Source organism: Mustela nivalis (assembly GCF_964662115.1).
Source record: "Mustela nivalis genome assembly, contig: HAP1_SCAFFOLD_1891, whole genome shotgun sequence".
NCBI classification, from domain to species: Eukaryota; Metazoa; Chordata; class Mammalia; order Carnivora; family Mustelidae; genus Mustela; species Mustela nivalis.
In genome coordinates, this window is record NW_028134773.1 from 7,123 (window position 1) to 79,211 (window position 72,089).

The 72,089-nt window shown below is 36.8% G+C and overlaps 2 protein-coding genes across 13 annotated transcripts in view; one reads left to right on the forward strand and one right to left on the reverse strand.

The window, feature by feature from the left end:
• FAM217A (family with sequence similarity 217 member A) overlaps positions 1-1,740 on the forward strand; it is an 8,412-nt gene extending 6,672 nt beyond the window's left edge. For both annotated transcript variants that reach the window (XM_082750823.1, XM_082750824.1), the window contains one exon: positions 222-1,740. In XM_082750823.1, the coding sequence (XP_082606949.1) occupies positions 222-1,440 (1,219 nt within the window). In that variant the 3' untranslated portion in view covers positions 1,441-1,740. The remainder of the gene's footprint in view (positions 1-221) is intronic.
• Positions 1,741-5,529: 3,789 nt separating this feature from the next.
• On the reverse strand, positions 5,530-44,822 carry PRP4K (pre-mRNA processing factor kinase PRP4K). Of its 11 annotated transcripts, XR_014308052.1 has the most exons (22): positions 44,608-44,814; positions 35,427-36,626; positions 33,081-33,257; positions 29,184-29,339; positions 27,485-27,566; positions 25,885-26,095; positions 21,009-21,082; positions 19,333-19,423; positions 18,523-18,670; positions 17,454-17,591; positions 16,685-16,838; positions 13,675-13,789; positions 13,420-13,581; positions 12,941-13,092; positions 11,497-11,583; positions 9,899-10,176; positions 9,435-9,569; positions 8,883-8,928; positions 8,281-8,366; positions 7,951-8,023; positions 7,454-7,499; positions 5,530-5,704 (listed from the first exon to the last, which is right to left on the reverse strand). XR_014308052.1 is itself a non-coding variant. In XM_082750825.1 (15 exons), the coding sequence occupies exons 1-15, from the start codon at positions 44,742-44,744 to the stop codon at positions 9,973-9,975; spliced, it is 3,126 nt and encodes a 1,041-aa protein (XP_082606951.1). In that variant the 5' UTR covers positions 44,745-44,822; the 3' UTR covers positions 8,678-9,972. The 11 variants fall into 11 exon arrangements, 1 of the variants encoding a protein (XP_082606951.1); XR_014308051.1 differs by lacking the exon at positions 7,951-8,023; XR_014308054.1 differs by lacking the exon at positions 13,420-13,581 and having other exon boundaries at positions 44,608-44,765.
• Positions 44,823-72,089: the final 27,267 nt, after the last annotated feature.

The following is a 72,089-nucleotide window of genomic DNA, read 5'->3' on the forward strand; positions in this document are numbered from 1 at the left end:
GGGTTGTCTAGTTAATATTGTAATCTATACTTTAAAAAATGTATGTAGTTTTATATAATTGAGCATATTTGAAATGAATATATCTCTCACAGATAGATACGCATAGGCCATTAGAAACCAAACATTACCCAGTCTTTGATGATTTTGCTTATTGATTATCATTTTAACAGCATTTTAATTCTAGTCAACAAACCATTCACTATTTAAATCATTTTTTAAAGGGATTTCAAGAAGTCTGCAGTGGAAACTGGCTTTAACGTAACCAATAACCCCATGAGGCTCTTCACACTGAACCACTCACTGACTACTGCTTCAGTAGATAAGCAAGTTGGTTCTTACCCTGGCCTACAGGTGCCATCGGGCCTCTGCTGGCCCTATGCTGATGGAGACTTTTTTAAGGACAGAAATGAGCCTTATATTAATTTATGTTCAGCTGTGGAAAACAATAATGGTGAAACTTTATCTGCCCCAAATTGGAGTTTGAAATACGGAAACAGCAGTATGGAAGAAAACTTAACAGATGAAAGTGATTTATCAGAAAGTGAAAAAGCAAATGATAGTTTGCTCAGCTATTTTAAAAAGATGGATCTGAACTTAAAGCCAGAAACAATAGAAAACGTTGAGGAATCTTTCACAGAGGAACCAACTGAAGTATTTCCATATCCTGATTTTCTCCCTTCTCCTTTCAATAGTCTGGACTTGCACAAATTAGCCCTCTCAAAATCTGAAAATTGGAAAGCATCGGTGGAACCTCCAGAAAGCTCTGTTGAACGTTTGATAACCCGTTTACTGGAAATGGAAAGATTACAACACACGACTATACAAAAAGAAAGGCCCAGACTACAAACTACCTTCTGTGCTCCAGCAGCTACTGAACGACCCTTTTCCTCCAAAGCTGTCCCCAAAATGAGACAGCCAAAACTTTCAGACTCTCTGAGTCTTCAGACAACTTGTGTAGATAAAAGTCGCGAAAAAAGAAAAAGCAGTTCTGGGTCTTGCAAACTTGAACAAAATGCTTCAAAATGGAATTGGAGCAATGCTGGCAACACATGCAAATGGACTTCTAGACCACCACCTCTAAAAAGTTCAGCCACCACCAAACAGTTGATTCCAACTTGTGATGACATTAGGAATCTCAAAAGCTCCATTTTAAATCCATGCCAAGAACTCTCAGCCAAGCCCACTAGTTCCCAAACAACTCAATCGTTGGTTAAAATGGTCTCAACAAGATGTCTGCCACCAAGGTCTCCAATACCAGTTTCGCCTATACCTCTGTCTTTTCCCGAAAATCAGAGAGAAGACAATAAGGCACCAAGGACCAAAAAGAAACCTTATCAGAAAAACATAGAATTGAACAAACCATTCTATATTCAGAAGTTAAACTGTTTATCACCTTCCTTTGTAGGCAAGGACAAGTGTTCACCCATTGATCAAAAGTAACTTTTCTATATCTCAATGTGAGCAAATCTATTGCCAAGAAGCTTGGCTAAAAAATATGGTTCATCATGCCGAGATACAGGTATTACACACGTGAAGAACTTGCTGTGCTGTGGAGTGGAACTTGTGAAAAGCACTGGTGAGGTGTCTATATATAAATCCAAGAGCTTCCATCCTGACGTATTTGACATTCTTTTGCATGTCGTGTTTCAAAGGAATGTTTCCCTTAGTAAACTATTCAAAAGATTATTCTTTTGTTGTGTTTTACAGTAGAATTCCATCATCAGTAAATGCTGTAATCGACTGGTGGCTGGTGTATTTCATTTTCCGTTACAGCTTTAAGAGTAAATTACCTCTTAGTGAATTTATTTTTTTAGTTTTTCCCACTGATACCTTTTTTTCCTCTCCTTTACTATCTTTAAAAATCTCCTTGGTCTATCATCTTGACCTATCTTTTGGTATTTCCTTGGCCATTGAAAGCTAAACTACTTGTGATTTTGTTGAATTAATATGTAAGGTCCTCTAGATCCTCCAGTGTTTTAAAAATTGTTGCTTTCCCAGGTCACATACATGAAAGCAAGATCCGTTCTCTTGGGGTTAAAAGCTAGTTGTAGGCATGAAACAACCCTCTTCCACTCAGACCTAACAACAGTTTTGGAATGTCAAAGGAAAAATGAGAAAAGGTTGATGTACACAGAGCAGCCAAAATGTCATGTTAATGGAACTTTCCCAAAGTTCTTTGTTCTTGCAAGTCTTAACTGCCCCGCCCCCTGCAAGCAGGGAAAGCATCTTAACTTGTTCAAAAGAAAAGTGTATGTATCGGGGCGCCTGGGTGGCTCAGTGGGTTAAAGCCTCTGCCTTCGGCTCAGGTCATGATCCCAGTGTCCTGGGATCGAGCCCCACATCGGGCTCTCTGCTCTGCGGGGAGCCTGCTTCCTCCTCTCTCTCTGCCTGCCTCTTTGCCTACTTGTGATCTCTGTCAAATAAATAAAAATCTTAAAAGAAAAGAAAAGTGTATGGGTGTAGGGAGACCATGCGACTGATACACCTTACTGCACCTAATCAGGGAAACAAAAAATTGAGTCTGGGGTTCTCTCACAGCCCCAAGGATGTGGAATCCAGGAGTGGGGCTGGGGGACCTGCACTATAAACAAACATCCCATGCAGGTGGTTCTTGGATCACACTTTGAAAAACATCTTAAAGGAAAAAGTTGATGTAAAATGGATGTTTGGCGGGGGAGGGTGTAGTGTGCTTTGGTTTCAGTGGATGTTTGGTGAATTCGAATGAGTTTGTTTTGTTTTGTTTTCTGAGGAAAGAAATCGTTTTATTAAATGAGACAGAGAAAGCTCTCAGGAGTGAGAGGGGTCCCAATAGGGTTGCCCTCAAATGAGTTTTTGGAAAACATTAAAAATAACACGATGAAAACTTCAAGCATTGCCCAAAGGAAAATGAGAAGTAAAAAGCTCTCCCTACTCCCAGCCCACTGCCAAGGCATGGTCAATATTGTGTATCATCTTTGCTGCACCCCCTCGCCCCCTCAAAACAAGCAAGGTGAAATATTCAAGATTGGGATAGGGGAGATGAACTAAAAGACACTTCAAAAACATGTTGAAGAAAGCAACTGTGGTTTTATTTTCCTCTATTCTATTTTTAGTAAAAGAATAAGGTTCAAAGAATTTTCTTAGAAGCAGAGGTCAGAGAGAGTAGGTTTAGTTTTTAGATTAATTTCAAAGAACTTTCTAGAACTGTATCAATACGACAACAGAAAAATAAACTGTTCAAGATAACTTACCATAGAACAGTATTTTACCTAAACCCCTTATAGTTGTGTCATTATCCCAAGTGGTAGAACATCCCTTTCCCAGAACAGCATGTAAAAAATGGACTCGTGCTTTCATACCATCCCAGCTTCCCCTCTCAACCACCTTTCCTCTCATTACAATTCTCACTTGAGTCCCGAGCCTTATTTGGCAGCCTTCGTACCCATTCTCATTTTTACCTTCTTTACCTGCTTGGATCTTATCCCGTCACTTTTAGGGTCATAATAATGTAATTTTTATCCATAAAAGCTTCAGGAAAGGGACATGCCTGTTCTGTTCTTCACTCTATCCCAAACAGTCATTGCGTGGTATGTAGATACCCTGGGTTAGGGAAAGGACTCAGCCCAGCCGCGAGAACGGTTATGTGAGAGCAGTCACGAGGGCCTTCTCCACAGCCAGGCTCTGCCATGTGACTGAACTGCACCTCAGGCAGGTTCCTTAACCTTAGTTCTTCACTTTCCTAATGTGTCAGGAAGGTAGTGGATCTTTCAGCGCACATAATCACATGAGGATTGAATCAAGTGCCTGGCAAATTAAAAAGCAGATCAGAGGTGGAGTGAAGACACAAGCCCTTGTTTCCAGGAAGACCAAGAGTGGGAGTGGACATGGGAGAGAGGAAACAGGAGGTAGGGAGGAGTATTTCAGAGGTAGGGGTAATGGAAGATCACGGTGTCCGCAGTTCCAAGAAATAGATTTCTGCACCGAAGGATTGCTTTGGTGGGGTGGAAGGCTTTGATGTCTTAGAGACAGGCAGGGCAAATCTTACTGGAAACATAACCGAGCTACTTTATTTAGGATGCCATTAGACCTAAAAAAGGAGCTAGTTACTGAAACACTTATCAGAGTTTCCTATTAGTCCCAAATTGTTTTAAATTTATGTAAAAAATGCATTAGCAGCAATGCTGATTTCAATTATAAGTCACAGGTACTTATTTTAATACGATTAGTAAGAATAGTGGAATTTTTTAAGCAGAGTCCCTAAAATGAGGTCAGAAAAGGCACATACATGGGAAGTAGATGTAGCCATCCTAAATTCATCTTGTCAAATGATGGGAGTAAAACAGGCAATATTTGGCTAAGAGAAAAACTTATCATTGGGGGTTGGGAGTACTGTAGTTACCAAAAGACTTGGAAGACTTAGCAATTTTTCAAACCTGTTGGAAGCCAACTTCCACCACTATTTTTGAAGAAACACTTGGAAGCTACTAACAGACACCTATAAATTGAAGTGATTCTTGTTCAGGAAACTTCAGTTGAATTTGGCTTTCTGGCTGGCTTAAAAATTCCCCATACTTTGGCTGTCCAGTACTGACACCTTTTCTTGCCTCCTTTTTGGATCTTAACCGAGGCAGATTCTTTTCTCATCAATGAAAGCACAGGGAGAAAAGTCTCTTCCAAGTTTGCCATAACCCCCCACCCCCAGCCCCCACCAAACCGAATGCAACCTGCATACTACCTTCCCTAATAAAAAGCAGGATCTCATGACCCTTGTCAGTTGCTTTAGACAGAATATGTAGTTCTTCATCCTCTGCCAGCCCAAGTGGAACTACAGCTGGGGCCTTTGCAAGGCAGCTGTCCAGAGCCACTGCCATTCTGGCCCATTTCTTAGAACAACTAGGACTCGACCATTAGGTAGAGAAGATAGCACCTGCTAGATGGGTGTACCCGACACAGCCAGACACTCTGGCCCTGCCTCCTCCAATCCTGCTTTATATTAAAGATTCGATCTCCTTGTCCCTCTTTTAGGTATTTTACAGTTTTTTTGTTTTAAGCTGAGGACATTTCTTTAGAAGAAAATGAGATGTAGATACTCTAAGGATATGGTACATATTTGTCAGGCTTCCCCATGTACAATGAACCAACTGATTTAAATCATTACAGAAAAGGGAGCTACCTCCTTACTTATGATGTTTCTATTTGGCATGTGTTCTGCACTTAGCTGCTAGAAGTATTTTGATGTTTGTAAGGAAGATACTAAATTGGCTGTTGCCATGCAGCAAGTTCTGTCAAGTGGTTTGGTAAACTTCTCTCTACACCGTTCTCCTTCACTGAGGTTCACAATGCATATCAGATATCTTCTGAGAAGTTTTAACATAAATATTTAAATTTAATCTGACAGTTGCCAATCATATTTGGGCAGAGAATACCTTTCAAAGCACATCTATGAACACCAGTGAAATAGCCTATCAGAAAGCTTGAGAGAGAATGCTGTTTTAACTTAAAACTAAACGTAAAATAGCAAACCCCAGCAAAGGAAATCAGGAAACAGTATGGTAACAAGAGGCATATTTTATTAAGTTTTCCAATAATTGGAAACATTGCTGCTAAAATGCAAGTTACAATTCACATGATACCACAGTAACTGGGATACATGTTATTTTCAGAGACCAGCTTCCATATCTTGATCATTAAACGGAAAGATTCTTCAGAAGAACAGTCCCTTACCCTACATATAGAAGGAGAAAAAAAAAATTAAAGATGCCATGATGATATCTATCAAGTAACTGGAAAACACTTTTAATTAAGTCAATTTAGTGTACATTATTGACATGTAAAAAAAATACAAATGAATTTGTAGTGAACATTTCCATAAGGAAGACATCCCATCTAGAAGGATGATAGAACTCATGTTGAAAATATGCTTGAACTAGGGTATGAAAAGGAAAGAAACACTTTTTATGAAGCCCAACTTCCAATGATGTCATCATAATTAATGAAAGGAAATTACTTATTTGAGTATCCATTTTTTTCCCCTATCTCCAACATTTAAAAGGGCATTCTTTAACTATTTGGCTTAAATTTGAAGATATTTGATTCCTCTGTTTCATTCCAGAGATCTTATTTCTACGTAACCAGCTAGCATTACAAAATGATGATAAAGAACAAGTAGAGCATAGTAGGAGGAATGCAAATATCAAATAGATCTGAGACTATTACATTTCTCTGCCTCTACCACATACCCTAAAACATACATTTTTTGTATTGTAGAAATGTCCTGAGTATTTGTTTTGGAGGAAAAAAAGGTGGTTACTATAATGAAAAAAAAATTAGAGTATCTTAAAAAACTCATTTTGAAAGTAGTAGAGTGGAATGAGTTCTACATTGGGGAATAATAAGGATGCAACTAATAAAGACTAAGAGGAAAACAGGAATACTGGGAAGGTCTTTAAAATTTATGACAAGACACTCCCTTCCTTCAAAACCTCGATGCTCCCACCTGATGTCTGATACCTTTAAGAAGGTCCACATAGAGAACGGGGACTACAGCATATCTGGTTTCTGGATCTCACTTACCCCCTGACTACAGAAAGAACTATGACCTTTTCAAGGGTTATGTCCCAAGACTTAGGAACCCTGACGTCTGACAACCATGTGATATTTTGCTGTGAAGTCTAAAAAAACCCAAATGCTTTATCAGAGATTAACTCATTTAAAAACTATATAGCTACTTTGAAACATGAATGCAGGCTAAAGATAATTCACTAAATTATGACCACCATCTAACAGAGGTCTTAACAAAGTTCCAAATCTCTGCCTCAGCAAAATTTCTAATTCTAAGAAAATCATGTGTATGTATATAAAGAATGTTTGCAGGGTTCCTTTAGAGTAGACAAACCTAGGAATGCTAAATTTGGGAACAAAGATCTACTTCTCTCACTTAAGAAGAAAAACTGACTGGTTCTAAATATTTATCTATCTTAAGACCATGACTGAAGTACTTACAAAAATAGTTACTAAAAGAGAAAGTCAGGGAATAGAGTATTAATGGAGTTGGGCAACAGCACTCTTAAAGTTCCACTTTCTATTCTTTTGCATCTGCCAAGGAGATAAGATACCTAAAGCTAAAAACTACTTTTTGATGTATGTGATTGTGGTGGTTTCTACTTTTCTAATAACCCCTAGGAACCAATTTTGATGGCCATGTATTATGTGGAATCTCACATTCAAGAGCCTTTCATAATATTACTACATTTAACCACTGTTTTTATTGGGAGGGAGGGAGGGAAGCGGGAAGTATGATAAAACAAGCACTTTACAGATGAACACCACAATAGCACTACTACTCTAAGTGCCAAACATTAATGAAACCCAAATCATAATGCTGAAAACTAAAAAATTAGACAAAAATTAAATGGAGAATTCCTTTTTTTCTTTTTCTTTCTTTTTTTTTTTAAATCTTTTATAGGACAGAAACCTTAGCTCATGTCTTCTGGCTGTCATCATCTTCCACTGAACTGCACCTAAAACACAAAGAACAAGTAACAAGCAACTTTGTTTTTTAAGGAATAGGTAATAGTTTTGAAGGCATAAGATGAACTGTTTCTAGTGGAAGTTAACTTACTTATTAAACACTTATATAAAATGAAGCCATGAAAATCACCAGAAGCATCAAAATGTTTACTACTTTTGAGTGAAAATAACTACAAAAGACTTGAATATGCAGCATATTATCACCAAAATAAAGTAAGTCATGGTGGGAGAATCACTACCCATTTTGGTAAAGGTAGACAAGCTGCACCCGTGAGGCCTTATTTAAAAGGCTTCACTCTACCTGAAGATGGAAACCACCTTTTATTTATTTTTAGTAAGTCTAAACCATGAAGAGACGGGGTGTAGATTCAAAGTTGGCTTATTATATCATCTATCACCTTCCTGGCTGTAGTTCATGTCTTTAAATGGAGCAAAACCCACCAGAAGAATGCTGCTATTCTGATTTTCCATTCTTGAATGCACCAAAATGTGCATGCTTGTTGTAATTAGGTGCCTGGGTGAATAAAAAAATCCCATTTACAATTTAAAAATATTATTTAAACCCCTAAAATCTGGTTATTTTCCACAATGCTCAGGAAGATAAGCATTAATTTTACCACCCAAACAGAAAAGATGTACACACATTTCTGAAAATTCTCTCCTACCATGTTAAAAATACAAATTCCTTTGTGTTGCAAAACCAAGCTGATTTACATGATTTGGTTTTAAATTGTTGCTAAATGTTTATCTACACATGCTGTCAGAAATAACCTTGTTAAGAAGGTGAAGCTGGTGTCTCAGCAAATCAGACCCCTTGGAGAAGGCGGTGAGTGGCCTGTGCCCCGTTTTCCTTTTCTCTTTCCGCACCATCAAAAGGAAAAGTGAGAAAATAGCAGAAACATTAGTTAAATCCTGAATTACACCCCATAACCTACAGGAATTATCTCACTACACTGAAAGCTGACAATATTTGTAGGATTTTTTTTTGATGAAATAGTTAGGATCCTGATTATTAATAAAACAATCAACTTGTGGCTAAGCTTACATTTTTAACAAAAAAATCTTTTAAAGACTTAAAGGAAGAAATGAAAGGTTGCTTTTTAACTATTTATGGTTTACCTGACTTACCAGCACTGAAGACAAAAACTTTTAAAAATGGCTACAAATGCCTTGTTCACAAAAGACTTTATTATCTAGTGATGCATACTGAGAACATACAGAAATCTGCATGGTCCACTTCACATGCAGGAGAACAATCTTCACTTTACAATAAGTGAGTGTCAACTGTTTTATGCAATAGACAACACTTTAAAGTCACATTCTTAAAGAAAAGCTTCATTTACAAAAGAAATAAAAGGTAAAGAAGCAATTACCGCTTTTAAAAAGCAGCTGCTTTGTTCAAGAGTGGAAGGTTTATGCCTGTATTGAAAGACAACATGATCACAAATAATGAAAACAATGAACAAATGAAAAACACTTTTACCATAAAGCAGTACACTTTCAAAATGACATACAAATAGTTAAAAATTTCATTATGTTGTCTAACTTTTAAATATGAGGACTTTCAGAATTAGGCCTCAACATGTGTCATTAGTAAAGGAAAACGATGCCTTGTCTCTACGTCACTACGAACTGTATCTAACAAAATGTATATAAAGTCTATAGCAAGTTGGTCTAAAAAACTGAAAGTCAGTAAGAAACAGTACACTGAAGGCGCTGTGTCCATCAAGCGCACACTCTTCCGATTTTAAATGCGATGAACAGAAAGGAAACTGTAACTACGCCACAGTTGCAATGCCAAAAATAACACAACATCAGCTATCACACATGCAGGGAATTCCGCCACAAAGCTAATATCCCTCATTGTCAACTGTTCCAATAAAATAACATCTTAAAACACCAGTGATGTTGATGGTTTAGCTTACCTTCAGTGTACTGAATGTTGTACACAACCTGCTTTAAAAGAGGAGACCATCCCTGCAGGCAGGCTCAAGAAGGAACAGACCCCTTTCGGCACTGACTACACCAAGGGCATGCTGCTGTGGCCTGCACACACACACCTAGGAAAACGTGAATATAAACAGCATTTATGCTGGCCATTTTATCTGAAGACCAATATGAAGCCAAGTTTGCTAAAAATAAATCAACCACCCAGTATTACTACTCATTTTATAACAGATGCTTTTGTCTTTTATGTGAACTGCAACCATGTACATTAGCACTGTAATTTTGTGCAGTCTTGGCAATTAAAACAGTTCTACAGTGAAATTTCACATAAGACACAAAACAGATTAACTAACATTTCTAAAAGAAATATCACCCTTGGTGTTAATTCAAATATATCATGCTTCCTCAAATTTGCTGGAGAAATATTTATAAGTTTATATACATTAATAAACTGCTGTGAAATTTCTTCAGTCTTTGTATTTAATTACTCAAACCCTTGGAGCTTCTTCATCTCGTTTAAATTTTTTCCTGGATGAACGCATGCTGTAGGGCCTGGTTGATGCTTATTCGTTTAGCGGGGTCCAACATTAGGATCTGGTCCAACAAGTCCTTTAGCTGGTGTACTTTTTTACGTTGGTCTTCAGGAAGCCGCTGGCACCCAATCAAGTCAGCCAACAGGTCCTTGGTTGGATTAATGGTGCTCATGACAGTAACTTTCTCCTAAAAATAATTTTTAAAGATGTGTATGTCTACTTTTATAGAGTTCTGAGCATATGTATCTTAAATCAGACTGATTGGTCTATCGAAAATTTTAATATATGTACATATATATCATCTATACAGATATATAGATGATATATATAATCTATTCATTTAAAACTTCATTTTGACAGACCGTGAGAAAGGGAACACAAGTAGGGGAGGAGGAAAGGGAGAGAAGCAGGCTTCCTGCTGAGCAGGGTGCCCAACGTGGGGCTCTATCCAAGGACCACTGGGTCATGACCCAAGCTAAAGGCAGATGCTTAACGACTGAGCCACCCAGATGCCCCTATTCTCTTTATCTTTGTAAGAACTAACTGAAAAAACTGAATGAAAAAAAAACCCAACACCCCCCACCAGAAAAGAAAAAAACAACCCCAAGTTAGCTATGAAGATTTTTAAAAAACATACTGTAAGTCTGTAAAAAGATCAAACTGCTAACAGGAAGTCTATGAAAATCCCCCCACTGTTACATAATTAATAATAATTATATGATTAAGAGCAATCAATAGTAATTAGTAATAACAACAGTAAGCACTTCCTGTTTCAACTCTCCTCTCCCTGTCCTGAAGTGGTGACAGACAGACATGGAACTGTGTGCTGGTTAAGTGCTCTGACAAAGTTAGGAACAGACAATATAATGGGGCAAAAAAGCGGAAAAGTCCCTATACTTCAACCTAGAGGGTTTGGAAAAGCTCATATAGAGCATGTATTTCCCCTGACGCTTGAAGCTGGATAAGTTATTTTTAGGGGATGAGGAGGGAGAGGAGGCAAGTAAGGTCAGGATGGTCTGTGAACAAAGGCAGAGAGAGACATGACATGGCACGCCCTTCAGCTGACTGCCAAGTGTGGGATGGGGGAGGTTACTGAGGGGGTGGGCAAACTGCTCAAGACCACAGAGTTCATCAGAGAGGAACCCAACAAAAGGATAAGGATTTTAAGCACCGAGAATAACACGGTAAGATTTGTTTTTTCAAAAAGATCACTCTGGTAAGCAGTCCAGAAGCTGGATAGGAGGGCAGAGAAAGAAAATGCTCCCAAGAACAGAGGAAGAGGGCCTAAATATGACCTATCATAAAAATAGAGTCATTATACTAGACAAACATTTTTAATTCCCTTCCTCTTTCTCATAACCTCATTGTGTTTTATTCAGGAATTGGCCACCAGCAAAAAGAAATTATTTTTAGTGTTTTAAATATTCACAGCTCCTAGTACCACCCAGTATTCAGCTTGTTTACAAAAAGACAATCATTTAACGTAGCACAGTTAAAAGGGACTTACCCTCTCTGTTACTTTATCAACTTCTATATACATGAAGTTGAGGTTTTGATCAAAATGTTGGTCTTTGAATACGCCTTTCCGAATCATCTGGCAATAAAGCAAAATAAAACTTGGGTTTTGAACTATTACGAAACAGTCTGGCCTACCAACAATTTAATACATAACAAGTCACAAATAAAACTTATTCAGTCTCTCTGGATTTCTATTCTCATTTAAGGAATCTCTTAGATTCCTTGCTTTGGAGGGTTTAACATATTCGAAAAAGCTAATATAAATGCTGTGCCTGAAACTACTTAATAACCTGAAATTATATTTTCCCAGGCAGTGACTTAAACCAATTGTAATATCACATTATGCTTTCACTACTCAAAACAGAGACTCAAATATGAAATCATTTGTTCTTAGGAAAAATATTACACATTTGGGGCCTTTTCTCTTGGCAGTTTAAGAAACCCAATGACGTTTCACAAATTATGTTTCAAGAGCCCTGAAATGATACAGGTCAGACCTTGTTAAAACAAATACCAACATAACTAATTCCTGTATAACTTATTCTAAACGAGTCCAACATGAGAGAATTGGGACAGTACCTAAAAAATAAAAAACATAATGGCTTCTGACTTATATGGGGCAAAATCTGTACTCGCTCAGAAATTCAGCAAATAAGTTAAAATTACCAAAGTTTAAGATATGGCCCTGGGACAGGTTTATAAATGCCTGAAATTTCTGATTCATTTCTGAAACTAATTATTGTACCTGAAGCATTAAGGGTGAGTTTTATGTTAGAAAGAGGTCAATTTTAACTGAGTTTTTCTTGGTACCTTTCCCAAATAACTTTAAATCTTTAATAAACTGATTGCCATCAAGTTCCTTTTCCAATATTCACCCCGTCATTCTCTGACAACTGAGCCCTTCTTCACATCTGAACTAACCTGACCTGCATCTTTTTTCATTCCACCTCTCAAGCATGTTTGGTGCTGTTACCAATAACGGTGTGCTCCCAAGGCTGCTTCTCTGCCCATCATTAAAGGATAATAAATGGAACAAGGGAAGAACAAAGATATGAAACAGTCATATATATACAAGTATGGTGCTTAACAAATTTATGCTCATCAATCTCTCTTCCTCAACTCCACTTCTACTCTAAACTGTAGGACCCTACCCTCCTGCTTAACAGAGTAAAGAAAAGCAAAGAGACATTAGAGGTGAAGAGGAAAATGGAGTTCTCTTAATCACTTCTGATAGCTCTTGGATGATGAGAATAATTATTTTTAAATAGCAGAAATTTAAAAGAGCTAAGCAATCACAGTAACCATATACCTGCCTTTCTGAAATGGTTTTATAGCCATTAGTGATGAGTAAAGTGGCAGCAATCCACTGGTCTACAGTAAACTATTGCTAAGACCTTGAAAAACAACCAGAACAGCTCATGTTAATGTCCTACCTTATTTGGCATCTTTCCTTTGAGATCCATGGCGAGCTTCAACATATGGTTATTGGTTTTGCCAGGAAATAAAATTTTTCCAGTGTAGAGTTCATATAAGGTACAACCTACAGACCACATATCTATACCATAATCATAGCTTTTACCTATAACTGAAAACAAAACTGAAGTTTAATACACGATGACAGAAACAATCAACTATTTTCGTTAACAGGGGGTTACTTTAGCTTGGCCTACATAACTGCAATCTTAATACCTCTCTTTGGCATTAGCTTCATGTTTTTTCCCCACTAATTCTTAACAGACTCTTAAAAAATGAGGGAATGAGGAAGGAATTTAAAGGGTGGGGGGGGGCAGAAGGAAATGAATATTTCTTTTCTCATTTCACCTTTGGTGGAGGTACTAACCAGCCTCAACCAAGGCAACAGGAATAGCAAAAAACAAAGGTCCCATACAATCCATAAATTTGATAATCAGACCTTGAGTAATCAAGAGCAGTCTTCTAAAGCCGAGGATTTTCCACAACTGTTTTGCTACTCTTGCCAGACATGATCAAGACTCCTGTCACAACTACCACCATTCCACCTGAGGAGGATGAACTTGCTACGGTTCCCTTCCTCATCAATGACCTCGTGCAGCTGCTGAAGTGCGATGGAAAACAGTACTTAGACATTAAATATGCTGTTTCCACTGTGTATGATGGCCCAGGTCAAAAAACATTTGAAGAAACTTACTGATTTCAGGAGCACGATAAAATCTACTGACAAGATAAGGTGTTATGTCATTATCCGCAACATGTGAAGCTGACCCAAAATCGCAGAGCTTTAAAATAGTTTTTGATTCATTAACCTGCAAAACATTTTATCATGGAAGTTTAATTCATGCCAGAAATAATTAAGGCAAGTAATCAGATAAAAATAATTGGCTTTGAGAAGTTACTTCCAATACTGAAAACAAAGTTACCCATTTTACAATTCCTTTTCTAATTATCTTATAATTCAATTTCCTAATTATAAAAAATTAAGAGCTATCAAATATTTGAATATAATTAGTAAAAGAACTTTTTTCAGTAACGAAGTATGGGATAATACCAAGTACATTCAATTTTAACCAATGTTACTTTGAGAAGGGGAGTAGTAAGAGAAAAATCTCATTGGAGCATAGCATCTTCTAAAAATGCCCAGAATACCTGAATAAAGTTGAGTTGCTATTTAAAGGAACATGAAGATAATTCATTAATAAACAATCAGACTTAAATTAACTTTCAACTGACTGAAGTTAACTTTCAGTTGCCAGAAAATTATGATAGCAATAAAAGCAGAGGATGATTCAGATTAAATCTGGACAAAAACAGAATAAAAACATTCTTCATCCGTAGCTGCTAGACCATCCCAAATTTAGCAATCACTTCAAGTCTAAAAAAAATATTAAATCCCTTAAATATAAAGAAGGTATTAGTCAAGAAAATGTTAAATACATTTGGCACAACTGATAAATATGAACTCTATATTAGTTATTTGTTTCTTTTTTCCTTTGTAAATACTTCAACATACACAGTAACAGTGACATCTGCTGAGAAAGGCTGGAGTTGCTCCCATGGCTGCTGCCACTCATGAGTCAGAAGCATGTTCAGGATTAACAAGTGAAGATAATTCATATTCCAGAGTCCCTTCCCCCCTTCAAAAGAGACACACACAAATTCCGAGTTGGGACTTGAACTTGGCCTATCGTTCCCACCCCAAAGAAACATAGAACTTTAAATAAATAGCCTTACGCACTTTCTACTGGGATATCATAAAGTTTGGTCAGTGTTACAGATTGGCCCATTAGAGATGATACCCACGGAATTAAGCTATTAATGGAAATGATTATTTCTCACTGCCATATCCATAACCATTCTCTTCTCTTGGAGGACCAGGAAAATCGGTATCTTCAAATGCAAAAGTACTTTTGAAGCTTTTTGAGGTATAAACTGCATTCAGCTACTTAAGGATGCAGTTTAGAATCCAGAGAAATCCTGGGACAATTTTAAAATTAGAACCTATCAGTAGGGCTCTTGGGCCGGCTAAAATGCCTTTAACAATTGCTGGGTATCCACACTTATACGCACTCCACCAGTTTGGCTAGACAACATCTATTCTCCCTGAGGAACATGGTACACCTTACCACACTGATGGTTGATTCTGGGCTAAAAGCTTTGAATTTTCATTCACAAACAGCTCCCTCTAGTTTCTGATGTCTACTTTCCCCCTTTCTCAGGAAGGAGACAACATCCAGGGTCTGAAGTCCGGGTGTAAACCTATACTAGCGTAGCATTAACTTAAGGAAAACAAAGTTTTAAAAACAAGAGCTCCTAAGATTCTGGCAAATGTCTTATTCTTTAACTTCTATGGTGGTTACACAGATGTTCACTGTAGTTAGCTACCTTTAAATTTTACATATTGTATACATGCTTTGATACAGATGATATATTTCACAATTTACAAGAGAAATAAAATTGAGGTAAAAATTAACTATGAAGCTGACTAGACAAATCTACAATTCATTCGTAACATGAAGTCTACAATTCGTTTATTTCACTGTGATTATTTAGCTCCTCTACACCCAAGTTATATTAGATGTGTAACAGACTGTGAAGTCAAATAAAATCTATTACAACAGCATGTTTCATAACTAATGTGGTCATCTGGAAGGAAATATTTTAAGGTATTAAAAGAGAAGAAAAATCTGAGTAAGAGCTAAGCTATTGATGAGGTATTCTTAATGAACTTTAATGGGTCATAATCTTTTAAAAGGGTAGAATATGGGGTACCTGGGTGGCTCAAGGCAGTTAAGCATCTGCCTTTGGCTCAGCTCATGATCTCAGGGTCCTGGGATTGAGCCCCGCATTGGGCTCTCTGCTTGGCGGGGAGCCTGCTGCCCCCTCTCTCTCTGCCTGCCTCTCTGCCTACTTGTGATCTGTCAAATAAATTAAAAAAATCTTAAAAAAAAAAAAAAGTGTGGAATGTTATCAACAGACAAGCTAGGAATTCCCCAAGTTGTGAACATAACCCCAATTCTGAATACCTCAGAACAGGGTTAAAGAAATGGGGCCAGGGAAGGAAGTGGTATGTATGCATTGTGTGCATTCATCATTCCCCTATGAAAATGTATTATTTCTAAATTTAAGAAACACAAACCCCGTGAAAGTTGCGTATTACCACTCCAGAAGTCTTTAGTTAAGAGGTGAAGAATGTGAAAGAACACCTTTCAACTTAACACCTACCTAATCACAACTGAGCTCTTCTGTCTTTGGGCCCTTCCTGGGCACCTATAAATAAACACTACTCTATACAACTAGTTAAGAGATAATTCCTTTAAATGTCTCTAAACCTGTGAGACCACAAATCAGAGAATTAAGAGCTGTGAACACTATTTCAAATCAGCAAGATGTGCATTTTTTGTGTTTAGGTACCAGAGGAAGCCCATCATTACTATATTAAGGCCCTCTTGGGATTTATGTGTACTCTAAATCCATCAATCTTAAAGGATAAAACTGAGACAACAGCCTATTTCCTCTTTCTTTGTACTTTACTATAAAATTTCACAGACTCATTTCTAAAAAAGTAAACACTGGCTAAGTCCTTTGTAACGGGTAGTATGCTGAGTTATTCTTTTAAGACATCATTTCTAGAATAATACAGTGGTTATCACATTCCTCATAACCTATATGGATGTACAAGGCAGCATGATTGTTTAACTTACCAGGATATTGTCTGGCTTGATATCTGCATGTAGAATATTGCATCTTTTAAGGAGTTTTAATGCCAAGAACAACTGTTGACTGTAGGATCTTACAGCTTTAATATGAAGACCAACATCCTTACCATATTTTTTTAACACCTCTCGTAAATTCATACTTTTAGGAGAGAAAAAAACAACAACCCACAAAATTAGGGGTTAAAATGCAAAATGGAAATAAAAAAGGCAAAAACATGTTCAAGCATAAAGTAAAATCAAATCCAAAATATTAATTAAAATGAAAGTATCTGTTCATGAGCCCTCTCAGATGTTTAATAAAATTACTCTACACTGAAATGAAAGCACATGAACCTGTGTGTATGTAAGACAATTCTCCAATAAAACTCAATTTTCAAAATAAATAGAAGGGAAGACATATAGTGGTAAAGTTCTGATTGATTTTAGAATGGGTTTACATTTCAAAGTCCAAAACTGAAGCCATACTTTTGAAGATCAAAACTGTATTTCTACTTCACTACTCCCATTTCTTTTTATTACATTGTGATCCTTTCTTGAAGTATTTAACTTTCAGAGAATCTCTTGTTGAGCTGAAGGCTACATTAGGTTGGTGTCTGGCAAAAAGGTCAATTACTTTCTACATTAATGATTGTCACAAAGCTAGTTCTTACCCAAAAGTAAACAACAAAACCAGCTAACTAGTAAAAATAAACACACAGAAATTTCTCATGCTGTTTATCTAAATTTTAAGTAATGTACAGGGTTGACAGTGTACCTTAGAGGCTCAAATACGAGACAGAGATGCTGTTTGTGGTAAAAGTGTCTGAAGAGTCGCAAACAATGAAATTTGTCATCAGGATCAGCATCGTTAAGTTTTTTCAGGAATTCTAGTTCTTTTAAGCCAGTTTTTTGCCTGAAAAGAAAAAGAGAATTAATTCAAAACTGAATACAGAAGAAAATTAAATAATATTTACTAGTTCCAGTTTGATGTATCATAGATGGTAAGTAGCTCGGATTTTTTAAGTACTAATAGTAATTCTGTTAAGGAATGACAACTTTGTATGTCACTCACACAATATTTTATACTTAGTCAAATACGGTTCCCCTGGAGCTTATTTCCACAATAATTAATAGAAAGAAATACTGCAGGAATAACCCACCTTGCCTGAAGGATATTCAATCTTGTACATTTTCTTTTTTTTTTTTCTTTCTTTCCAGGGAGAGGGGAGGGGCAGAGGGAGAATCCTAAGCAGGTTCCACACCCAGCTCGGAGCCAGATATGGGGCTTGATCTCACAACACTGAGGTCATGACCTGAGCTGAAATCAAGAGTCTGATACTTAAATGACTAAACCACGCAGGTGCCCCAAATCTTACCTATTTTTATTTCAAAGACATCTTGATGTAAATGCTATTTTAACAAAAATGGAACCACACTATATAATATGTCTTACCAAATACTAGGATTTGGTTTTCCTCTAGAATTTTGGTTATCATTTGTCAAATAGGTCATATTTTTAAAATGGCTTTAAAAATGTTTTCTAAGCCTATGGTAGCTGAAGATGTTTATGTATATCTATAATATAACAGTTCTTTTCAGTGTTTTAAAGCTGATGGCAAGTTGACTTTAACATCAGCTCACTGTGTGGTAGAGACTGTGCTTATTAAAACCTATGGGTTTGACAATTACCTCTATTATACAAAAGAAAAAAGGCAACAGATTCACTACCAGCCTTCTGTCATTTTAAAACTGCAATACTTTTATAGATTGTGTTACTTTTTAAAAATGTTCACTTGTGAATACCTGTGTTTTTAAGTTTCATTACATAGGTCTTTTGAACTTACATGAGCTCATTGTTTCTGATGATTTTTACAGCCACTTCTTGGTTGGCTCTTGCATTATCTCTGGCTCGTACAACATTACTGAAGACACCCTGGCCAGTGTAGCCATACACATTGTAACGCTTATCTAGGACTTCACCTATGTTCACACCTAAAAAAGTAAAATTAAAAAATGGGAATTTTGACCATAATAAATACTTAACAAAACTACAAAACTACGAGATATACATAATAAAGTACAAAGAAACACAGTGCAGTCACTTATAAAAAAAAAGTGTCAAATCTCTACTGTGTGCCTGGTTTCCTAGACACCACAGAGAATCAAAGATGAGCCGCCATCAGTCACTCTTTCATAATGTGGTTCAAGCTGCATGCCCACTTCCTATTAACTGCTGAGGATTTTAACATTGAGTAGGGAAGAAATGTGCTCACTGAAGTGTTTCCAACTGTAGTCCTGAATGACAAATACTGCATGACTGGCATCCCAAGTTCCTTGTGTGTCGTTTTTCTTGGTTTCAGATCAAGACGAGGAAGTGACGTTCCCCCTTCCTCCTGGAGGATTATCTCATGGCTGAAAACAACTTTGAATAGATTTAGGTTGCACATCAAGTCTTTACCTCACTTCTATGCATGAAGCTCCTGAGCTGCTTACTGGAATATAACATGGCTTCACGCAGTTATTAGATGTGCCATCCATTTTAAGTGATGGCACTGGGATGTGACTTTCAGAGTTCTTCAATGTGTGACTGCATCAAGCAACATACTTCTAAAAAATGTTAACAAGCCTAAAATTAATCAGAACTGTGAACTTACGGTAATAGCCTTCTGCATCGGTCCAGTTATCCCTGAGGTTGGGATTCTCTTTGAAATCCTTTCCAATGCCAGCAGCCCGAAGACGAGCACTCTGAAATGAAGGAGGCAACAAAAGCTATTTACCTACTAATCAGGCAGACACTTAAAGCACTTCCTTTAAAACCAAAATGGGGAAAACTGGCTATAATTTAAGAAAAACATTTTAGCCAAATTAAGTCAACTCTTATCATCAACTACGTAAATGCAATATACCTGGAAACACAATTAGCAAAGTCTCACATCACAATGATGCTCAGGAAAGAAATGAACAAAGTTATCTTCAAAAACTCTTAGGAATATGACTAGGGGATTATAAATGAAAATAAAAACTCGAAAACCAGATATTGTTTTCTACAGCTATTAACAGACAAAGGAGGACAAAAATTACAGATGGGCATTCAGTTAACAGTATTCAACTCTCCTACCAATTTTCACATTTCTTTTACTGCTGATTTCTCTTCACATATATGCTGCACTAACAGTTCGTGTGAGAAATTAAGAGTATCTGCACTTTTTTTTTTTTTTTTTTGTATCTGCACTTCTGAAGAGTATGATGCACCATCTTCCATGATACCCGGAAGACCCTTCCAGGTCCAAGCAAATGAGGTGCACGGATACTTTCACTGGCTTAATCATTTCATTCTCTCTTAACCTAAGCTTCAGTTTGACGTTCCTGCTGCAAAGTAGAGATACATTACTTAAGCCAATGACCAATGTCTTCAGGGTGATGGACACAGACTGCTTAATCTTACTCTATTCTTAATTTCTCTATTTTACGTCCACTTCCCTTGCTAAAGCTTCCCTATTTCTCATGTTCTCTTGAATTTATAATGAAAATGGTCTCATACTTTTAAAATGCTTTTAAGATTTTTTCAAAAAAGTCACTAATAGCTAAAAAACCCAAAATTTCTTAATCACTTCCTTGTAATAACATTCCCAACTCTTCAGTGAATGTACTAGGATCCAAATCCTAAGTTCTCAATCACCCACAGTATCGAAGTCCAAAGGAGACTCTGTTCTAATACAGGCTGGAAATTACTGACATCACCTTGTTTTCAGCTAACTATGCACCACAACCCTCCCCCCAACCCCAGTTTGTAAAATGAAAAAAAAGTTGTTTCAAAAAAATACACGTTTAAGTCATCTGGTGTTTAACTTTCCTGAAGCTCTTGAATTGCTCTACCATACTTGTTTTTAAAATCTTGACCTAATTTTAGACTTAAGAGAAATGTTGCAACACTAGTACAAAGAGTTTCCAGATACCCTTCACTCAGACTGTCCAAATGTTAACATTTATTAATTCGCTTTATCCTTTTTTCTCTTTTTGTACAACACAAACACATACTTATTATACATACACACACACACACACACATATATATATATATATGTTTTTCTTAAAATAAAGATTTATTTGACACAGAGAGAGACGGAGAAAGCAAGCACAAGCAGGGGACACAGCAGGCAGGGGAGAAGCAGGCTCCCCACTGAGCAAGGAGCCTGCTGTGGGGCTTGATTCCAGGACCCAGGGATCACTGACCTGAGCCAAAGGCAGCCGCTTAATCAACTAAGCCACCCAGGTGCCCCTATATATATTTTGTTTAAGAGTTATGTTTTTAGGATTTAAAATTACTTACATCAAAATAGGCGGCAAACATATCATCAGATTCTGTAAACATATCAGGTGCCAAGAGCTTTTTCTGAGATGAACCTTAATGGAAATTGACAGTAATAATTTGAAAAACGAAGAGATACAAATTAAAACACAAATAAGTCATCAATGTAATACCACTAGCAATTCAAACTTGTACATGTTTTTCATTAATACACAACTTAAAGTCACTTTGTAACACTTAAGATGTATGAAGTTATGCATTTTTTACTAAAAGGATGCATTTCAGAAAGTTGAAAGGCTTAATGATAGTACTTTCTCCACTGTTTTCTCCAATATTTAAATTAATATGCTAAATGATGATTATGTATTAAAATCAAAGTTCCTCTTCAAAAAATTCTATTTCCAAATTGCAACTTAAATCTCAAAAGGTTAACAACCCCACTACAGATCTAGATCTCTATGTATCCCCTAAAAAGTCCAATAACCCTGAGAAAAACTGGGCAAAATAAAAGGAGCTCCTTAAAAAAAGGAATGTAATGGCTTTAAGTATAAGAACATACATCCAATCTCACTTATAGTAAGGGAAATTCAAAGTAAAATTACAACAAAATACCCTTTCTCTTTTGAGATGGGCTAAAAAACCCGAAAAGCAGGATAATATCCTGGTAACAAGGCCCAGATAAGCAAGTACTCAGACATTACTTGCAGGGGGCAAAAACTGTGCAAGCCTTACAGAGTAAGGAAACAGAGCACAATTACACTCTTTTGACCCAGCAACCTCACTTCTGGGAAATTACTTCAAAGACACAGTGGTAAGCATTAAAAAAAATGAGTGCAATGCCACTATAATTAATGTTCCAATGAATAATCAACAATTGGATACAACCCAAATGTCCACCATTAGAAGACACAGTTCGAATAAACCTTGGCACATTCATCACACTGGAATAGCACGTAACTGTAAAAAGGAATGAAGATCTTTTCATACCAGTAAGTGGTATATTAAATTCAGTGTGTGCTTGTGTGGGCAAAATATACACACGTGTGAAAAACATTTTAATAATCAAACAGATGATACTAAAAATCAAAAGCAAATTAAATTAACCTAAATCTATCAAATGTGTGGTATAAGCATACCGAAGTATTTCAAATGACTTTACACCTTAGAATGTACCCCAAGGATAAAAAGAACCATTAAATTTTCAATTTGCATTCACTACATTCAATATTGGTGATTATACTGGTAACTATGTAAAAAAAAGCTTCAAAATAACCTAAATAATCATGTTATTAAAGATCACATTTTTCACTATAAGAAAATAAAAAATCAATGTTAAAACTCCTATAATTTCAAGTTTGAAAGGGCAATTTTTCAGTATGAATCTCCCCTTTCCAAAAATGTATATATGTCCTAGCTTTGCCCACTTTTGAAAAATGCCATGAATAATGAGCACTCCTAAGTGCTTTGTGAAGTCTAAATGGCATTTGCTATTAAATGGAACCACAGTTCCTTGGAGCAATAGCGGTTTCTGTTCTGGAACACGATAATGTGCAAGGTGATCCTGTGATACCTTCCAATGTAGCAGAACGGGAGTTTGCAAACTACAGAGTGGGGCAAATCTGGTCCCCTGCTTGTTTTTATAGGGCCCATTTTTACATTTTTAAAGGTTTTTGGGGAAAACAAGAGAATACTTTGTGACATGTGAAAATTATATCAAATTTAAAATTTTGGTGAACACAGTTTTCTTGGGAACACAGCCGCTTCTGCATTACAAGAGCAGGGTTCAGTAGTTGGAACACACAAAAAAACACATAAATTACAAAAGCCTAAATACTATCTGACCTTAGTTGCTAACCAGTCCTAGAAAGAAACACATTAATAAATATATTAATATCAATATATCCTGTAGGATTTGGATCAAAAAGACACTGGAACTGACAGAATGGGAGAAGATATTTGCAAACGACATATCAGATAAAGAACTAGTGTCCAGAATCTATAAAGAACTTAGCAAACTCAACACCCAAAGAACAAATAATCCAATCAAGAAATGGGCAGAGGACATGAACAGACATTTCTGCAAAGAAGACATCCAGATGGCCAACAGACACATGAAAAAGTGCTCCATATCACTCGGCATCAGGGAAATACAAATCAAAACCACAATGAGATATCACCTCACACCAGTCAGAATGGCTAAAATCAACAAGTCAGGAAATGACAGATGCTGGCGAGGATGTGGAGAAAGGGGAACCCTCCTACACTGTTGGTGGGAATGCAAGCTGGTGCAGCCACTCTGGAAAACAGCATGGAGGTTCCTCAGAATGTTGAAAATAGAACTGCCCTATGACCCAGCAATTGCACTATTGGGTATTTACCCTAAAGATACAAATGTAGTGATCCAAAGGGGCACATGCACCCGAATGTTTATAGCAGCAATGTCCACAATAGCCAAACTATGGAAAGAACCTAGATGTCCATCAACAGATGAATGGATCAAGAAGATGTGGTATATATACACAATGGAATACTATGCAGCCATCAAAAGAAATGAAATCTTGCCATTTGCGACAACATGGATGGTACTAGAGCGTATCATGCTTAGCGAAATAAGTCAAGCAGAGAAAGACAACTATCATATGATCTCCCTGATATGAGGAAGTGGTGATGCAACATGGAGGCTTAAGTGGGTAGGAGAAGAATAAATGAAACAAGATGGGATTGGGAGGGAGACAAACCATAAGTGACTCTTAATCTCACAAAACAAACTGAGGGTTGCTGGGGGGAGGGGGTTTGGGAGAAGAGGGTGGGATTATGGACATTGGGGAGGGTATGTGCTTTGGTGAGTGCTGTGAAGTGTGTAAACCTGGTGATTCACAGACCTGTACCCCTGGGGATAAAAATATATGTTTATAAAAAATAAAAAATTAAAAAAAAAAAAAAAAGACACTGGAAACCAACTTAAAAAGGCTTCCTCCGTCCCCATCTCAGTTGGAGAGAGAATTTAAGTACATGATACCAAATAATAAAAACCTGACAAAAACAACCCCAATTTCACCAGTCATCTCCAGAGGTTGTTAATGTACCAATTCTATTCTATGGTATTAGTCAATAAAAGAAAACAACCAAGCATTCATTTATCCCGACTTTCCTGTACAAACTGTATTTCCTGGGTAACCAAAGGATGGAAATCTCTCTCTTTTTTTTTTTTACGGAATTACAGCTAATAACTCAAAAAGAAATATGGAAATTAAAGAATCACCACTTTGGAGTGTGTCCACATGCCCTCAACCTTCATGAAAAACAGTGGATCTAAAGAATGATCACCAATGGCTGCTGAAACTGCCAGGTGAACAGCTGAAGGGCAACTTCATGTTGGACAGATGTGATTATTTTACCTAAACACACAATCTCAATCTCAATCAAAACAGGACAAGCACACACCACATACGCCACCTGATGCAATGCAAGTACACACCATTACTTAGGCAGTATTCTTGCCCCCCAAAATTAACTTAAATCTACTCAGGTCTCTAACACTTCTATTAGTTTTCAAGAAACACAGAGGATAGAGGAAACAAGATAAATGAAACAAGAACGTGGTAAAATCAGATTGGAAAAAAAAAAGTTTAAAGGACACATGGCCTCAGTATCATCACAAGAAAATGGAAAGCAGGGAAGGGAAGGATGAGAATAACTATTAAAGACTGAGAGATTAAGAGATATGTGCATTTGGGGTGCCTCAGTGGGTTAAAGCCTCTGCGTTTGGCTCAGGTCATGATCCCAGGGTCCTGCGATCGAGCCCCCTATTGGGCGCTCTGGTAAGCAGGGAGCCTGCTTTCCCACCCCCACCCTCTGCCTACTTGTGATCTCTGTCAATAAATAAATAAAATCTTAAAAGAGATATGTGCATCTTACTTGGATTTTGATTCAAACCAACCAATTGTAATTAGAAAGACTTAAAAATGACCAATTCTTTAGATATGTTTTTTATTTTTATTTTTTAAAGATTTTGTTTACTTAGAAAGCATGAGCAGGGGGAGGCTGCTCCCCTGAGAGGAAGAAAGAGAAGCTTCAAATAGACTCCATGCAGACCATGGAGCCTGAAATGGGGCTCAGTCCCAGGACCCTGAGATGACTTGAGCCAAAATCATGAGCTGGACAGGTAACAGACTGAGCCACCCACATGCCCAAGTAATGCTTTTTTTTTTTTTTTTTTTTAAAGTCCTTATCTAGAAGAGACAGATACACAATGAAGTATTTACAGATGAAATCAATCAAATCATGGCTGGGATCTGCTTTAAATTACTCTAGCAAGCAAAACAGAAGGAAATGACATTTTCTTTTCTTTTTTTTTTTTTCTTTTAAGTGTGCTCTATGGGGGCACGTGGGTGGCTCAGTGGGTTCAAGCCCCTGCCTTCGGCTCAGGTCATGATCCCGGGGGTCTGGGATCCAGCCCCGAATTGGACTCTCTGCTCAGCAGGGAGCCTGCTTCCTCCTCTCTCTCCTCTCTGCCTACTGGTAATCTCTGTCAAATAAATGAATAAAAAAATCTTAAAAAAATAAAAAAGTATTTAAAGTGAGCTCTATGCCCAACACTGGGCTTGAACTCATAAACCTGAGATCAAGAGTCACATACTCTTTTGACTGAACCAGCCAGGTGGCTCAAACAGAAGGTAATACATGAGATTCAGTATAATACTGTTTACATTACACAAACCAATTGAAAACATTTATAAAGGACATTTGCTGGGACACATTTAATACTGTATTACTCTAAGAGTTAGCAGGGGCAAAATTTCTAATCCCTTTCACTTTTACCCATCCCCAATCTCTTTCATTATTTACAGAACTAAAAATTCAGTAAAAAACATACCAAAACAAAAATCTAACTTACCATTATTCTGTTCAACAGTCATTAGGTTATGCTTGGCTTTTACTGAGGCCTCAAATGTATCAACATTTTCCCGTTCATACTCTTTCACATCAGCAGCTACCCTTTCCAGAATGTCATCTGGAGAAGGTGACCGTGTACAGGTACTGCTCTGGGGGCTGCTCGGTTCAGATGGCACAGACATATTGCTATCTTCAGCAAGATATTTATATTTCTGTAACAACAATACAACGTATTATTTTCATAAAATCTGACGCGTATCTGCCAAGAAGTATTGCACTCAAAACACTGTCAATGTTAAAAATTTTTAAAAGGTATTGATGTCTTGACTGAATCAGATCCACAATCCCTTACATTTATTTCCAGAATCCACAAAATTCTGAAAAAGTTCTTCTATGTTTGGTGCACATTCATTAGGTGACAAAACCTCACCTGAACAGATGTGATACTATTTGAGTTATTATTTTTATCTCCCCCAGTGTGAACACAGTATGTCTCACTGTAGAAATACTAATGTGTTTGATAGTGGGGTGCTGTTCTAGACCCCACTGATGGGGCTAAGTAATATACAGAGATGCACCGTATTACCTTTCTAAAATTCAAATAGTTCTGAGTTCTGAAGCACATCTGGCCCCAAGGGCTGGAGATAAGGGATTGTGGACCTGGGCAAGAACAAAAAAAGATTCAACCAAGTCTCTAGGGATATCAGTTTAGTAACAACAATTTCATCACTGCCCCAGAAAAGTTTCTCCTGGAATTCCAGTTTTGCCCTACATCCATTAGTGATTCAAGTTTTCCTTTGCTCTGACCTACCAGTGCCTGATTTATGATTTGCTATGTATGTGTAGGTAAGCTGGCACAAACTATTCTCTCCTTTTGCCTGTTGTCTTCCTGATAGCATCTAAACATTTTTCACTTTTTCCAGAATGTGTTCTCAACTTTATCACTCACCTTCCCATTATCAGGAGAAGGTGTTACACTTCACAGGGATTGCCATCCACAAAGGATCTAGTGGCCATGCCTCTATCTCAGGGTGCCTGAGACATAATGGACAATCTTCCAAGGCAGGTAATATTATTAAATGACCACACAAAGACCTATGTACAACACCCTCTCCCCACCCCATTTTCTAAATCACTTACTTCTAAACTACATTTAAAATTATTTTTGAGATGTTCCATTTAAGCAATCACATTTACTTAAGAATCTGTATACAATATTTGTTTTTTTTAGACATTAAAATGGTTCTTCTCCCCCCCCCCCCCCCACAAAGAAACAAGTACATAATTTTTTGGTACATGAAATTCCTCCAATTTATTCTATACTCATTTATAAGGGTTTTCTTAAAAAAAAAAAAAAAAAACAAACTTCAAATTTTGTTTTAATAAAACGTTTATATCTTAATCCTAAATAACAAAAAAGGACAACCATTTAAACTTAAGAAACTATCTTTTCAAATCTCATAAAGATAATTTCACATATACACTTCTTTAAGACTTCCTCAATTGCTACTACCATTGATTCTTTATTAAAGTAAAAACCCTTTTACTTGGAGAGTAATTATTTAAAAAGGATTACTCAACACTTTACTAATATCACATACCTGAACAATTGCCTGCCTCTGTATTCTTCTCTGTTCTATTAGGGCTTCTTCATCTTCTTCTTCTACATCAAAGTCTTCAAGGCTTAAAAAAAAAATACACATATATACACATAATTAATTCCAAACATCCCTAATTAGAAAGTCATAACTGTTACACAGTATTAAAATAAAAACTAGAAAACATAGGTCATCCACAAGTTCCAGCGAAAGTTTTAAGCCATCTTACTCTTACTCTATACTCTTTATAAACTCTCTCAGTTGCCTGGTTTAGAATCCTGCCAAGTAATTTAACCCTCTATATCTCGTTTTTCTCCTCACTTTTTTCATGGCACCAAACTAGGGAACAAAAGAAAGACCCTTAAGTTCAAAAAAGTGACCCCTGGCTCTACCATGACCTTGGTATTACTAAAGTCATTTCACCTAGCCAGGCTCAGTTTTAACCCCTAACGGAACAAGAATGAGACACATAAAACTAGTACCTTCTCTGGGTCATAGAAAGCTACAGATCCTTGGAAAGCTATGGATCCTTTTCCTATAAAAAATGCAGATGTAAATATTTGCATACAATCTGACAGAGAATGTGGCTCTACCTCCAGACACTGGCCCTGACTGGTCCCAATTTCCTCCTGAAGACCTCCAAATCTTTACAATCCCTCCCTACACAGTCTCTTTTATGATTTGCTGAATGTTCACTAGAGACTAGTAAGCAAACTGTACTCTAAAGGTATCAGAACCTATGTTCAATAGGTCCTTAACTTGCATATCACATAGCTCTGACTGGGTTTTCATGACCTTAGCACTATTGATATTTTGACAATACGTTATGGGAGAAGGTGCTACAGTGCACAGTGCCTGTGCACTGGCAGATGTTGAACAGTATCTCTGGTCTCTAGCTACAAGATGGCAACCAGAAATACCTTTAGATATTGCCAAAATGTCCTCAGAAAGGCAGATTACTCCCAGCTGAGGATCAATGCTCTAAATTATCTTATTTTTTGAGATGTTCCAACCAGACAACTAAATTCACATTAAAAAATTTTCTCACTAGACACACTGAAATGTTTCTGTATTTTCCACACTGTGATAGGCTTTCCTAACAACAGACAGCCTCAACTGCAAAGCAGGTTACCATTTTCACAAACTGAAAAGTTTAAAAATTACTTTATCCCTCCAACCTCAACTACTGCAAAACTTGTAATCAAGATTGGTAGGGCTACCTAACAGATCTGTTGTCTCTAGTAAAAATGAAAAAGGGAAGGCTCATATTTACTCCAGCCAAAATTGAAACCTCTAAATTCAGAAAACTGTGATCTCTGCCACGTTACCTATAGAATATGTACAAAAAAATAAACTTTTAGGGCACTTGGATAGCTCAGTGGGTTAAGCCTCTGCCTTCGTCTCAGATCATGATCTCAGGGTCCTGGGACTGAGGCCTACATCAGGCTCTCTGCTCAGCGGGAAGTCTGCTCCTCCCTGCCACCCGCTCTACCTGCCTGCCTGCCTAATTGTGATCTCTCTCTCTGTCAAATAAATAAATAAAATTAAAAAAAAAAAAAAAAAAAAAACACAGAAACTTTTAAATTCAGGACCTAATTAACAGAGTCACTTATAATATCCAGGTGGAAATTAAAAGATTTCCAAGTCCAATAGTACTTGTCTAAATTGGAAAAAGGGAAATTATGGGAAATTCCATTCTTACTTATCATCCGATGAAGATTCTTGTTCAACTTTCATTCCTTCAGAAAGACTTCCTTTAAATTTATCTTCCTTTACTTTGCTTCTGCTCCTACGTCTACGACCACCCCGTGATCGAGACCGCCTTCTCAAGCGTGACCGGCTCCTCCGACCTCTGTCCCTATTTGGGGGGCGGGGGGGGGGGAAGGGAGGGAATTATATATACACACATTTTAAAGATCAATTAAACGTAGAGAATCTGTGGGTGTGTGGGGGCAGTAGTATATAGGAACTTGTACTTTTCAAAAGCTAAAGTTTGCTGTGAAGCTAAAACTGCTCTAAAAATGCAATCTTTTAAAAAGAGATTAATTAAAAATTTAAAGCTAAGTGACATATCAGAAAGATTGGGGTAATCAGCTTAACTGAAGATAACTAAAACACAGCTATTGTTCTTACTGGACTGCAAAGGGACACAAAAGAACTTTGGGGGCAATGGAAATGTTCTTGATTATGGTGATTATGTGTTTGTCAAAACTCATATAACTTTACACCAAAAAGGGTGATTTTATGTGAATGCTTAAATAAAACCGAATTTAAAAAGAGATCACTGGTAATAAGGTATAGAAAAGATAAATGTGACAAAAATTCCAAGTCTAATTAATATGGCCTTCAGATGTTTTTGTAAGCGCATAAAGGTCTTGCCTCATGTCTAACGAAAACTTGTATCATGGCTCAAGCATTAAAGGTGAAGCTTATGTTGGAAAGATGCTATGGAACTCCAAAGAGAAAAGGTTGCTAAGTCTACAAAGAATTGGCAAACTCCCAGTTAATGTCACATCTGACTACCGAGCTATGTCACATTTCTCAAGAAACCTTACTAAAATAACACGAAAAGAACAACTGAAAAGAAAATCCTCAGGCAAAGAGAATGCGAAGATCTATGACAACAGAAATGTCAACAAAATCTTGATGTATGAACTGGATAAAATAGTAACAAATCAAATTTAAATATTAGTCCAATAGGAACAGACAAGTAAGTAAGAAACCAGTAAATGCATGCCACAAAACCCAAAAAAGCTTCAGGAATTGGAGACAACATATTCTGTTGGATGCAGTGTGAGGTAAAAGCTAAAAGAACTGGTTGAAAGCCTTAGGAACAGCTTGTCTCTGTACAGTCCCATTCCTTACTCAGCAGAAAATGCCAAACATTCCCGTACACGTTCTGGCATAATACTTAACATTTATTTTATAGAGAGGTGTAGGTTGTTATAAAAACTGACCCAAGGTAGCAGGGAGGCACAGTACTGAAAATTAAAGGATTAAGGGAAAGTCTATATTATGAAGAACCACAACTCTCCCAGCAGCCATGTCAATATTCTCCAGAAGATGAGAGAATTCTGGAAAACTGATAGCCCAAATGAATAGAGCTACAGTCACTGATATGCTAAAGAGATTTAATTACACTGAAGTGATACCCACGAATACACAAATTCTACATTCTCAGAATGGAAGAAAGTTTCCATTCAGCTTTCACAGTGGCTAAGTTTTAAATGAGAATAGGCAACAAGAAGGATCCAGCTGTTTATGTGTAAAGTGCTCAAATGAAAAAGGTAAAGGAACAAAAGAAATATGGGAAGAAACAAAGCATAGGTAAGAAAACTATTAAGAACAGAAATTCCATAAAATAAACTCACGATCACCTTTGACCCAAGAGATGTTACTTCTATAACACATGAGTAAAAGGGCATAAAAAAAAATTAAACAGCCAACAAGTCTTAGAAATAAAAAATAAATATACATGAGCACAGGGAGCAAAAAAAATCAATAGAAAGGTAAGAAGGGTGAATGGGAAAATCTCCTAGATTGAACCAAAGGACAAACAGGAAAGAGGACTGTGTGTGGGGGGGATATCAATGGAACAATAAAGAAGGTCCAGTGAAGGGGGGTGTAAATGGGCAAGAAAGCAAACCAAAACCAAAACCAAAGAAATAAAATTTCCCAAGAATAGGCAGCCATAATATTCTGGCTTTAAAGGGCCTATGTAGTGCCCAATAAAATTAATGCAAAGAAAAGAGCCATGCACCAAGGCACATTATAGTGGAATTCAGGAACACAGGACATTTATTATAAAGAGAGGGAGAGAGAAAAAGCAAGTCCTTTAAGAAATGCCCAGGCATCAGAACAGGACTTCTCACTAGCAGTATTGGAAACTAGAAATCAGTGGAGTAACAATTTCAAAATTCTTAAGAAAAAATTATTTCAATTTACAATTCTACTCCTTGACAAATCAAATCAGCAATGGGGATTTTAAAAAAGGGGGGGCTTCTGAAAAACAAAAGTCTCCCAAAATATCCTTTTCATAGAAAGCTACTGGAGATGCATTAACAAAGCAAGGAAGTAAAACCTGATGATGCTGGACACAGGAAAGGGAATCACAAAATAAGACAGAAACAAGGGAATATCCGGAGGACAGAAAATGGAAAACAAATTCTACAGTAATTATATAAACAAGCCCATTAGTCAGCTTGGAGCCAGAAGGTCAGAAGCATTAGGAGTAAGGGCTTTCCTTGTCTCCTTCCCCTGACTACTTGGCTCAACAAAGAGCAATAGGCACAAGAGCATAATAACTGTAACAGCAACATAGAAAAATGTTATACAATTAGGTAGAAGAGAAGGTGTGATGCATGGAATAAAAAAAAAAGGAGATGCTGGGGTGCCTGGGTGGCTCAGTCTGTTAAGTGCCCAACTCGGTATCAGCTCAGGTGTTAATCTCAGATGAGGTTTTGAGTTTAAAACCCCACACTGGGCTCCACGATGACCATGGAGTCCACTTAAAAAGAAAAAACAAACATACATAACTGCCCAAAGTAAGAAATCAATAGATAATATGGCAGTAACTTCAAAAATTTAAATACACACAACCTGCGACAAAGCACTTCTGCTTCAAGAAATCTAGTATACAAAAATACTCGGAGATAATGCAATGATATATCCACCAAATGGAATATAAGCCTTGGTGTGCTGTCTTTTTAAACTATATTAATGTATTAGTTCAATTAAAAACATTCAAAAAATTGGCAAATGAAAGTCCACTTATGTCTGAGTTAAAATGTTTAAACACAGGACTGCCTAAGTGGCTCAGCTGGTTAAGGTTTTAAGTGGTAGACTTTTGTTTTGGCTCAGGTCCTGATCTCAGGGCTGTGAGATGGGGCCTGAGGCTGGCTCTGCGCTCAGTGGGGAGTCTGCGGGAGATTCTTTCCCTCTGCCCACCCCCCAACTTGCATGCTTTCCCTAAAATAGATATACCTTTAAAATAAATTTAATGCATATATTTTAAAATGATTCCTGCTTTACAAACCAACATTTTGATTAACCAACTCACTACGTGTGCTTCACAAAAAATGGTTTCTACTACTGTTGAGTTAAACAAGTGTTTGCCCAAGAGTCTTTCACAACTACTGAGGATAGCATCTTGAGATCATGTTCTAAGAGGACCAAATACAAGATAATAGAAAAATGGAGAGCCGCAATTACATAAAGACTGGAAACTGGGCTACTTATTTATTACCTTATGATCCATCCTGCTTAAAACAAAACAAAACAAAACAAACCTGTAAGCATAGTTCATGTAGGATTTATCTTTCTCAAGAAGTAAGAAAAAAGTGTCTCCCTTTGAAAAGATTGTTTTTAATGAACCACTGATTTAAATTTGAAAAAAAGATAAAGGAAAATCAGTGTGTGTGAAATATCACAAGGTGGAAAAAAGGAAACCATCTGGTACTGCAGCTACAATTTTTCAGAGAAAAATGGTCTTTAAGAAAACCTACCACATGAGCTAATATGAACCCACCAAATGAGCTAATATGAGAAGCATACAGAGTTTAAAGAATTAAAAAGGTCAATATACATAACATATCTCTACCTCCTCCGAGGGGACCTGCTTCTTCTCCTGGGTGACCTACTACGTCTGAGTGGTGAACGAGACCGTCTTCTAATGGGAGATCTACTTGCTCTTCTTCGGGTTGGAGACCACCTATTGATCGGGCTGGCATCTTTTGATCTTTCACGTCTACTGAGGATATCATCTCGAGGTCGTGTTCTTAAAGGGACCAAATACAGGTTAATAGAAAAATATATTAATGAATTTGTTTTGCACATAAAAGATATCTTAAGAAAGGCACACTAACCTGAAGACAGTGCAGAGATTAACATGTTTTGCAACAAAACTTGAATTCAGAAAATCACAATGACATTTTGGTGTTATGGTACGCACTACAGTAAAAGGTCTATTTCCTCTGGTCTCACAATTTGAAAAATTATAAAGGTTATTCACCTTGTTAAGCCACTGATTCTAATTCCAGAAAAACAACTCAAATAAAAACTTGTCTAAATTCTGACATCTTTGTAATATAGAGTCTTATTTTTAATATATTCCATAAAACAGCATCTTACACTCACTCTTAACCTTAGAACAAAGAAAATGTAACTGAGGGTTTAGAGAAAGGGACAGTCATCTACTCAAGGAAATACATATTATATAACTTTCCTGGAAAGACATGTGACAATACTTTATAAAATGTAAATGTACATTACCTTAGACTTTGGGATTTCACTTCTATGAATCTATTCTATTAAAAACTTCACACATAAACAACGGACATCTATCTTTGCAAATAATCTTGAAAAACTGGAATCAACCATAATTTTCGTGTTTCAACAAGGAAATGATCAGAAGTGACCCCTGAATCTGGGTTTGAATGGAGTAGGTCCACTCACATGCAGACTGCTTTTACAGTACAGTACTACAAATGTATTTAATCTTCCTTAGGATTTTCTTAACTCTAACTTAATTATAACAATACAGTATACATAATACTAGAGCATACAAAATATGTGTTCAGTTATTGGTAAAGATTCCAGTGAGCAGTAAGCTATTAGTAATTAAGTTTCCAGAGAGTCAAAAGTTATCTGCCCATCTTTGACTGTAAAGAACTGGTGCCCACAACATGTTGTTCAAAGTTCAACTTTGTATATATATACTATGAAATACAGTGTTGCTCTATAAAGAGCTAAAAGAGATCTTTACTGCCACAGAAAAATTTCAGGAAAAAAAGCAGATCACACTTTAACATGTAGAACTCCATTTCTGTAAGAAAGAACATTCATATAATTGTATGTGCATAAAAAAGAACTAGAAGGACATATTCTTATCACTTGTAGTGGAGAGATGAAAAGGGAAAGACTTTACAGGCTTCTGCCTTATCTGAATTTCTCTTTAATTAGTACCTTTTCTGTAATTAAAAAAAAAAAACTATTTCAAATATTCTCAACTATAGTCTTTAACAAACTGCTCAGAATTTCCTTTTCAAATTGAAGACAAATTAAAAGAAACAAAGATTTAGAAACACTTTAGAGGACATAATCAACAATACTAACTGTCTCAATTTAGAAAGCTAAAGGAAGAAGGGGGCCATTTAATTACAATGCCACTTAGAAGAATTAAGAGTATCTAAGATACAGCACTTTGTGCAAACAGTGTTCTTGAAATTTTTCAGAAAACGATTTAAACTTCAAGGTCAGCTTGTATTTATATTCACACACGATATGTGGCCAGAAATTTTTAACTTTACGTAGTAAAAGCAAATCTTCTTTTAAGCTAAACCTGGCTGATAATTTCACATATCCAATTATTCAATATAAAGATACTAAAAACATCAGTTTCTAAAGTAGTTTAGACTAGTCTAAATAATCCCCACCCACTCTGCTAAAATCCTTCTTGTGCCTTAAATACCTATTAGTTCTATGATGCGAGGTAAACGGAATAATCTCTCAATCTATAAATTTTCTCACTTATAAACTGAATATGAGAGTCATTCCACTTTGTGAGGAGGGATAATCACAAGAATTTGAGGGAAAAAAACTGATGGGCTAAAAGTATTATATAAATTCCCCTCACTTCCTATAAATGGGACTACATAAATGGGTATATGTGATTTATCGGCCAAATTACTTGGATTTAAAGGAGCGACCACAAATCTGATATTAAATTAAGAACTTGGGGGAAAACAAACTGATTGTATTTATAAATCTTTAAATCTTTTAGTCAAGCTACTCATTAAAAAAGTACAAATATTAATATGGTTAGTGGACAAGATCTTCTTGAAACCATAAAACTACCATAAGACTACCGTAAGAAACAAGTTCTAGTTTCTCCTTTTTAAAATCTGGTGCATTGGTAAAAAGTATTAACATTTTGAAAACAAGTTACCTTGGAGAAGAAAGTCGTCTCCTTTCTGGTTCTCTTCGTTTTCTTTCCAAGGATCGGCTCTTGGCTCTTCTACCAGGAGACAGAGTTCGGGAAGGTGATTTGCTTTGTTTAGACCTTCTATCATTTACAAGTGGAGATCTACTTCTCCTTGACTTATCCCGTTGTTTTGGAGACAAACTTCTTCTTTTAGGACTTCGACCAGGTCTTCTACTGGGTGACCGATTTTCTTTCCCAGAAGAAGCATCTTTAGAGGGAGATTTAATTGGCTTCTTTTCTTTATCCGTGTCAGACCGTTTTGATTTTCTCTCTTTGGACCGTGATCTTCTGTCTTTGGATTTACCTCTTAAGTCAACTGGGGATCTGGATTTTTTGCCTCGATCACGACTTCTACTTTCATTTATAATTGGGGATTTTTTCCTGTCTTTTGACCGACTTTTATCTTCAATTTTAACTTTGTCATCAGCAGGAGATCTGGCCTTCCCAATTTTCTCTTGAGATCGCCTTCTAAGCGTAGGAGATTTTGATTTCCTTGCTTGATCTTGAGACTTACTTCTCTTGGATGGACTTTTGGACTTTTTCCTCTCCTTTGACTTGCTCCTAGTTGTCTTCTCTTTAACTATTTCAACACCTCCCTTACTTTTCTTTTTATCACTCCTATGTCTAGTCCGTTCTTTGGATCTGCTTTTACTTCGCTTTTTTGTACTATTTTTATTGTCCATTAGCTCAAGTTTCCCCTTTGTACTTGAAGATCTGGTACTAGACCTATTTCCATTTCTTGCTTTTTCATGTATCTCCCCCTCTTCTTCAGAGCCAGACTCATAACCTTGTAATATGAGCCCCATCCCAGATTGGACCTTTCCTTCCATTAACTCATTATCAAGTTCAGCTTTAATCAAGGCTCTCTGTTTTTCCAAGTCTTCCAGCAATGCTAAATCATCGAGTTTAGTTCTTTTTGCTGGAGACAGACCTTCTTTGTCAGAAGCATCAACAGCTTCTTTTCTTTTGTGTTTCTTATGTTTATGCTTATGTTTATGTTTTTTATCCTTGTCTTCTTCTGAGGAATGTTTATGTTTCTTATGTTTACTTCTGTGTTTATGCTTCTTTTTTTTGTGACGACTGTGCTTATTTTGAGATTGGTCTTCTGATACTTCTCCATTTTCTTCATTTACACTCTTTTCGGAATTATCAGCATCTTCTATCCTATAAATGTATCAAACACATTTCAAAATTCTATCATTTAGTCACAACAAAATAATAATAAAATACATCCCAATGTAATACATGAAATTAGTCACTGAAATATTTTTGGAACACCTTCAGACATTTTACTGCAAAGATATATGGCAAAAACTGACTCAGTGATTTAACTTAATGATTGAACTCAAATAGACTACATACATGAGGGAGGTTAAAATAATCACACTTAATAAAAAGAAAGTCCAAAACCAGTATAATAAAATGTTAATATTGATTTACAGTCACTCAGTAACTTGTTTTTAAACCATAATTTCCCACACAGACTTAAAATCAAATCTACACGCCACTCCCCATATCTTTCCCACGTTAAATTGAGAAGTATACTTTTCTTTTTAAAATCTTTACAACCAGTATTCAGCTATATCCAAAACAGGCATTCTATCAATGTGCAGTGGTGGCTGATGTTGAATGTAACACACCTTCCAAGGGTTAAAATTTCAGAGTGATCTGACCAGGAGTTATAAAGCTCAGCCTGAAGTGGTCACTGAGCAGCCATGTGGTATTAGACTGAATCACATCAAAGGATCTCCTGTAGGTCAACAATAGTTCAATATCAGCCAAAGCTTACAGTTCAACCAGTATTTATTCAATGGGCTATTTAATCTCTTTAAATTTCAAATGAAAGATTAGTTTCCCAAAGTATGCCCATACTGATTGGTGCCATGCAAAGATAATGTTAATAAAATTAATTACACCAAAGGGGTAACTTTTGTGCTTAAATGTTTAGACTATGCTGAGTTTGATTCCAAATTATTTTGCTAAATCCTTGCAGTTCATTAACCCCAGGCGAAACACAGAATACAATAGTATTTAACCTTCTCCTTTAAAATCATTTCCTACTAAAACATCACATCCCAGACATTAAATCATCTGGATTCTGATAATCACACTATTTTTGGAGGAAGATATGGATTATTTTGTCTAAGTCCTTCAAGTTATGTACTCCTGTACTTCTAGTAAATTTGTGATTTGTGCCAAAGTTAAGAACTAAGGTATTCAATTTTTTTTTTTTTTTTTTCATTTAAGAGAAGGAAGGGGAAAGGGGAGGGAGGAGGAAGAGAGAGATAATCTTAAGCAGGTTCCACACCCAGAACAAAGTCAGATCCCGGGCTCAATTTCATGACCCCCACCCCGTTTTTAAAAGATTTTATTAATTTATTTGACAGAGAGAGAGAAAGTAGCATAGAGGCAGGCAGAGAGAGGGGGAGCAGGTTCCCTGCTGAGCAGAGAGCCTGATGCAGGGCTCAATCCCAGGACCCTGAGATCATGATCTGAGGCAAAGGCAGAGGCTTAACCCACTGAGCCACCCAGGCACCCCAATTTCCTGACCCTTTGATCATGATCTGAGCCGAAATCAAGAATCAGACCCTTAACTGATTGAGCCACCAAGGCACCCCGGAATTCAATTTCTTTTAATATTTTTTTAAATTAGTACACTTAATACAGGCATTTAGGGAGGTAGCAGGAAAACAAAGATGTGTAAGACTAGTACCAGCCATCCTCAAGGAAATTACAGTTCAGTGGAAAAGAAAGTCACATGAAACACTGGAAGAATGCAGTGATAAAAGACACAAATAAGGGCATGATGGAACACTGATCACCTAACATCACTCTGAAAAAGATCAAGGAGATCACAGAAAAACCCAAGTTATTTGTTAAGCAGAGACTCTGAAAGGTGAGAAGAAATATTTATTGAGAAGGAATATGGATCAGAAAATAAAGGCTGAGTAATAATGTCCTAAAGAATGGGTAAGAAATTAACAAGGAAAATAATACTTTAGATGGGGCGGGGAGACGGTGACAAAAGGTATAGTTATAAATAGCAAACTATAAGCAGATCAGTGTTGCCAAGGCATCAAACTTGTGAAGAAACCGGTCTAAATGCTAAGATCTCAAATGCACCAATTCCAGGAGATAAAAAGATATTACAGGAGATTCTTCCTAGAATGGCTGAAATAGAGAGTCAGAGGCTCACTGGGGTCAGAGGCCCAGATCTACAGGGTTAGACTGCTAGACAGTGGTCTGTAAGGACACTGCCATTACAGCAGGAGTCAGAGGGGAGTCTGGTCGGTCCCCCAGCCAGGTCTCAGTCTTCAGTAAACTTGGAAGGCTTGGAGAGGGAGGTGACATACTAGAGGTATGCTTGAAAAGTTCTTAGTTGGTAATAGTGACGTGGTGTGGAGAACATGAAGAACATACAACTACCACATAGCAAGAACCTTAATTTTTGTCAGACTGCCAATCTCCATTTTGGTACTGTGAACTGTGAGTACTGAAGGGAGCTGCAGAGAAAGCTGGATCTTCTGGATGACGGGTTTTAGTATGGACTGACTTCTCTCTAATGGGGAATGAAGATGACAGAATAAATACAGTAAGGTTCTCCGGGATCGTCAAATTTTCTAAGACTTAAACCCAGTATGGTTCTATTATGGTGAGGAGAGAGGGGAGATCACAGATTTAAGTAAAGATACAAAGATTTATTTTTTAAGGTTTATATTTGAGAGAGTGTGCAAAGGGGGAGGGAGCAAGAGAATTCTTAAGCAGACTCCCTGCTGAGTATGGGGACCTCCATGGGGCTCGTTCCAAGACCCTGAGATCAAAACCTGAGCTGAAACCAAGAGTCAGATGCTTAACCAACCAAGCCACCCAGGTGCCCCAATACAAAGTCATTTCAGCTTTGTTCCTTACAGACTGTATCCTCATATAAGTAACCACATCCCTTCACCTGAAATCTCCCATCAATCTAGAAAGTGATGGTGTATGTTCCCCCGCCCCCCAAAACTCAACTTGTAGGGGGAAACGTGAGAAAAACTGAATTAGGCTAATTTAAGATATGGAGACAAGTATGGAGAACCTGCTTAAAGGCTGACAATAATTTTCAGGTATATAAAATCTCAGTCTCAAAGTACAAAATTCTAGTCGATAAGCTAAAACTCAAACTATCTCAAGACCCTCTAATGTGTCTTCAGGAACCAGTCTCCAGAGTGAGACTATCTGGGTTCAAATCCTGATTGCAATACTTACTAGCTGTGTGGCCTCAGGCAAATTTCAGTTATCTCTGCTCTGCAGGCACCTCATCTACAAAATGGAGAAAACAGTACCTACTCAAAGCAAGCTGTCAGGATTGCATTGTTGTTAACAGATGTTATTAAGGCTCATGATAGTGCCTAGCACAAATCAAGTGCCTCAAAAGAGATTACTCTTACTGGATAAATAGATTTTCTCATTACGACATTGCAGAGCTGTCAGGGCTGACACTAAGAATATTATTTTCAGTGAAATGGTCAAAAAGCATGGACTGAGTCAAACTACCTTGTTCAAATGGTGTTTCCAACATGACACACCTAGTGTAACCTTAGGCAAGTTGTTCCTCCATGCCTCAGTTTTCTTAATTGTACACTGGGGAAATAACAGTATTGATAAATCACAGGTTTGTTGTAGCAATAAGTTCATATATAAAAGGCTACCACACAAATTACAGAAGAAATACTGTCTAAGTCTCCAGGACAGAGGAGACTGTTTCAAGGAAGTTAAAGGGTCCTGCCTTTGGTCAAACACACATCAAGCTAGTGAGAAGGCTAGTATTACAAGTCAGTCAAGAGCTCTTCCATTTTATTGAGGATGCTTTTAAAATGTCAGATCATATCACTACTCTGTGAGACAGTTGATTATTGCTTCCTATCACAGAGTAAAAACCATAACTGTTTACAAGGCCCCATACTATCTGCCCAACCTCCCCAACACACTGATCTGACTACTTTCCTCCCACACTCACTATGCTTTAGCCACATCGCTCCCCTTCAACAAGAGTTAAAACCTATCTCGGGGGGGCGCCTGGGTGGCTCAGTGGGTTAAAGCCTCTGCCTTCGGCTCAGGTCATGATCCTAGGGTCCTGGGATCCAGCCCCGCATCAGGCTCTCTGCTCGCTGGGGAGCCTGCTTCCTCCTCTCTCTCTGCCTGCCTCTCTGCCTACTTGTGATCTCTCTCTGTCAAGTAAATAAATAAAATCTTTAAAAAACAAACAAACAAAAAACCTATCTCAGGGCCTTGGTACTGGTCCTTGCAGGGTTTCTCCACCTAGAATGCTTTTCCCAGACATATACATTACTGGTTCCTTTCCCCAGCCTCAGATCTTTGCTTAAATTACTTTCTCAGTCAAGTTTTCCTCACCAATTCATTTTAATCATTACCCTCACCTTACCACAGACATATCCCCTTGCTCTTATTTTTTTTTCTCTGAAGTAACTGCCACCACCTAATTCTTGTTTGCCTCTCTGTATTGTAACATATGCCCTGTGAGAGCAGAATTGTAATTTACTTATTAGTTCACCGTTCTATCCCTAAGGCCTAGTAAACTTCTGAACCTATAGTAACCAGGTACTCAGTAAGTAATTTGTTGTGTCAATGAAATGATTTATATAGATAACACATAAAAATTGTATTCACTAGACTACAGCTCGGCTTACACTGCCTATACTACACTGATCTCTTGACAGGAAACATTTTGGTTTTGCTCAATTATATGTCCACTGCATACACCTATCTGGTGAATGCAGTACCTCAAAATGATTTAAATTTAATTACCTCCCTCCCCAAGAAAAATCTACTCTTTGAATCTTCTTCTAGTGCTTTCTACAATTTACAAGTGTTCGAGGAATTGCAAATCAAAATTCTTAAGAGTTTACCCAAAGAGGAAGTAATTTCCTTCAAAAGAAAATCTAGCTCCTAAAGCTTCTGAGAATTTAGAAGCTATATTGTGATGTCCAGTGTCACTTCAGAGTTACTTATCTGAGTGGCCCTAGTTTCTAATGTAACTTAATGAATGTTATCTAAAGAAATGATTATATTACTGACAAAGATGCGGAAAAGCACTTAGGGCCCATTAGTTTAACCTTAATAATTCTAGAGTTCTCCTATGCTAGGGTTCGTAGACCTTCACCCTCAAGTTCTCTCTCAATGCAAATTCCATAGAAAATACCAGCTGAAGTCTGATACATAAATCAGGAAATTGTGAACTCAGTGAATTGATGGCATATTACACCCAACAAGCTTGTGCTAAAGCAGCTAATTTAGGTTCAACATCAACAACTTTCTTCTAAAACTTTACGGAAAGGTACCCTGATAACAAAATGGTCTTCTTGCATAGTTCATATCTGTAATAAACACAGATATTTAAGTTCCATATATGCGGATTTACATTTTAGCATTTACGTTCTGCAATCTAACACTTTTGCAATTTACACATTTAGAAGGTCTATATTTAAATCAATATGGTCTATAACAAGTTTGTCATAAAACAGTACTTACTGAGAATTGAGTAATATCCTTCAAATCACATTATTTGGAAACGAAGCTGATTTGAAGTGCAGACTATATGCGAATATTAAAAGACTGGTTTTATCATTTACTGTTAAATGCAACGTGTAAGTTTCATCCTTCATTCAAGGTCTCTGAGCATCTGGTACAATGAAACAACTTTAAAATAAAGACTGATTAGGAACCACTACTGTTATTTTAATTTCCTATTTCAAATTTTTAAAAGAGAATACTCTTAATGACATCTTATTTGGGAGGCATTCAATTTATGCTCTGGAAACAGAGAATGGCAAGCAAAGTGAATGCCATTACTTCTTTACAAAGAAAGTAATTAAGCCTGTTTCTCTGACAACTTCAACTACTTTAATACGGAACTAATGTAGATGTAAAAATAAGAATGGATTCAAAAAAACCAACTAGTCTTAAAATGAACTCCTCCACCCGTCCTTTTCCAAATCGGGTGTGGAAAATTAAGCTTCAAAGAATTAGAGCTGTCACATCAAAATAAAATGGACCTTTTCTGGGACACTGGAAGTCAATAAAAAGGATTTCAAACCTTAAAGGCTGTTTTTAAAAGGAGCCACCATGTATAGTGGATGGCTAGACAACAGAATAGTTAGGAGCAGGGTTCTAGAATTCGACTACCTGGATTTAAATCCTGGATCTGTCACTTAATGTGCCCTTGGGCAAGTTAACTTAATTTCTCTGTGCTTTAGTTTAATCATTTGTAAAACAGCAACTACATCCAAAGGGTTGTTATAAGGATATTTTGAACAGTGCTTTGACCAGTATTTGGTACTCGGTAAGTGCAAATAAGTGAATGAAGATAAAAATTTAAATGTTTAAAACCATCAAAGAGGCTGAGCTAAAGAGATGGGACAAACGTAAAAGCTACTTAAAATTTTTTATTTCTTCCCAAATGTTCCACTTCGAACAGAGTTCATGCAATTGTAAACTACTTGGTGTCCTCTAAAAGAACTGTTTAGACACTATATTCCAGCATTCACTATAAGGAGCACACACAGTACTTGCTTTCATACAAAATTTATTTTATTTGTTAAACATTTCCAACTAAGTGGGACACTTACAGACCAAATACTCCAGTTATAACAAGAGTTCTGTGGGGGAGGTGAGGTGGAATTAAGGACCATTTATTTCAGGGGCACTCATACTGCAGAGGCATAAATAAATGCTAATTATTAAGTCTAAAGTTTGAATATGCATATAAAATATGACTCAAGCACTCCTCAAAATTAATCTGAAATCAAATAAATGGACATAATACCATAGAACTTTGAAGAGGTTACTAGAAAGAAACAGCTGCATAACATCTGTACTGTATTGGCATAAATACTGGAACGTGCCACACTGTGGATTCAATGAGAAACAAAAAAGTGAAGTTTCATTAAAACTTGAAAATCAATCTGCTCTCTCCTAAGTCAATTTGTGAAGATAATAGAGCAATCTTCAAAAGCCCTTAATGAAAAACAGTATAATTCTCTGAGTAAAGCAAATGACTGAGGAGTCTAGAACAGAATGTATAGCAATGAAATGCTGGGGCGCCTGGTAGTAAAAATTTCTCTTCCCAGTCCCTAACTGCTGGGAGTCTTCATCTACCTCTTTCCTAAAATGGATTTAAAAAAAAAAAATCAGATAATGCTAATGCATAAAACGACCACTCTATGAATTGTTTTAAAATCCACTCTGTTTTCGGTTCTTGAGTTTTCCCAACATGAGCAGAACAAAATACTACTTTTAAGCAACGATTAGACTTTGTAGCATATACAAGTTTTCACTTGGCCACGTCGATTCTTACGTTAGCTTAATTACAGACATAAACTGGGTTTGGAAGCAGCTACTCCTTCTTACTCTTGTACTCCCAAAGCCCTACAAACTCAGGCCAAAAATGTCAGGCCTCAAAACCAAGAACTTGATCTTACTTTGCCTCAAGTTTGGAAGTTGGCAAATAAGCTGCCAATACGCAAAGGAGGGAAAAAAAAAATTAACGAATGATGCTGGAGTAAAAGCACAGGGGAAGTATCCCGCTAGCGACAAACTATTACATAGCTCTAGGAGGGTCAAAGAGGGTGGCCCTAGCATCCCTTTTTCCTGTTTTCAAGTCCTTTAGGACACAGGCAGCGGGACGACGGCAGGATGTCTTAAGACTTGCAAAGTCTTGTGGATTGCCCCTCTCCCTCCACTGCTCCTCGGGTGCCCAACTCCGATGCCACTGAGTCTGCAGCCAGGGAGCTCCGCTCGGTCCCAGAGGAAGGAATACTAAGGCGCGACCGCACAGTCGTGGCAGCCGCCTCGCGCACGGGACCTGTAGAGGCCGCTCGCGCGTACGCCTCCCAGGGCAACGACGCGCGGCAGGCCGCGGCCGCCTTCGACCCAACAGCCGCGGCCTCCGGGAGAGCGAAGCTGGAAGGCCGTCCGCCCGCCCGCCCCCCACGCCTCCCGCCCAACAACGTATCGCGCGGGGAAGGGCAAAGTTTGGGTCTCGCCGTTAGGCCTTAACTTTCCCGCCCGCCCGTGCAGGTCTCCGCGGTTTCCCACTCGGCAGTCTCCCGGGCGCCGGCCTTCCGCACCGCTCGCGGAGACTACTTACTCTGGCTGTTCCCGCAGCGACAGAGTCTCCGCGGCGGCCATCTTGAACTTCCTGACTCCTCGGCGGCGGTGGCGGCGGCTTCCCGGACGGTAGAAGCTAGTGGAAGTGGAGGAAGAGGGAGCACAACCCTCGCGCATGTGCTAACCGCGTAGGGAACCTCGGAGCTCTGATTCCGCTCTAAGAATCCGGATATAGAAGTGCATCCGGGGACATGGCGCACGAGCGCCATGACGCAACTTCCGGGACGGGGGTTGGGCGTCAGGAGGTATAGGCGGCACCTGCTAAGGGTTTAGGGGTGAGTGCTTTTGGCTTACCCGCTTGTCAGTCTTGGCACTGGACATTTGGTTCTGATAACTTGCTATATAAGGGAGAGAGGGAGTCGGATATCGGTATTTCGTGTGCGGTTTCGAGAGCAAGTTTCATTGAGGGGCCTACGAGTTGAGTTAATTCTCAAAAGAGCGAGGGCAAACAAAGTGATTTTGCTGCTGGGTTGCATGGGGACATAGTAAATGTCTTACTGGCTAGATAATCCAATCTGAAATGGCATTAAGGGAAAGTTTGTAGAAATACATTTTGAGAATTCTGGGAGGTTAGGACTGTATCTAGAACGTAAATGTCTTTTTAATATGGAATTATTATTAATACATTTACTTGAATCTTTTGCATTTCCTTTCAGCTTTTGCTTAATTTGGGGGTAGCAATTCGAGAGTCGTTAGGTTTGCTGGTTCAGTAGTATTTTTGATCCAAATCAATGTCATTTTTTTCTATAATGAGTTCTACAGTAATCGATTAAATGAAACATTTTATGAGAAAGTATTTACTAGCTCTTGGAGAGCTTTTAACACCACGTTGATTACTATATTCGTTCTCTTTCAAAAATCTTTCTTTATACTCTGGAACCCAAAATCAGGGTGACGATCGCTTTCTATGGTGAGTTTGGTTTCACCATAAAAATTTGACCTCAGAATATCTGGGCTTGTTATATATCTTGGTTTTCAGAAGGGAAGATTTACAAATGTTTGTACAAAATGAGTCCCTCATTGGCTTACACCTAAACATGTTCAAAATGTTAGACCTTTTACCTTCGTGGACTCTCTAAATATGGGACATTAATCCTTGGATAACTACTGATTTTTGTGGATTCCTTCTCCTGCCTGACTCCACTGTAGCATTTCTTTATATGGTCCTTAATTATATTGCTTTCTTTGGGAAGGATTTTTCTTTCTCCTTAACGATGAGACTCAGGTATAACTTGGAAGACATTCTTCATAGGAAAAAGTTTTCAGAAATAGGTGGAAGATGGTTTATATATTCAACCATATATCTATTTATGTACTAATAGTGTGTGGGTTGGGATTTCAGAGTTCTGGTTGTTTTCTGCCTCTAAATTCTTATCCCTATATTTCTTTTCAAAAGTAGCTTGAATTCAGTCTTATATTTATGGTTTATTATATTCTCTGCCCCAGCCCCCATGAAGGCAAGGCCATGTGACATTGTATCCAGATTGGCTCAGATTTTATTAAAATAACAAAAAAATTATTTAAAAATAAATTTTAAAATTAAAATAGATGAACATAGTGTATGTATGTGCAAACCCATTTCAGATTTATTCTTGGAAGTAAGTGCAAATCTGTAAGAGATCTCATCTTAGATATAAAGTAGAATATACCTTAAGGCAAAAGAAGCCTAGAGCACTGGTACCAGGAGGTAAGGTAACTTATGGTGACTTAGTTCCCAAGTGTGAAGCTAGGATATGAAGTGAAATCTAATTCCAGTCGTTCCCATCTCTTACCCTGCTGCTTCCCACAGAAATGTCATTTGTTTAGCATCTACTTGTTGAGCACCACCTCCCCCAACACACACAGCTCTTTAATACTCAAAAAAAAATTTTTTTTGAGTTAAAAGTAATGGAAAGAGCACTGGATGGGCATCCGGATATTTTGTTGTCCCTGGGTCCCAAGGCTGTAGCGTCTTCCTTATTGCTGAGTAGCTTATTACTGAGAGCTCATAGGCAAATCTCAATTTCCTCAACCACAGTATTATCTGCCTTGTCACCGCTGCTGAATGATTCTTTAAAAAAAAAAAAAAACTTTTTATTAATTATTTTTATTAACATTATAATGTATTACTTGCCCCAGGGGTACGGATCTGTGAATCGTCAGGTTTACACATTGCACTCACCATCTAAAAAATTTCTTAATGTAAGTGTAACTGACATGCAATGTTTTATTAGTTTCAAATGTGTAACAGAGTGATCCGACAAAGCTCACCATGCTGTACGAGTGTGGGTAAGGGAGAACAGGTGGGGAGAATAGACGCTAAGCTGTTCAGGTTTGAAGCCACGTTATGACTGGTTCAAACTCAGATTTGGACAAACCCTTCAAATTTTTAAAAAAAGAGCGTAGTAAAAGCAAAAACAAAACACTTCAGAAAATGATGCTGGCAAGTTTCCTTTAGAATTTTCTCGCCAATTCGCTTTCCCTTACACTGTTACTACCAGTTAGTAGGTTACTACCGCACTAAGAGGGATTTGTCAAGAGTGCACCCGAAACTGTGTTGGTTTTGGAAGAATGGGGTTTAGGCAGGGCGGAGTTAAAATTAAGGCAAACAGCACTTACTACTTTAGTAAGTCAGCAAACGTTTATTAAGAGACAATGTTAAGTCCAAGTTTTCACTCTTCTGCTTTTCCTCCCAGAGTTCGGGAACCGCCGCACCGGAAACGTGCAGACACAGCGAGACCCAGCCCGCGCCGGAGGGACTGCGTAGCGGCCGAACCCGCCGGCCGGAAGTCCCTAAAGAGGCACGGGTTCGGCGAGCTCGTGCTTCCTGACCGTGGGCACTCCGTCCGCGCGCCCAGGGAAGAGCGCGCGTGCGTGTGTACGTGTGTACGTGCGTGCGTGCGTCTGGCGAAAGGGTGGGCGTGCCTGAGGGCGGCAGTGGCCCGCGCGGTCCCTTGTACTCCCCGCCCCGGGTGCAGGGCTCTGCTTTCTCGGATCAGTACGTTTTCGTCGCGCCTGGAGAAACCGCCCAACCTCTGCGGCGTTTCCTTCCTCGGGCCCTGAGCCTGCGCTCTTTTGCCCTCGTCGGCCTCGCGGCTCTTGGTATCTTTCCAGCCGGGGCGGTTTTCCGGAGCTACGGGGCCAATCCGACTGGTTGTGAGTAGGTCCGAAAGCCGCGGTTTAGGGCCCAGGGGACCCAGCACGCTTTGCTGACCCCAGCGAAGGCCGAACTCAAAAAAGCGGACGTTGACTGTGTTTTGCAGACGGGGAGCGTAAAACCCACAACGCTTGGATCCCCGCTACCAAACAGTACCACAAAGTGTTCCGCCCCAGAGACAAGGTTTTGGGAACAAGCATGTACTCTTGACTTTTTTTTTCCTTACCATCTTTGGTTCCTTTTACGTATTATTATTTTCGTTCAAGATACACACTCCAGGGGTAGTTTTCAAGTGCTTTGGAATTATGTTCCTCCCATGGCAAGAGATTATTACGTTTGGACCGCCTTAGCTGCACAGTCATCAATCAAGCTCTTAACTGGATCCTCTTAGCGTAGGCTACCAACAAAATGAAAAGTGTATCATAAAATCCTTTGAAGAAAACTCCTGCTCCGAGGAGAGTTCTCAGATGTCAGTTAAAAGAATGTAGAACCCCTTTTAGATAATACTTAAGATTTTATCTAGTTTAGATCTAGACTCGGAATCCGTAACTAGGAAGACACTGGAGGCTGAATTTTTTTTTTTTTTATTACTAAACAAAAACTTTTACTCTTGTTCCATGAAATTTAGTTTTTTGTTTTGTTTTAAAAACAGTTCTGATGCATTCACGAAAAATCTGGAAAATACAAAAAGCAAAACAAAACCACCCAGAGTTCTATTGTCGAAACTGAACCAACATTAACATATTGGTTTATTTTGGCCAATTCCCATATGAAAATACCAAGTTTAATTGTACTCATGAGTAGAATGCTATAGTTCGCTTTTTCATGTAACACACCCATTTATTTTTACATAATTCTAGTTTCAGTAAACATTTTTATAACTAGGTGACGTCTCTTTTCCTTTGTTGGTGGATGTGTATGTCATTTCAGTTTTGCGCTATTGTATATGACCATGATGAAGCGCTATTTAGAATTGTATGTAGAACATGACCATTCAAGGGGAGTTGACCTGGGCTTCACCACTCTGCCACTTCAGACATTTTATTTAACCTTTCTGAGCCTCATTTTACACATCAGTAGCATGAGAATAATGGTTCTCATCACAAATGGTTTTTATGGGAATTAACTGAAACAATGAATGTGAACGCCTGGATCATATATTAGTAAACACTATTTCTACATGTAAAGTTTTTTCGATTTTTGTATTTTTAAATTTCTTTTGTTAGGATTTTTTTGGTAACATGCATGGTTTATTCCCACATTTGGTATATAGTTAAATACTATCACCACATTGCGCCTAAGGGTTTTTCTACATAGACTTTTTATATACTTTACTACATGAATTATTCATGGAAACTTAAGAAATTTTTTTGCAATAAAAGTTATATTTGACTATAATTTATAAATAATTTTTCACATTTTATGGTACTGCCTATTCTTTCTCACCTTTTATACATACATACGTACATTGTTATTTTTAAGAATTGCATTATAAACAAAGTGTTCAGTGTGAAGAAAGTGCAGTCATTAAGGAATAGGAAAAAAGCCGGAAGGGGAAGTAGTAGAATTTAGATTTCATTTCAAATGTATAGAATAAGTTTAGGGCTGAGGAATGACCTGATTTAATTTATTTTGGAGGGTCCATTTGGCTGCTGTGTGGAGATAGACAGCAGGGCACCAGAAAAGGAAAGATGAAATCCAATTAGGAGTGTAATTCAGTAATCCTCCTGAGTGATGTGGTTTCAAGTAGGGTGGAAATGGAAAAAGTGGCTGGATTCTGGGTATATTTTGGAAGGACAAGCTATAGAATTCAGTGATTCTTTGGATGTGGGGCTCAAGAGAGTCTAAGTCACTGAACCTAGAGGTGTGTGGCTTGAGCAATTGGATGGATGCAGTTACTGCTTCCAGAGAGAGAGACTGAAGGAGGAACAGATTTTAAGTGGGAAATAAGGGTTCTGTTTTAGTCAGATCACACTTTGGAGTCTTAGTGTCTTATTGGAAGTGAGGTCTTAAAAACTTCAATTATTGTTGAGTTGTTTCTCCTTTCACTTCTCTTTTTAGGTGCATTCATGTTTACAAATCTTTTCCATTTACATTGACACTTTTATCATTACAAAATGTCCCTTTTGTGATTGCTGCTGGCATGATAGATCACTGTTGTAGTGTCTCCTATTGACAGCACATAGTTGTATCTTACTTTTATATCTCGTCTAATAACCTCTGCCTCTTGATTAGAATGATTAATTCATTTGCATTCAGTGTTATTGATAAAGTTGGATTTTGTCTGCCATGTTACTTTCTTCCCTCTATATCTAATGTGTTTTTTTGTTCCTCTGTCCCTCTTTTACTGCTTTATTTTGCATCAGGTGAATATTTCCTAATGGAGCAGTTACTCTAATGATATTTGTTCACTTTGTCTCCTTTTTTTTTTTTTTTTTTTAAATTGAAGTATAATTAACATACTGGCAACCACCAAAACTGGCAACCACCAGTTTTTCTCTGTATTTAAGGATCTGTTTTTTTCTTTGTCTCTTTTTTAATTTGTTTTGTTTCTTAAATTTGCATATGAATGAAATCATACAGTATTTGTCTAATTTCACTCAGCATTTTACTCTTTAGGTCCATTCATGTTGTTACAAATGGCAAGATCTCATCCTTTTATATGGCTGAATGGTATTCCATTTTATATATGTGTGTGTGTGTGTGTGTATATATATATATATATATATATATCACAACCTCTTTCTCTATTCATCTATGGATGGACACTTGTATTGCTTCCATATCTTGGCTATTGTAAATAATGTGTAGGGATGCATGTATCTTTGTTTTTTTAAGATGTATTTATTTCAGAAAGAGAGAGAAAAAAACATACGTGTAGGGGGAGAGAGAGAGGGAGAAAGTATCACTCGGGTACCCTGCTGAATGTACAGCCTGATGCTAGGCTTGATCTCACCACCAGTGAGATCATGACCTGAGCCAAAACCAAGAGTTGGATGCTTAATTGACTGAGCCACCCAGGTGCCCCTGCATATATCTTTTTAAATTAGTGTTTTAATTTTCTTTGGGTAATTACTCAGTAGTGGAATTGCTGGATCATTCTATTTGTAATTTTTAATCTTTGAGGAAGCTCCGTAATGTTTTCTACAGTGGCCACAACAATATGTGTCCTCACCAGCAATGTACAAAGGTTTCATTTTCTCCACATCCTTGCCAACACTTATTATTATTTCTTGTCTTTTTGATTCTAGCCATTCTAACAGGTGTAAGAGGATATCTCATTGCAGTTTTGATTTGCATTTTCCTAGTGATTAGTAATGTTGAGTATCTTTTCATGTGTCTATTGGCCATTTGTGTTTCTTTTTTGGAAAAATATCTATTCAGATATTCTGTGCATTTTTGATCAGATTATTTGTTTTGTTTTGGTGTTGAGCTATATGAGTTCTCTATATATTATGGATATTAACTCCTTATCAGACATATCATTTGCAAATATCTTCTTCCATTCACTAGGTTGTGTTGTCATTTTGTTGGTGGTTTCCTTTGAGGTGCAAAAGTTGTTTGTGTCTGTGTGTGTGTGTGTGTGTGTGTGTGTGTGTGGAGTCCCAATAGTTTATTTTTACTTTTGTTTTTGTTGCTTAAAGACACATATTTAGCAAATTTTGTGGTGGCTGATGTCAAAGAAATACTCCCTATGTTTTCTTCTAGGAGTTTTATGGCTTCGTGTCTCACATTTAGGTCTTTAATCCATTTTGAGTTTATTTTTGTGTAGGGTGTAAGATAGTCATCCAGCCTCATTCTTTTTCATGTCCAGTTTCCCCAGCACCATTTGTTAAAGAGACTTTCTTTTTTCCATTGTATCTTCTTACCTCCTCTGCCATAGCTTAATTTATGATATAAGCCTGTGTTTATTTCTGGGCTATTTTGTTTTATTGATCTATGTGTCTGTTTTTGTGATAGTACCATACTGCTTTGATTACATAGCTTTGTAGTATAACTTGAGATTCTGGAATTACGATACCTTTAGCTTTGTTCGTTCTCAGGTTGCTCTGGCTATTTGGGATCATTTGTGTTTCCACACGGGTGTTAGTATTATTTGTTCTAGTTCTGTGAAAAATGCTATTGGTATTTTCATTGGAATTGTATTGAGTTTGCTTTGGATCATATGAACATTTTAACTATATTGGTTCTTATAATCCATGAGGACAGAAGACCTTTCTTTTTATTTATGTCATCTTTAATTTCTTTCATCAATGTATTTTAGTTTTCAGAGTACAAATCTTGCACCTCCTTGGTTAAGTTTATTCATAGGTTTTTTTGTTTTTGTTTTTGTTTTTTTACTCTTTTTAAAAGCATTTTTTTAGTGGTTGCTCTACGGCTTACCATAAACATCTTAATTTACTAGACTCAGCTTTAGATTCGTGCTAACTTAATTCCTATGAGATTAAAAACCTGGCTCTAAATTAATTTTATTCCGTATCTCCCTCTTTTTTGTGGCATAATTGTTTTACATATTGTATATATTGTTGTGACAAACCCAACAATACATTGTTATAATGATTACTTTATATCTTTTAAAGAAGCAGTAAGAGAGCAAGTACATATTTATAGCTTTTATTATATTGACCTTGACTTTTTTTAAAAAAAGATTTTATTTTGGCGCGCCTGGGTGGCTCAGTGGGTTAAGCCTCTGCCTTTGGCTCAGGTCATGATCCCAGGGTCCTGGGATCGAGCCCCGCATCGGGCTCTCTGCTCAGCAGAGAGCCTGTTTCCCTTCCCCTCTCTCTGCCTGCCTCTCTGCCTACTTGTGATCTCTGTCTGTCAAATAAATAAATAAAATCTTTAAAAAAAAAAAAAGATTTTATTTTTAAGTTACCTCTACCAATGTGGGGCTCAACTTACAACCCCAGGATCAAGAGTCACATGCTCTATCAACTGAACCAGTCGGGCACCCCTAACCTTGACCTTCTTATTTACGATTTCTGGTTCTCTTCATTTCTTGTCCTTGTGGGTTCATGTTACCATTTGAAATAATTTCTTTAGCCCAATACAGCTTTGCTCCTACCCACCTCCTTAGCAAATATGTTACATTTCCATGTGTTATAGGCTCAATAATATATTGTGATTTAATTTTTCATTAAATTTATTTCATTCATTAAATTTCATTTCACTAAAATTTTTAAAATTCTATAAATCTGCCTAGAATTTAAGGCACTTTATATTTAAAATTTTTTTTTATTTGCAGCAATTTCCTAAATAGACATTTGTATGTACTGTATGCAATAGTCTTCAGTAGACTATGTTCTTCTTTGGCTATGTTTTTAAATGGATAAACAAACTGTACATCCATACAATGGAATACCATTCAGTGATAGAAAGATATGAACTATCAAGCTATGAAAAGACATGGAGGAATATTACAAGCACATTGCTAAGTGAAAGAAATCTTAGTATGTGAAAGAAGTCATAGCATAGTATGATACTATAATGATGTATACATGTCATTATACATTTGTCCATACCTATAAGAATGTACAACACAAGAGTGAAGCCTAATGGAAACCAGGGACTTTAGTTAATAATAATTCATTATTGAATTGAATCAATATTGGTTCATTAATTGTGAAGACTACCACACCAATGCAAGATGTTAATAATAGGGGAAACAGGGTGGGGTGGGAGAGAGAGTACAGTAGTCCTCCCTGCCCCCGATTCATGGTTTCACTCTCTATAGTTTCAGTTATTTATGGTCAACCATGGTTCAGAAACAGATGATCTCCTTCAGCTGTATCTGCAGAAGGTCAATAGTAGCGTAGCACTACATCAGTGCCTGCATCATTCATCTCACTTCCTCTCATCACATAGATGTTTTATCATCTTATATCATCACAAGAAGAAGGGAGTCCAGTGCAATAAAATATTTTGAGAGAGAGACCACAAACATATAGCTTTTATTACAGTGTATTATTATTGTTAATTTCTTACTGTGTTAATTTATGAATTAAATTTTATCATAGGTATGTTTGTATAGGAAAAAACAGTATATACATGGTTCAGTACTATCAGGTTACAGGCATTCCCTGTTGGTCTTGGAACATATTCTTTGCAGGTAAAGAGAGACTACTGTATATGGTGATACTGTACTTTCTGTTAAGTTTTTCTGTAATGCTAAAGTGCTCTAAAAAAATGAATCTATTAAAAAAGCCCTCAGCTAGCAAATTTATGAGGTAGACCTGTATATAAGTGTATCATTGTGTTAGTGGGTGGAATTACAGATGACTAGATGACTTTTTAGCAACATTATTCCCTCCACATTCATAATAGATAATTTTTAGAAGAATTTATTTATTTATTTATTTATGAGAGTGAGAGGGGGCATGCAAGGAGGGGAAGGGCAGAGGGAGAAGGAGAGAATCTCAAGCAGACTCTGCATGGAGCACGAAGCCTAACAGGGGTCTCAGTCTCATGACTCTGAGATCATGACCTGAGCTGAAATCAAGAGTCGGACGCTTAACTGACTGAGCCACCCAGGCGCCTCACACAATAGATTATTTTTTAAATTTTATGCCTTGTAGTCTCTACCACATTTAACATTAGCCCCTTTGGGGCACCTGGGTGGCTTAGTGGGTTAAGCCGCTGCCTTCGGCTCAGGTCATGATCTCAGGGTCCTGGGATCGAGTCCCACATCAGGCTCTCTGCTCAGCAGGGAGCCTGCTTCCTCCTCTCTCTCTGCCTGCCTCTCTGCCTACTTGTGATCTCTCTTCTGCCTACTTGTGATCTCTCTCTGTCAAATAAATAAATAAAAAAATCTTAAAAAAAAAAACAAATTAGTTTAAAAAAAAAAAAACATTAGCCCCTTTGTATGTTAATTGTATCTCAATAAAACTGTGAGAACAAGAGAATTTAATACCAGTCTTAAAATGCCTTATCATACTTTCTTTTCTCTGTTTTTTTTTTTTCTTCTATTTGTAGGTCTGTGTTGTCAATGAGTTCAAATTTAAATTCTAGTAAATTTCATGAGATCCTGACAATTATCAGAGGAAATCATAATGCCCAATCCTTTTTCTTCCCTGGGGAAGGACTTGAAGCTCAACTTGCAACTGGTTGAAATACTTTCATTAAATATATAGGTGCAAGCTTTGCCAGTTTACCAGAGCACAAAGAAAAACCGTAAGAACTACATTTTAATTTTCTTCTAAAACATAGGTGGCATTACGGTTTTGAACTAGAAAGTGACTCAGACAACACATCAACAATTTTAGAATGAAGGTTATTCAGAAAACAAGACAAGAAAAATATAAAAAACTTAAGAAAGATGCCTTTTCTGTTATCAATGTAGAGTACTCCCAAAAAATGCTATGTGCAGATTCTAACTCCAGGTGGTCAAAACAACAGTCCTCATGTACCCCAGACACATGAAGCAAGAACATTGTTTGAAGAAGCCGGACAATTCCTGCTGAGGGGCTTTTCTCTCTTGTGGCTAATATCCTCTGAGCTAAATTCAGGTTGGAAAAATATAAGACCTAGTCAGAGTGCTTTACTACTGCTGGTTTATAATGAGTTTATAGTATACAATCTTAAAACCTTGGTATAATCAAAGTGTCCAAAGTCGTTTCAAAACAGAGAATTGATAAAAGGCAGAAAAGAAGGAAGAAATGACATGAGTTCACCTGTTAAAATGTTATGATGAGAGAAGCCTTCTATGTAGCATGGTATCTTAGACCAAAGTTGTTACACTGTGAATGCAAAAAGAGACTTTTTGGATTTATATGTTTCTATTGTAGTTGACACATGATTTATTAGAACTCGAAGGGAGGACACTTAAAATTTCAAATGCTAGTAAGAGTGCTTGATATTGAAAAAGTTTTCTTGAAACTAAATGATTGGTGGGAGTGCATAAGAATCAGTCACCAAGAAAAGGAATCAGTCATTTTTAGTGTATTTTTTAGTGTTCATAATGTTTAGCTTTCTGTGAAGCTGAACGTGGAAGTAATCTCAGGAGACTTATCATTATGATGACTTATTCAAATTTGCTCAGTAATTTCACTCATAAGTTTAGAACATTTCTTTTTGTTGTTGCTGCTTTTACTCATTCATCTTCAGTGATATTCTGGAAATTGTATTTTAGACATGAACAGTCATGGCACCTGCGCATCTTAGTGCAACTGTATGATTAACCTCTTGTCGTTTGCATAATTTCAGGCAGTTTGATACAATTTGGTATAATCAAAGCACATGGAAGTGGGAAATGATTTTCTAGTGTATGAATTACATTGTCTCCTTTTAATCTACGTCTGTCTATATGTCCCTAATTTTGTAAAGTTAAAGATACATCTCAATAGACTTACTGTCTGTTTACTGTGAATTAAAACCATGAAGAATACAAGAATTGCTTGTACAGTTTGATGCCACTGCCTTTGGTGTACTAAGGTGCCAGTGGTTTTACCACCTTTGATTTTGTGCCATCAGTACAATATCAGCACAGCCAAAAGCAAATAGCATCTTGGTATTACAGGTGTCCCTTGTTTTTTTGGAAGTTTGCATTTTGCCATCTTGGATTTATGAAAGACCTATGTCATAGTCTTTCCTCACTAACTAAATGAAAGCCTTAGAGGATTTCCACTTTTCTGTAAGATGGAAATAGTTGTGAGCATCTGTTTTGCAATGGGCAGTTACAGAGGCTATGCCCCCCAAATAGGGAGGACAGCACTGCCAAGCTCTTTCCCCAGGAACTATACTCACTATCTCAGTGCGGAGTCACTATAACTTTGAACTGTGTCTGTGAGCATCTGTGCTTTAGCTCAACTTACTTCATGCATCCATTAGCAAGATGAGTTGCAGGGTATAAGAATAGCCTAAGGGGGTTTTATGGGGTCTGGAAACACTTAAAACATTTTTTAAAAAAATAAATTAATGATAATCACTTCTTCGCTTTACCCCATTTTGCCTAATGGAAGGTTTCATAGGAATGCTCTGCTTTCAGATAATAAGGGAAACCTGTATTATGAAAGTAGTTTTGACATTGTCAACCCCACAGAAAAGTTTTGGGGACCCCTAATGATTCATGGACCATACTTAGAGAACTACAATGGTAGTTAGAAAAGTTAATCAAATAGACAAAATAGGGATTTAGCCATTCCTGTTAAGTCGAACCCTGGGTACCGGTTACCCATGTCCAGAGAAGACTCCAACTATATGGAGGACAGAATAGCTTCTCATTATGCTAGCACCAGGAATAGAAGTCCAGACACTTCTGCCTGCTGCGTCTTGGTATCAGAGTCGCCAAGGAAAATACAACGCAGTCAAGTACTGAATGGAGCAGTGCTTTTACTTATGTACGGAAGAGGCAGAACAAGATCAGCTCTAATAGTGTGCTTTGGTCCCCCATGGCCAGTGGGTCCCCTAACAGCCAATGCAGGACAAATAGCCTGACACCCCCCCTGTGGAGACTGAAATACTGAATGCTAGGGGCAGGCCTCTGAGGCACTCATTTCAGCAGGACAAAGGAGCACACACTGAGCACACACAAAGGAGCACAGGGATTTATCTACCTACACAAGGTGATAAGATCAACACAGGTTGTGTGGACTCTTTGCCTCGGTAAGGAAGTGTTCTTGCCCAAGGCCTGTTCTTATATGGCTGAGTGGGATGGAAGGACTGTGGGCACGAGACTGCTTTCCCAATGGTTATGTCTTCCCTGCTGCTTCTCTTGGGCTAGCCTATGCTGTGTGTTTTACTCTCTTTTCTGTTAAATCATCTTGTTTTAATGTATTCTGTAATGTTTTCTTGTTGAAATTGTTATAAAATATAATTATATAGATGTTTGCTTTTGAACTTTTTAAATTAGTAGGGAGCTAGGCACAATTTAAAATGTATAACCTAATAGCCACAAATCTAAAGTAGTGAAGAAATGCTAGATAGCTATGTACTACGAACGTCCTTGAGACCAAAGAAAACATAAAATCAAAGCTTCCAGGGCATATGCCATTTTTATACCCTGGGGAAACATGTTGTCAGTATCTGTCACTGCTTCCTCAAGTTATTTTCTGTCTATTTATAGCCTTCTGCCATTTCAACAAACTATTTGGAATAGATACTGCTTCCTTTTGGTGTTTATTAAACTGATGACTGACTTCCTGTTGTAGATTATTAGTAGAGAATCTGATTCTTACTAGGAGAGAATCTGACAAGAGATTATCCGTGAGGAGATCTGCTACAGAATTTTTTTTTCCCTCATTTGGGTTGTTTTCATTTGTTACCAATTTTTTTTCATTTTATTTTATTTTATTTCTTTTCAGTGTTCCACAATTTATTGTTTATGCACCATACCCAGTGCTCCATGCAATATGTGCCCTCCATAATACCCACCACCAGGCTCACCCAGCCCCGACTCTCCTCCCCTCCAAAACCCTTGGTTTGTTTCTCAGAGTTCACAGTCTCTCATGGTTTGTCTCCCCCTCCAATTTCCCTCAACGCCCTTCTCCTCTCCATCTCCTAGTTGTCCTCCATGTTATTCCTTGTGCTCCACAAGTAAGTGAAACCATATGATAATTGACTCTCTCTGCTTGACTTATTTCACTCAGCATAATCTCTTCCAGTCCTGTCCATGTTGATACAAAAGTTGGGTATAAAACCTTTCTGAAGGAGGCATAATACTCTGTTATATATGTGGACCATATCTTCTTTATCCATTTGAAATGAATAAAAGACCTCAATGTGAGGCAGGAATCTATCAAAATCCTAGAGGAGAACATAGGCAGTAACCTCTTTGACATCGGCCATGGCAACTTCTTTCAAGACAAGTCTCCAAAGGCAAAGGAAACAAAAGTGAAAATGAACTTTTGGGACTTCATCAAGATCAAAAGTTTCTGCACAGCAAAGGAAACAGCAAAACAAAGAAGCAACCCACAGAATGGGAGAAGATATTCGCAAATGACATTATAGACAAATGGCTGATATCCAAGATCCATAAACTCAACACACACACAAAACAAATAATCATGTCAAAAAATGGGCAGAAGACATGAACAGACACTTCTCCAAAGAAGACATACAAAAGGCTGACAGAATTAGATTATTTCTATAAGAGAACCATTTCTTTACTTTCCTTATATCTTGAAGAAGATACTGGCTACCAGACTCTCTCTTTTCATTTGAGAGTTCTTTCCTCTTTTGGTAGCAACTTTGGTTTTCTCCATGGAAGTAAGTCCACTGTTTCCTTTGGTTGGTTAGTTAGCACTGCCCCAAGTTTTAAGTCCTAGGTAGTATTTTAGGGAAAATTGAAATTGCTTTGTATTAAATGTCCTAATGTGTTAAAAAATGAACTATTGGGACTACACCAAAATAAAAAGTTTTTGCATAGCAAAGGAAACTGTCAACAAAACGAAAAGGCATCCTACTGAATAAGAGAAGATACTTGCAAATGATATATTCAATAAGAGGTTAATATTCAAAATATATAAATAACTCCTACAACTCAACATCAAGTAATCCCATTAAAAGTAGTCAGAGGACATGGATAGAAATTTTTCCAAAGAAGACATACAGATGGTTAACAGATACATGAAAAGATGCTCAACACCTCTATAATCATCAAGGAATTGCAAATCAAAACCACAATGAGATATTGCCTGGCATCAGTCAAAATACGTATTATAAAAAAAAAAAAAGTGTTGGCAAAGATGTGGAAATAAAGGAACACTTGTGCACTGTGGGAGTATAAATTGGTGCAACCACTGTGGAAAACAATATGAAGCTTCCTAAAAAAATAAAAATAGAAATATTACATGATCTCATAATTCCCCACCACTGGATATTTACTCCCCCCAAACCCCACTAATTCTAAAAGATGTATGCACCCTTATTTACAATAGCCAAGGTATGGAAGCAACCCAAATGTCCATTAGTAGATGAATGTCTAAAGGTGGTATGGTATGTACTCAATGGAATATTAGTCAACCATAAAAAATGAGATCTTGCTATTGTGGCAATGTGGGTAGACCTAGAGAGTATTATGCAAGTGAAATAAGTCAGAGAAAAACAAACACCATATCATTTCCCTTATATGTGGAATCTAAAAAACAAATGAATGAACACATAGAAATAGATTTATTAATTCAGAGAACAAACTGGTAGTTGCCAGAGGCGAGGGGGCTGGAAGAAAGGGCGATATAGGTAAAGGGGATCAAGAGGTACAAACTTCCAGTTATAAATGACAGAAATGAAAAGTACAGCATAGGAAATACAGTCAATGTTATTGTAATAACATTGTATGGTGACAGATGGTGACTACACTTATTCTGGTGAGCATCGTGTAATATATAGAAGTGTTGAATCACCATGATGTGCACCTGAAATTAACATTGTATGTCAACTATACTTCAATACTAAGAACTTTTTAGAATGCATACAGAATATAGGAATGGCTTGTAAACTCTAAAATGAAGGTGCCAGTGAGATGGCTTCTAATTTTTAGGTACACATAATTTCATTCATTTTTCCAGGAACAAAAATCTATAAATGCCAGGTTATAATATTACTGCTACAAGAAATTATAGGCATACTATTTGAAATACTTTAGACAACTCTACTACATTACCGGGTTTGTTTCAATATTCTGAGTGGTTCCCCTTAATTACACAATATATGTGAAAAGTACACTGTAGTCTATAAGGTTATATACAAATACTAGTTACTGAAAGTTACCAAAGAGATGAGAGCAGGGGTAAAACACTTGGAGGAAGAGAAGGCTACCTTAAACAAATATGAGGCCAGTATGAATATGCAGGGATGATTTTTATATTTGAGACAGTATTTCCATCCTTTAGCGTTGTACTCTTTTATAAATTGTAACTTCATTCTTGTGCTTTTTTCATCTATAGGGTTTAGTTTGATATATTGATCTTATGATCATCAGTGTATATTGATCTGTAAATATATAGGTGAAGGTTTAAAATAATACCTGTAGTAACTAAAATTCATAGAATTAAAATAATATTTCAGATTGGTCTTCACAATCATTTTGAAGATTATAGATTATCTGTATATTGCTGTGCTTTTTTTTTTTTTTAGATAAAATGTTTCCTGGGATTCCTAAGCATTTCAGTGCTCATGCCTACAATTCTTATTCATATTTGCACACTGAATGTGAAGGAAAGAAAACAACAACCACAAAGTTGCATCAGTTTGTAAGTGGCTTGCTATTAGGAGAAAAGCTAGGAAATATGGAACACCATAAAGTGAAAAATAGGTTATATTTCTCCCACCAAGAAATTATCCTACTAACATTTGGTACATTTCTTCCCAGTTTCAAATTTTTGAGGTTTTCCTTATTTTTTTTCTTTTTTAGACCTAAAATAATGCTTTCATAGATTATTTTTAGTCATTTAAAATTTAGGCAGAACCTGGTGCCTGAGTGGCTCAGTCAGTTAAGCATCTGACTCTTGATTTTGGCTCAGGTCATGATCTCAGAGTCATGAGATCAAACCCCATGTCCAGCTCTGGGCTCAGCAGGGTATCTGCTTGAGATTTTCTTTCCTTCTCCCTCTGCCCCTTCCTCCACTTGCACACCCACACACGCACTCTCTCTAAAACAAATAAATCTTCATTTATTTATTTTTAAAGATGTATTTATTTTAGAGGGAGAGAGAGAACATGAGTGAGGGGAGGGACAAAAGGAGGGACTCTTCAAGCAGACTCCCCACTGAGCACAGAGCCAACATGGGGCAAGATCTCATGACCCATAAGATTATGACCTGAGCTGAAACCAAGAGTTGGATGTCCAACCAAATGAGCCATCCAGGAGCCCCTAAAATAAATAAATCTTAAACAAGCAAACAAACAAACAAACTTAGGATCAGTGAAGGAGGGCAAAACTTGGATGAAATTTAGGAAATTTTTTTAAAATCTGTACTACTATTTTAATAATGGAGTTTGAATTTGGAAATAGGAGTATAGAGCCCCTCCTCAAATATATATTCTTTTGCCTTTTGCTCAATATATTTTATGAATAATTTGATTATCCTGAGATCTGTGAAAATGAAGAATTAATTTTTGTTTGGATTAGTTCTTCTCTCTATGGAAACCCATGCATAGAAGCATAGACCCCATTCAGAATTTAATTATGAGATTGATGATACCACAAATATACTAAGCAGGTACAGAAAAGTTTATGCACACAGTGAGGCTTTCTGGCGAGAGCACAGCTGCCTCCTAACCTGGTTTGAAAATGGCTTTAGAGAGCAGGGAAAGGAGACAGACTTGGTGTTATCCTGGTGGTTAAGGGGTGAAGTTCTCATGCCTGGGTCCAGGCTGGTGTGGTTTGATTTTACACCAAAATAGGGGACATTTGGACTTTATCATCTTGCTCAGAAGTGGAACAAGGAGGATAGGGGAATGTCAGGCTTGAAAGCTATTAATTGTCAAACATTAAAATCAGCATCAGACTTTATATGCTTAATTGATCTTCCTAACCACTTCTTGTAAATAATTTTGAAAAATCTGTTTTTCCTAGCATTTTCCATAATGATAATATTATAATGATGATGACAGCAAACACTTATGCCTGCTATGTACTAGACACTGTATTGGGTGCTTTAAACATTTTAGTTCATTTAACCTTCATAATAAATCTATGTAGTAGGCAGTATTATCTTCATTCTACAGATGAAAAATCTGCAGAACAGAGAGGTTAGGTAATTTTTCCAAGTCACATAGCCATTAAGTTGTCAGAGACAGGATTTAAAAACAGATTGTTTAAGACATATTGCCTTTAATTCTCTTTTCTTTCTGTTCCTTTGCACTGGCTGCTGATAGTCCATGGTAATTAAAAGGGTTTTGAGAATAATGAGTTGTTTTGTTTCACTTCCAGTTTTTCTGTATGAGTTAGAGCAACTTTTGGGTCCTAGGAAATGCTCTTCCATGGGAGCCTATCTATTGTACTCTGTAACTGAAAAACTTAGCAGTGTACCATTCCTATTGAGTGGTCTAGCACAGCTTTAATTTTGTCACTTCTCCACTGAGCATTAGGATTTGATACACATCTCTGTTAATTTTGAGCCACGTGTCTCGCTCCAGGCTCAGCACAGAGTCTGCTTGGAACTCTCTCTTCCTCTGCCTCTGCCCCTCCTTCCTTCTCTCTCTAATAAATAAACAAATCTTTAAAAAAGAAACATGGAAAAAGCAATACAACTACCCACTTCTTTAATTAATTTGTACTATCCTTGAGTTGGTAATTTATGGAAGAAAAAAACTGGTATGATCATTTATCTTCTTAGTTACATGGTTTTCTTACTGATCCTCTTTCTTTTCTCTTACATGTTTGGCTAACTGCTGTCCAACTATCACTCTTTGGAAGTTTGTTACTTTTAGCTCTGTGATTTAAGACATAATATTTTGTAAGAAAAATGGCTGATAATAGATAGCTTTAGGTAAGTATCTAACAGAGGCTTTTAAAATAATAACTTCTCTAAACTTGTTATAAAAATAAGTCTAATTATGAAGTGCTTTGAGAACTTAAAAAGCATTACTGAAAGCAGTTGACTGCTTTAGGGGAGTATTTTATTTTAACTTTTTGGGTTGCCTTGAAATAGTTTTTGTTTCAATGCTCTTCTAAAGTCATATTAACTATATGTGACTAATTCCATTTTTTAAATTGAATCTGTTGCAACACATACAGTTTCTTATGCAAGAAATCTATTTTCAGTAAAGGAAACTTTTTTTCTTTGATGTTTTGTCTTAGACATTGTGTAATTTTAGCTTGTCCAGGTAATTTTTTTTGTTATAGTGTGAGATAAGATTCTTTTAATTTTTTTTCTCTTACGACTATCCAGTTGTTCCAACACTATTAAATTACCTTGGTCCTTGTGCTGAGAAATCAAATGGATATATATGTATGAGTATGTTTTTGGACTAACCATTCTGTTCCAGTGATCAGTATGTCTGTTATTATACCAGTACTACACAATCTTAATTACTGTAGCCTTATAGCAAGTTTTTTTTTTTAAAGATGTATTTTTATTTATTTTAGAGATGGGGTGGGAGAGGGACAGAGAGTGTGGGGAGAGATCATGACCTGAGCTGAAACCAGGAATCAGAGCTTAACCGACTGCGCTACTCAGGACCCCCACTTTAATAGCAAGTTTTGAAATCAGGTAGTATAAGTTCTTCAACTTTGTATTTTTTCCATATTGCTTGACTATTCTGGGTCCTTCCATTTCCATATGAATTTTAGAATTTGTCAGTTATTAGTTTTCTGGGTAACTATTTCCCTTTATTTTTAACATTTTTTTAAATTGTAAAATATATATACCATGATATTTATCATTTTAACCATTTGTAAATGTACAACTCAGTGGCATTAATTACATTCACAGTGCTGTGTACTCATCACTACTATTTATACACAAAAGCTTTTCATCATCTCCAACTTTTTATTGTCAACATAAACTACATTCCCATTAAATAATAACTCTTCCTTTTCTCCTTCCCCATGCCCTCGTGTAAACTTTATTCTGTTTGTCTGTATGATTTGCTTATTCTAGCTACCTCATATAAGCAGAATCATACAATATTTGTCCTTCTGTGTCTTACTCATTTTAGTTAGCATAATGTCTTCAAGTTCCATCCATGTTTTCATTCACCTTTATGGCTGAAGAGTATTCCTTTGTGTGTATATATGCCACAGTTTATTTATCCATTTATTCATTGATGGATCCTTGGGCTGCTTCCATAATTTGACTACTGTAAATAATGTTGCAATAAACATAGAGATGCATATATCCTTTCAAATTCATATTCTTTGTATTCTTTGAGTAATTATCCAGTACTGAAATTACTGGATCATGTGGTAGTTCTATTTTTTAAATCTTTAAAAAATTAAATTTATTTTTTATTTTTTAATTTTTTAAGGAACCTCCATAATGTCTTCCACAGTGACTTCCTCCAAAAGTGCATGAGGGTCCCTTTTTTCTCTACATCCGCACCAACACTGGTTCCTTGTGTTTCTGATTTTAGCCATTCTGACAGGTGTGAGATGATATCTCATTGTGGTTTTCACTTGCGTTTTCCTGATGAACAGTGATGTTGAACATCTTTTCATATGTCAGCCATCTGGATAGCTTCGTTTGGAGAAATGTCTGTTCATGTCTTCTACCCATTTTTTTTTTTAAAGATTTTATATATTTGACAGAGAGAGAGAGAGGTCACAAGTAGGCAGAGAGGCAGGCAGGGGGTTGGGGAAAGCAGGCTCCCTATTGAGCAGAAAGCCTGATGTGGGGCTTGATACCAGAACTCTGAGACCATGACCTGAGCTGAAGGCAGAGACTTAACCCACTGAACCTCCCTGGCGCCCCATATTCTGCCCATTTTTAAACTGGATTTTGTGTGTGTGTGTGTGTGTGTGTGTGTGTGTGTGTGTGTTAAGCTATTTAAGTTCTTTGTATATTTGGACACTAACTCTTTCTCGGTATGTCATTTGCAAATACCTTCTCTCATTCTGAGTGTTGTCTTTTTGTTTACTTGATGGCCCCCTTTGCTGTATAGGAGCTTTTTACTTTGATGTAGTTCCAATGTTTTATTTTTGTTTTTGTTTCTCTTGCCTTGGGAGACATATCTAGAAAGATGTTATGGCCAATGCCAGAGAAATTACTGCGTTCTCCTTGAGGATTTTTATGACTTCAGGTCTGACATTTAGGTCTTTAATCCATTTTGAGTTTATTTCTGTGTTTGGTGTAAGAAAGTGGTCCAATTTGATTCTTTTGCATGTAGTTGTCCAGTTTTCCCAACACCATTTGTTGAAGAGACTTTTTCCCACTATATATTCCTGCCTTCTTTGTCAAAGATTAACTGACCACTTAATTGTGGATTTGTTTCTAGGCTTTTTATTCTGTTCCATTGAATTATGTGTCATTTTTTGTTATAGTACAATACTGCTATGATTACTACAGTTTTGTAATATGACTTAAAACCTGGAGTGGTGATTCCTCTAGTTTTGGTCTTTTTTAAGATTGCTTTGACTATGAGGGATCTTCTGTAGTTCCATACAAATTTTAGATTATTTGTTCTTGTTCTGTGAAAAATATTGTTAGTATTTTGATAGAGATTGCATTAAATGTGTAGATTACTTTGAGTAGTATGGACCAGTGGGTAGTGTTTGTTGTTTCAATCCATGAGTATGGCATATCTTTCCATTTGCTGTCTTCAGTTTCTTCATCAGTGTTTTAAAGCCTTCAGAACACAACTGTTTCACCTTCTTGGTTAAGTTTATTCCTAGGTATTTGATTATTTTTGTTGCAATTGTAAATAGGATTGTTTTCTTAATTTCTCTTTCTTCTGCTTTGTAGTGTATAGAAATGCAACAGCTTTCTGCACAGTGATTTTGTATCATGCAACCTTAATGAATTCATTTGTCAGTTCTTCTAGTAATGTTTTTGGTGGAGTTTTTCTGGTTTTCTATATATGGAATCATCTCATCTGCAAATAGTGAGTCTTCTGATTACTGTGGCTAGAACTTCCAGTACTATATTGAATAAAAGGTGAGAGTGGACATCCCTGTCTCATTCCTGACCTTAGGATAAAAGTTCTTAGTTTTTCACCATTGATTGTGATGTTAGCTGTCCAATGGAGCATTTTCGATCTCATTGGGATACCTAAATGCATTTTTTTCTTTCATATTTTCTTTTCTTTTTACTCTTCTCTCTGCCTAGCGTAGATTCCATGTTACATTATTTTCACTTATTCTTTCTTGATTATGTGCTTAATTCCTTTTTCTATCTGCCTTTCAAAAATTCTGCCTCCTAAAATCCTCATCCTGAGTAAACTCTGCTACTTATCTTCCCCCTTTGGACATTGGTGGATAAGTCTTCTCACTTCTGTTTATTTTTAAAAATTTTTAATTAAGTTTATTTATTTAGGTAATCTCTGTACCCAGCATGGGGCTTGAACTTAGGACTCGAAGATCAAGAGTCACATGCTCTTCCAAATGAGTGATCCAGGCACCCCAAGTCTTCTCACTTTTGAAGGATAATTTCACTTGATGTGGAATTCTTGGTTGGTATTTTGGTTTTTATTTCTCCCAACAGTTTCATGTTTGCATGGTTTTTGGTGAAAAATCTGATATAATTAATATCCTTGTTTTGCTATAGGTATTCTTTTTCTATGGCTTCTTTCAAAATATTTTCTTTATCCTTGATCTTCTGCAGGTTGAATATGATATGCCTAGATGTATTTTTTTTTTTTTTAAGTGTTTATCCTCCTTCTAGTTCTCTGCATTTCCTAGATTTGTGGTTTGGTGTCTGTCATTAATTTCAGAAAATTTTCAGCTATTATTACTTCAAATATTTCTTTGGTTCTTTTTTTCTCTCTTCTTAGCAGTTTCAGTAAACATATACTATACTGTCTGTAATTGTCTCATAGTTTTTGGAGATTCTATTTAATTTTTTTTCCATTATTTTTGTCTCTTTGCATTTTAGTTGGTAAGTTTCTCTTGATCTATTTTCAAGCTCCTGATTCTTTCCTTGGCCTTGTCTATTCTACTGACAAGCCCATTCATTCTTCATTTCTTTCTTTCCCTCTCTCTCTTTTTTAGATTTTATTTTTCATTATTTATGAGGGAAAGGGGAGATAATGAGGGAGAGCATGAGTGGGAGCAGGGGCCCCAGTGCAGGGCTCAGTCTCAGGACCCTGGGGTCATGACCTATGTGGAAGGAAGACACTTAACTGAGCCACCCAGGCATCCCTTTTCTTCATTTCTTTCACAAGTGTTTTTGATTTCTAGAATTTAAAAAATTCTTTCTTAGCATTTGCACCTACCTACTTATGTTATCTATCATATATTATCTACTTTTTCCATTATGGCTCTTAGCCTATTAATTATAGTTATTTAAATTTCTGATCTAATTATCCCCATATCCCAGGCATATTTGACTTCAGTTCTGATGCTTGCTTTTTCTCTTCAGGCTGTGCTTTTTTAAAACCTTTTATAATGACTTGAAATTTTTTGTTGAAATTCATAGGTTTTGTAATGAAGCACATAGGCCTTTGTTATGAGGTTTTATGTTTATTTGGCTGAGAGTTAGGCTGTGTTTGCTGTAGTAGTGGTGTCAAAGGTTAAAATCTCCTTTAGTGTTTTTGTTTTTGTGTTCCCTGTTGTCTGGGTGTACTGGGAGATTCCCTAAATAAGTCCTGAGACTTGCAGTTATTTTAGCTATAATATCCTGTGATTATACAGGAGCTCTATTTATATGGTGGTAAGTTATTGAGGGGGAATTCTTTAGTTGTGTGATTAGGTCTCAGTCTTTTAATGATCCTGATTTGAGTATTTCTCTTCCCTCACACTGAAGGCTATTAGGAGGATGGAGTTATTTCCCTCCCTTTAGCAGGATAAGGTAAACCTCCTCCCTCCACCATGTCACTTATGCTCTGATAAAATAGTTTCCATTGAGGGCAGAGCTTGTTAAAAAGAACAAAATGCTCTGGGCACATTTTTTATATGATTCCTTTTCCAGTACCACCCATGTAAACACAGCAGAATTTTTCTCTGATCTTCACAGTAGTAGGACTCCTAGAGATAAGCTTCTTTTAATTGTGGAATTCCCCCCAAAGCAACTGGCACTTTTAGGTGTTTTAACCTTCAAGTTTCTCCACAGTAAGCCTCCAGCAATTCATCAGTTACAGTTTGAAGTGATTTTTGTAATATTGACTCTAGCTGCCAGCTTATCCTAGGCCTTTGTTCCCAGTAAGCTGTGATTCTTTGTATCTATTTGTTTGTTTCTTCAGTTTTGGGGGCGGCAGTTTACCCTGTGATCTCAATTCTCTGATGTATCAAAGAAGAGTTCTTGATTTTCAGTTTGGTGTTTTTTCTTGTGAGGTTGGGAGTGACAATGTCAAAACACTTAGATGTCTGATTAGAAATTACAGAATTGTACTTGTTGATTTTTCAAAGACTTGCTGTGATTTTGATTGGAATTGTGTTCTGTAGTTACAATTGGAAAGAACTGACCTGTTAACAATATTGAGTCTTTTGGTCCATGAACATTGTATAGATTTCCATTTATTTAGATCTTTTAAAAATTTTCTGACCAGTATTTTCTAGTTTTCAGTATACAAGTCTTCCATACACTTTGCTAATTTTATCCTTATATGTTTCACATTTATTGGTGCCATGGCAATTGTTAAATATCAATTTTTAATTGTTTACCATTGTATATAGGATATAAATGATTTTTGTATATGGACTGTGTGTCTTGCAACTTTGTTAAACTCATTATTTCTAGTAGTTTTACTTTAGATCTATTAGGATTTTCTATATAGAAACATCTCATTTCCCAAATCAAAATTTTTACTTCTTTCCAAGTCATATGATTTTTTAAATTAATAGATGTTATTGCTTAGAACAGTTTTAAATTTATAGAAAAATTGAGCAGACAGTACAGAGTTCCTATATTCTTCCTCCACCTGCATAACTTCTGCTATTAACATTTGCAGTAATGTGGTACACTTATTACAATCAATGAATCTGTATTTGAACATAATTATTAATTGAAATTCATAGTTTATATTGGGGTTTACTATTTGCATCTTAGAGTTCTAAGGGTTTTGACAAATGTTTAATGTCATGCATCCACTATTACAGGATCATGCAGACTAGTTTCACTGCCCTAAAAAAATCTCCTGTACTCCTGCTATTAGTCCCTTCTTTCCTTCCACTGAACCCCTGGCAGCCATTGATCTTTTTAATGTCTGCATAACTTTGTGTTTTCTAGAATGTCATATACTTAGAATTATACAGTCTATAGCCTTTGCAGGTTTGCTGCTTTTATTTAGCATTATGTATTAAAATTTTTTACATGTCATTTTGTATGTGTGTGTGGGAGCTTAATATTAAGTTCATTCTTTTTATTGCTAAATAATATCTCTTTGGGTATACCACAGTTTTTCCATTCACTTAGTGAATTTTCAATTTTTAGCAGTTCTAAATAAAGCTGCTATGAGATATCCATGAGCAGATTTTTGGATGATCATAACTTTTCAACTCAACTGGATAAATATGTAGGAAAACAATCACTGGATCATGCTCTATCTTAATTTACTCAGCTGCTATAGCAAGATACTACAGACTGGGTGACTTAAATAACAGAAATATATCTTCTCAGAGATCGGAGAGGCCAGAAGTCCAAGATTAAAGTGTGGGAAAATTTAGTTTTTAGTGATGTCTCTTCTCCTGGTTTGGCTTTGTTGATGTGTCCTCATTTGTTCCAGAGAGGTCTCTGGTGTCTCTTCCTCTTCTTATAAATACAATTCTGTTAGATTAGGGTCCCACCCCTCTGACCTTAATTAGCCTTAATTACCCTCCTTACCCCAAAGCCCCATCTCCAAATATAGTCAAATTGGGAGATAAGACTTCAACATATGAATTTTTGGAGGACACAATTCAGTCTACAATATATGATAAAATTTTGTTGGGGTGGGAGATAAGAGGTGGGAAAATGGGCAGAAGTGGTCAGAGTAGAAACTTTCAGTTACAAGATGAATAAGTTTTGATGAATACAGCATGGTGACTATAGTTAAAAGTGCTGTATTGTACATTTGAATGTTGCTAATAGAGTAGATTTTAAAACTTCTCACTACACAAAATGTTTTGTAAACATATGAGGTAATGGTTGCATTAACTAACCTTATCATGGTGATCATTTGCAATATATTTCAAATCACTATGTTATACACCTTTAACTTGCACAATGTTATATGTTACTTATATCTCAATAAAGCTGGAGGGGGAAAAAAGGGGTAATATTTAGTTTTGTAAGAAACCACCAAACTTTCAAAGATGCTGTTCCATTTTGCATTTCTACCAGCAATGAATGAGACTGCCTGCCTATTGCTCCACATCATCACCAGATTTAGGTACTATTAGATTTCGGATTTTAGCCATTTTAATAGATATGTCCTGGTATCTCATTGTTGTTCCAATTTGCAATTACCTAATGACCTATGCTAGGATGCTTACATCTTTTTTTTTTTTTTTTAATTAACATATAATGTGTTATTTGCCCCAGGGATACAGGTCTGTGATGTTTCCGGCTTACACATTTCACAGCACTCACCATAGCACACAATCTCCCCAGTGTCCATAAGCCTGCGGCCCTATCCCTACCCCTTCACCCCCCAGCAACCCTCAGTTTGTTTTGTTTTTAAGAGTCTCTTATGGCGGGGTGCCTGGGTGGCTCAGTGGGTTAAGCCGCTGCCTTCAGCTCAGGTCATGATCCCAGAGTTCTGGGATGGAGTCCCACATCGGGCTCTCTGCTCAGCGGGGAGCCTGCTTCCTCCTCTCTCTCTCTTCCTGCCTCTCTGCCTACATGTAATCTCTCTCTGTCAAATAAATAAATAAAATCTTTAAAAAAAAAGGAGTCTCTTATGGCTTGTTTCCTTCACAATCCCTACTTGTTTCATTTTTTCCCTTCCTATCCCCTACAACCTCCTGACCTGCCTCAAATTCCTCATGTCAGAGAGATCATATGATAATTGTGTTTTCTGATTGACTTATTTCACTTAGCATAATTCCCTCTAGTTCCATCCATATTGTTGCTAATAACAAGATTTCATTTCTTTTGATGGCTGTATAGTATTCCATAGTGTGTGTATATATATATATATATATATATACACACACATACATATATCTGTATATATCTATATCTGTATCTGTCTATCTCCAAACTATGGAAAGAAACTTGATGTCCAAAAACAGATGAATGGATAAAGAAGATGTGATATTATTATATACAATAATTATTATGTATATATAATATAATATATAAAATATATTATTATTGTTATATATAATATATAAATAAATATATTATATATAACATATAATTGTTAATTATATTAATATAATATTATATAATATATAATACGTATCATTATATGATAATATCAGTATTTTGTTATATTACATATAATAATATATATACATAATATATTTTATTATATATAATATATTTCATTATATATTATATAATATATTACTATATATTAATATAATATAATATATTATTATAATACAATAACAATATATATAATTAAAATACACAATATATTAATATATTATTGTAGCATATATTTATATATTATATATAACAAAATATATAATATTACATATACATATTAATTATTAATAATTATTATATATAATAATCTCACATCTTCTTTATCCATTCATCTGTTTTTAGACATCAAGTTTCTTTCCATAGTTTAGCTATTGTGGACATTTTTGCTATAAACATTTGGGTGGACATGCCCCTTTGGATCATTATCTTTGTATCTTC

Excerpts from the sequence above, each read along its gene's own strand:
- PRP4K (XM_082750825.1), bottom strand. The coding sequence starts at position 44,744 with ATGCGCGAGGGTTGTGCTCCCTCTTCCTCCACTTCCACTAGCTTCTAC. Across the intron at positions 19,424-21,008 it reads TGTTTGCCGCCTATTTTGAT|AGTGCTCGTCTTCGGGCTGC; the intron begins GTAAGTAATTTT and ends CCTTCATTTCAG. Across the intron at positions 10,177-11,496 it reads TTGATAAAGTAACAGAGAGG|GAGAAAGTTACTGTCATGAG; the intron begins GTAAGTCCCTTT and ends AATTATTTTTAG.